This window comes from Thunnus maccoyii, chromosome 3 (assembly GCF_910596095.1).
Source record: "Thunnus maccoyii chromosome 3, fThuMac1.1, whole genome shotgun sequence".
NCBI classification, from domain to species: Eukaryota; Metazoa; Chordata; class Actinopteri; order Scombriformes; family Scombridae; genus Thunnus; species Thunnus maccoyii.
In genome coordinates, this window is record NC_056535.1 from 35,760,161 (window position 1) to 35,832,249 (window position 72,089).

The 72,089-nt window shown below is 39.5% G+C and overlaps 1 protein-coding gene across 2 annotated transcripts; it reads left to right on the forward strand.

Moving 5' to 3' along the window:
- The first annotated feature begins 25,913 nt into the window (after positions 1-25,913).
- On the forward strand, positions 25,914-37,629 carry nicn1 (nicolin 1). Of its 2 annotated transcripts, none has more exons than XM_042406692.1 (7): positions 25,914-26,034; positions 27,253-27,402; positions 31,330-31,509; positions 33,576-33,689; positions 36,160-36,228; positions 36,342-36,446; positions 37,301-37,629. In XM_042406692.1, the coding sequence occupies exons 2-7, from the start codon at positions 27,256-27,258 to the stop codon at positions 37,340-37,342; spliced, it is 657 nt and encodes a 218-aa protein (XP_042262626.1). In that variant the 5' UTR covers positions 25,914-26,034; positions 27,253-27,255; the 3' UTR covers positions 37,343-37,629. The 2 variants fall into 2 exon arrangements, with proteins under 2 accessions (XP_042262626.1, XP_042262625.1); XM_042406691.1 differs by lacking the exon at positions 25,914-26,034 and adding an exon at positions 26,094-26,385.
- The last annotated feature ends 34,460 nt before the right edge of the window (positions 37,630-72,089 follow it).

Below are 72,089 nucleotides of genomic sequence, written 5' to 3' on the forward strand. Positions count from 1 at the left end.
TTTTGCAAATGTGACATTTTTTATTATTTTTCTGGTTATTCTTTGTTGAATTTTCTGCCTTTATTAGACAGCTGCTCTGTAGAGTGACGGAGGATGTAACGCAACAAAGAGGATGTTCTGGTTTAAGGTAAACGCCTTAAACGCCTAAAGGTCGCCAGGTCGCTCCTGCACCAAACTTTCTGGTTCAGTTTTGTGTCAGTGGAAGATCAAACTGTTCCTTCAGCTGGATGTTTGTTCTCTCTGCAGACTGATGAAAGTTTCTCTGAGTTCACCTTGAATCTCAGTTCAGCTGGACGCACCTGCAGGGTTTATGACATCACAACTAGTTTGGAGCCAATCGTGTGAAAGTGTGATGTGGAAACAAACACTGAGAATAGACTTTACAGTGAAAGAGGAGACGTCTTGAGTGTGGAAAACCTCCAAAATGAAAAAGTATGAGGGAGGAGGAGATGATGATTTAAGGATTCCAACAAGGTGATTGAACTTTTGTTGTGGGAAAAACTACATCTGACACAAATTAAAATGTCTTGAGGGGATATTTAAAGTAGATCCAGAAGTGTCTTACAGTAAACAGCTGGTAACAGTTCTGCAGGGACATAACGTTCACTACATCTGCAGATATAAATATACAGTATGTGTAGCTGGTTCAACTAGTTCACGTCCAAATACATTAGTGTAAAACATGAACATGGAGCATAAAGTCCAGTGTGATACAGCAACTCTCAGCAGTACTGCTGGTCAAAGACAGCTGCCAGAGCTGCTGATTCTGCAATTCACTCCTGAAGCATCAAGTAATGACCATTAAATGATGTATGTCAGTGTGTTGCATCCTGTTCATACAGTTAGAAGAAGCAGCAGTAGACATGAGATTGAAGAAAAAGAGGAAAACAGAAATGTCTTCCTCCTCCCAGAAATCAAATTTGGATTCCCTGCAGCCGCGAGACGTTCCCTGTGATTGTTAATACATCTGAACTGCTGAGTGGGCCATTCGAAGCCGGCGGGGTTAAGCTTCCCTTTTTGGCCCAGTCTCATTCAGATTGGAGGTGAAGCTGTAAATTATTGAGTGAGATGTTGCAGGGCTAAAGTGTGAGTGCAGTGTCAGCGTATTGCAGGTGCAGGTCTGTGATCAGTGCTGAATGGGTAAAGAAGCAAGCGGACGCCTTCTCGGTTACATTATTGATAGAAAGGACCTGCTTGTTAAACACAGACATGGATGACACACCTGACAGTCAGGAGCACGTTTCTACATTATGCAACTCAGGTGTTGCACCGAGCAGACGTTCACCTTTTAGTACGACACACATGGAATCGCTGCAGAACATCCCGCGCATCAGTAAACTAGATCAAAAGAAGCTGCTCGTAATTTGATATGTGCTTTCAAGTTTCCCGTGAAACTTTATCCCCTTGATGTCTACTGATGTGCGGCACATCAACAAGACTCACATCTGGTGATCTGCAAAAAAAAAAAATGTTTTGGAGCGATAGCCTTTACTGTGCTCATTTCCTCAAGTTTCAGCAAGTTTCCATTAGTCCCCATCAAACCACATCCATTACATCCACCGGGCTTGTTTTTTTTTTTTTTTTTTGAGTTCATGTCATTACTGTAAAATAGTGACGCTACATTAGAGCTCTCTAAGCTTTTTTTTTTTTTCTGTCCCTCGTCATTAACATCATGGAAGCCAATTGATATGCTTGCATGATTTTAATCCTCCCAACTCTTCTGGTCGTCTCTTCGGAGAATTCTGTGGAAAAACAAATTAAAACTGGAGGTTTGACTGCATGCGGGTGGAAAATCGGGTGATAATGCTGCAGTATTTTCTTCCCCCCCCCCCCCCCCCCCCCCAAGGTCTGTCTCTCCCTTCATCCATCCATCTTTCTTTCTTGCTCCTCTTTTTTTCTTTCTTGTCTTTCTCTCCTCCGTTGCGTACCTCCAGTCTCCCTACGCACAGTTTTCTTTACCCCCCTCTGTTTCTTTTTATGTCCTTTTTGTTCTTATCCTCGTTCACTTTCACTCTCATCGATCATTGTTTGTCCATCTATTTCTTTAGACTTTCTTCTCCATGCTGCCTTTTCTCTCTCTCCAGTGGTGGAAAGTAACTGAGTACATTTACTCAAGTACTATACTTAAGTACAGTAGTTGAGGTACTTGTACTTAACTTGAGTATTTCCATGTGATGCTACTTTATACTTCCACTCCACTACGTTTCAGAGGGAAATATTGTACTTTCTACTCCACTAACAAGGAAAAATACGCCACGTCGGTCACAGTTACACGCTGTGGAAGATGAGCTGTTACGTGGCCTGTGTGTCGTACTGATTAAGAAACTCTTTTTTTGTCAAACGCACGTGAGAAAGACGACTGAAAATGCGGGTTAAACGTTTTCCGTGTCCGTCACTCACATAACTCAGGGAATAGAAAACCTTCAATTTAATCAAATGCATCACTGATATGGGGCTTTCTTCCTATCTTTATTCAACAGCGAGAGCATCATTTATTGATTTCATGTTCAGATTTTGTAATTCTTTCTCTCTCTTTCTTGAATAGCTCCTGCTTGCATTTATATTTCCTTTGCTTCTGCTCAAACTGTCTGCTTGCACTCAGATATATTGTTGGTTGCACAGACTTCCTGCTTCAGCTTCAGCTCTTCTCCTCACACTCAGGCTGCTCATCAAAAATCTGCTCTTATATTTCTGCTCTGCTCTCTGATAGTTTGTGCAGTAACCCCCAACCAACAGAACGCCAGGTGTCGTGTTGACCAATGAAATGATCCCTTGCCTCCTTGCGGGCGCGTTTCCAACACATTGAAACACCTTAGCAACAACCTTACGACAAAGATTACAGAGCAAGCAGCTGTTTATGGACCTGAGCTTTGTCTAATCTTAACTTTGACCATGTTTAACTTCAGACATCATAACAGGATGTAAATCACTAAAAACTGAATATGTCCCGTTTATAGTTGCTATCAGTTCATTCTCTGGTTTTAAATTTGTAGACGGGGCTGCAGATACCAGTTCTGTGTTGCTCTCTTTTAATCACATGGGCATTGTTTAGGTGCACGCCACCACTGCCGCCGGAGCACCTGTTTGTTCGCTGCTCCTGGGCCGCCAATCACAGATGGCGGTCCATCCGTGCTGAACTCTCTTTACCCCCCGGCAGAGACTCCCTCCTCCAGGTCTCACAGCAGTAAAAAATGTAAACATCCCTCACCATCTTGCATTAGCTTAAAAAGGGTTAAAAAAAAAAAAAAAAAGTTAATAAGTACAAAAGCTCCGTCGCCACGGCAATAACATCAGTTTATACACTGCAGTAAAATGAGGACGGTGATCTGCACCTTCCACCGCTGTAAACTTCAGCAGCTCGTTGTGTGAGAGGCTGAAAATGTGTCTGTGTGTATTTCTGTGTGTGTGTGTGTGAGTGTGTGTGTGTGTGTGTGTGTGTGTGTGTGTGTGAGTGTGTGTGTGTGTGTGTTCTACAAGGTGAAAAATGCAAACAGACAGTCTGACTGAATTGCTTCCCTGGACTACAGTATATGCAGCGCACTCACACACACAAAGTAGGTGACTTTCAGAGATATAACAAGGTGAACAGTGAGACATTTTTCCCCCTGAAACCTTTTTATTAATAAGGAAGCATATGTTTCCTCTAACAAGTCAGCTGTGTATAAATCCACTTCATCATTTAATGAATTTAATGAAAGTAAAAACAAAAAAAATGTCAATAAAATGATTTAAATCTGCAATAATGAAAGTAGAAAACATAGTATAACCTTAAACCTTGTTTGATTATCATATCAACCTGCACGATAAAGTGAGTTGATTTAATATCATAATTAGAAACAATCAGCAGCTCCGACGTCCTGAGTCTAAAGTACCTTAAAGTGCCCCTGATAAGTGTGCTGGTGGTTATTTTGGAAATTATTGCTCCGTTAATAAGATTTGACGACTTATAGTAGCTTTGATGTCTGCTGTGTGTGGGCGTTGATTGACAGTTGACTCACCTGCTGCTCCCCCGACTCCACGATTCACACTGAGTCGGACTATTGTTGCAATGAGCGGGCGACATAGAATACCAAAAATTATTATATTATTATTATTGTTATTATTGTTGTTATTATGCTTCTCCATGTCTCCCTCCTTCTTTCTTTCTCAACCCAACATGTCGGGGCAGATGGCGTCCACCTAGAGTCCGGTTCTGCTTGAGGTTTCTACCTGTTAAAGGGGAGTTTTTTCTGCTGCTGCTCATGGAGGAATGTTGGGTCTGTAAATTAAAGAGTACGGTCTTGACCTGCTCTATGTAGAAAGTGCCCTGAGATATAATTTGGTGCCATATAAATAAAACTGACTTGAACTTACAATATTTCACTAAGTTTAATGTTACTTGATTATGATACCCGCCCTGTTAGCACAGTTTAGCTAAAGTAGCTAACATTAGCCCAAGTGCGCAGCGCTCAGTGTTCCCAGTAAGATAGCGTTAGCTTGGGTCCGAGGTAGCAGTGCGTCTCCAGAGTGTGAAAGGCAACATCTCGCACTCCTTATTTGGAAGGTCCTGAGTCTAAATGATCATAAGCTGCAACTCTGGGCTTCAAACCGGCTCCGATGAAACAAGCAGGTGATGTCACACTTCGCTACATCCAGCTTTATATACAGACTGTGATTAGAATATACAGATTGGTGGCATCAAGTGTGTCAGTAAGGTGTTGGACCACCACAAACCACCAGAACAGCTTCAGCACAGATACATGACAATATCTAAATATATCTATGAACATATCATTCAAGATATCATCTCTTTAGTCACTGACTGGATCTCTGTCTTGTTTTAACAACTTACCAACGAATCAAGTTATAACAAGACAAGTTTAAATGACAAACGTGCATTTTGTGAAATAACGAGAATGTTTTGTGATATAACAAGATAAAGTGACATGTTGTTATTAAAAGAAAAGTTTATTGTTAAAACAGAATAATTCAGTATCTAGTAATAACAAGAAGTATGTCATTACAACATGAAACTCTTGATATAACATGAAACAAATTGTATGATACAGATTATACATCTATAAAGTGCTTGTATGACTAAACACACACACACACACAATGACATCACTGCAGAAGAAGAAATTGGCTTTTATAGACCCTTATATTTGTTTACCACTGCCTTACACTGTTTTATTATATTATATTATAAAGTTAAAGGTGTGCTGAGTAAAAACAGGAAGGTAAAAGTTCGACACATTTCAGAAAGAGCTTGTTTATTAACTGTAACCACGGCAATCACAGCGATGATGATGGTTGATGGTGACGTCTCTGTTCTGTGTATCTTTGTATATCTTTTCGTCCTTTCTCCTCTCCCTCTGCTTGCTTTTTCACTTTTTGTCACCCCCCATCTTTCTCCCTCACAATTTCTTTCTCTCAGTAGAGGACAGTCACATTGTCAGGGTTGACTGCCTACCAGCTGGGAACATCTCCTCATACCAACATGTCACTCAAAAACAGAGAGAGAGACTGGTGAGGAAGACAGGAGAGAGAGAGAGAGAGAGAGAAGGAGGGACATGAAGGGAGACAAGAGAACCAAAAGACAGAGTGAAAAGACAGAAAAGGCTGCAGGAAAGATATAAGTGTTGGACTGGAAATGAAAGATGACCCAAGGGAATGAAAACGAGAACAGATGGAAGAATGAAGACAGAAATAAAAAAGACAGAAACGCAAACAGACAGGCGTCACATGACAGAAACACTGTGACACTGTGTCAAGTATGAGCTCATGTGTGCATGTTTGAAAGCTGTCATTCAAACATGGTAAAGGTCCCCGAGACAAACTCTCACTACCTCCGGCTGCTCACTCAATATTTCCATATATATATATAGATATAAATAGACTGATAGATTCAAAATATTCCTCATCCAACCCTCCAGCTGCTGGACTCTGTTGATGCTCAGAAGATATTTTCACACTGGCAGAAAATTCATAACACAAAAAAAAGCAAAAACTCTGTGGGGCCATATTTTAATCATGCAAATGCAACAACCAGTGCACACTGGTGGGCTTTTGGTTCATATGTGTGCAGCAGCGCAAAGTGCAAAAGAATAATGAAATTTATGAAATAAGATGCAAGTATGGAGTTATAATACAGTCTTAAGTTGCAACAAAGTGCAGAGAAACTGTTCAGTTGAAAGCAGGAGAACAGCAGAGTCAGAGTTAGGGTTAGGGCGTTAGGGAGTTAGGGTTAGGGCTAGGGTTAGGGTGTCAGGGCGTTAGGGTTAGGGCGTTAAGGTTAGGGTGTCAGGGCGTTAGGGTTAGGGTGTCAGGGCGTTAGGGTTAGGGCTAGGGTTAGGGTGTCAGGGTGTTAGGGTGTCAGGGCGTTAGGGTGTCAGGGCGTTAGGGTTAGGGCGTTAGGGTTAGGGCGTTAAGGTTAGGGTGTCAGGGCGTTAGGGTTAGGGTGTCAGGGCGTTAGGGTTAGGGCTAGGGTTAGGGCGTTAGGGTTAGGGCTAGGGTTAGGGTTAGGGTTAGGGTTAGGGTTGGGGTTAGGGCGTTAGGGTTAGGGTTAAGGTTAGGGTTAGGGTGTTAGGGTTAGGGTTAGGGTGTTAGGGTTAGGGCGTTAAGGTTAGGGTGTCAGGGCGTTAGGGTTAGGGTGTCAGGGCGTTAGGGTTAGGGCTAGGGTTAGGGCGTTAGGGTTAGGGCTAGGGTTAGGGTTAGGGTTAGGGTTAGGGTTGGGGTTAGGGCGTTAGGGTTAGGGTTAAGGTTAGGGTTAGGGTGTTAGGGTTAGGGTTAGGGTGTTAGGGTTAGGGCATTAGGGTTAAGGTTAGGGTTAGGGCGTTAGGGTTAGGGCTAAATTTAGATTTGAACGCTGCACATTAAAGATCATCAGGAAGTTTGTTTCTGACTCGAGGTTCTACCTGTCGAGCGCTTCCTAAACATCTAACAGACCTGCTGCGTTTATAATCTTCAAGATCAGAGATCAGAAATGTATTTTGACTTTGATCCAAGGTTTTAGAATCTTTTCTAAAAGTAACTATGAAGCCACTGTAAAGATTTAAGAACAGGAGTGAAGCTCAACAAATGGAAAGAAGCTTCTCCAACGAGTCATATTGTTGTCTGGATGGTTTTGGAGCAACGTGAACACACAGCATCACAAATCTGACGCCACAGGGCTCATCAGACCTTCATGAAGTTCATCCTGACAGAAGAAATGATAACTTATCATACGTTAAGTTGAATTCACTTCTTCTCACCGTTAAATATTTAGTTTGTCCTTGTTCACAAAATCACCAAATTGGCAGCAGAGTGACTTCTCAACAAACCCAGTAAAACCTGTTTGTTCCTCCCAGCTGGGCACCATGTGCTGGTCACCAAAAACACTACAAACTGTCAGAGCACAAATCACTGTGCTGCCCATTATATAAATAAATAAAAAGTAATAAATTAATAATAAGATTAGATATTGATTTTTATACAATTGGCCTCATATTTGTTCTGTCCTGTTTTTTTAAGGCACTATCGGGTTTTTTTTAAGTTAATGGCCTCGGTTTAGGGTTAAAATTATGATATGATGAAAGGATTACAGTAATAATAATAACACATAATAACTATAATCTTAATTCATACAGTACTTTCAAAAAAAAAAAAGTTGAACTAAGATTAAAACAGTTCAGGACTGCAACAAGGCAAATAAAATTACAAAAATAGCCCAAAATGATATAAGCTAAAACCAATGAAAACAACAATATTAATAATAATATAAACACAGATAAAATATATGTGTTAGCATTTAAAAAAGGTGGCTGGCATTAATAAAAGTTTTTTGTTAGAAGTGAGTCTGCAGGTTTAAAGGGTTAATATTGATGTAAAAGATGATGATCGGTTTAGAAATATGGTTTTGTTCTGGGTGAAGGTACAAAAGAAGAGCATGAGGAGCATGAAGGGACTCTGTGTGTGTGTGTTATCTGTTCAACTAGAGAGACTCCGGAGCTCTTTAGGCCGCTGCGGCGTATTAAGAATTAAACAGTGACGTCGTCCTCAGGATCACTGAGAGTTTCTGACAGCGGGAGCTGAAATCTAAAAGTTTTCAACAGTGCAGCTAGATTGTGCCTGAGGCGTCAAAAGGGAGAGAAATGAACCAAATTGAGTCCTCTGGAATTAATTTGAATTTTGCCAGGCAGTCAAACATTAATACATGTCCCTTATACAACCTGAATTAGTCTCTCTCTCTCTCTCTCGATAGCCTGTTGAGGGCAGATAATTAAAAACACATTCAAATGAGCCAAATATGGACATTTAGCATAACACAGAGCAAATCTACACACACACACACACACACACACACATAAAGGACAGACAGGGGCCCAGATCTCACCAGACACTGATGTAATCAGTGACCTTTGGATGTGTCCACATTTACACACACAAGGTAAGAGGTGAATTCATTTGCCTTTTTTTTTTTTAGACGACGCGAGGGAAACACGGAGGGAAAGAGAGCAGGAGAACAACAACAGAGGTGATGGATGGAGGCGCGAGGGAGGGGCGGCGCTGCTGGACGGACAAACTGAGGGAGGAAAAGACTAAAATCTGAGAAACAGATGAAATAAAACACACTTTACCTCCTCTTGATCGTGGAGGTTACAGTCAATAAAATAAGTTATTTTTTTATCTTCTTTTTTTTTTATTTTTTCAGCTGTTCACCTCCAACCCCTTGTTTTGGCATGCTTGAATGAATTTGACTTCTTAATGAATGCCAAATCAATAAAGTGGACAGGAGGGTACAGAGAGTCATTTACTGTGTGGAGTTGAAAATGGAAGTCAAGGTTGAGAATATGTGTTTGTGTGACTGAGAAGTAACAGCAGAGTTTCTAGGTTATTCCAGAAGAAAACTTCATTAACTTGTTTGTTCCATCTTATGATCATCTGTTTGATATTCCTCTTTGCAGTCTTTAACAAACATCATTTCCCATTAAAAATCCCTAAATACACAAGTCAGATTTTAACTGAACTTTTCTGAAAAATCTGCAAAAGAAAATGTGGTGAATGTTTGTTTCCATCCACTGCTGATGTGTGAATATTAGCAGATAAACAGCAGGTGGCGCTAATTCTCCAGTCGGTGCCGTTAAACCGTCGCAGAAGAAGAAGACACAACAAGATGATGTCATTAAAAGAGCGACAGTCAAAGCTCAAACGATGGAAAACATGATGGAAATATGACATTTCGCACAGATCTGATGTTTTCAGCTCTTCAGTGGAAACCTGAGTGACGTTTAAAGGTTGACTTCACTGATTTTCATGTTGATTCCTGTGGTTCTAGTAGCTATGTTGGTATGATGTGAAATGTTCCCGTCTTCCCTGTATTGAAATGTTCATTGTCATTCAGCTGTAAAAGTCGACCGGTGTCTGCTGAGGATCGTCAGGAAGACGTGAGACAGAATTGAAAACTCTGCGTTGCATCAAACATCTCGGCGCTTTGCTAAAGCTGACTTTGTTTTCTTACAGAATATTATACTGGACTGTGTGTTACCTGTAACTTTATGCAGCTGCATCCAGCTTCAGCACCATCAGGTCCCGGCAGCATTCAGGCTTGTGTGCAGCTGTTTGTAAGTTTGCAATGATCCACATAACTGACTCCAGATATTTGCACACCGGGACGATACAACAGGACTCGATGACAAAAGACATTTGGAAAATGAAAATAAGCCTCAGTAAAGAGATATAACGCTGATCACTACTAACCAGCCGCTCTGCTGCGTTCCATAAACACACCATCAGTAGTGGATTGGACTGAGAGCAATGCATTCTGGTTGTTGTAGCCTTTTTCTGAGTATTCTGTAGTCATTGGGCACGTTTTTACTACATAGGTGACCTAGTTTTAAGAAATCATCCTATTTCTGTAAGTCACATGTTTCATCATTTATTCACTAAGTCTGTTTACATTTGCTTTATATCCACTAGGGGTGTGCCCGAATACAAATACATTATTCCACAAAGCACAAATAGTGTTTTGTTTTTTTTACGAATATTTGTTTCATACAAATATTTCAAAAATTATTTGTTTTCAGGAAGAAAAATAAAACAAGTCAAATACCAGCGTGCAGGTTGGTTACATCACTATCTCAGTGTCTCTCCTCTGCTCCGCTGTGACGTCTATCAGCAGGTCTCAGTGAGGGGAGTCACATCCACCTGCTACATGACGCACATTTCCTAATTTGGACATCAGTCCCGGAGTTGGGAGTGTTCCCCAGAGATAAAGCTGAGCTCCTGATACACGCTTCATGAACACTTATTGTAACACTTTAATTTTCTAAAATTAAAAGCGTAATAAAAACAAAAACAGGATTTTTAAGCCTCTGTCCACTTTTATTCGAATACAAATAATTTTGCTGTCTCAACAAATACAGATACAAATACAAATACTGGGCTCTCTGCACATCCCTATTATCCCCACAACAACTTTTACACCTCAGACAATGAGCTTTTTTTGGGATTGGGTATACAGTAAAGGGAGATTACAGCTAAAAAAAAAAAGGAATTACTGTAGAAAAGAGTGAGGAGAGATCAGGGAGAAGCAGTTGTGACAATATATAATATGTGCACCGCCACTATTCTCCTACATCTCTATTTATTTCTATTTCATCCACACGTACAGCGACAATGTCTGTAGAAATCTGTAGAAGAACAGACGGACATCCCTCCTGCCGAGCTTTCAGTTTAACTTAATAAAGGAAAAGGAAACGTCACAAATGAAAACAAACAGCTGTGCATCACTGTATTAATCCATGTAACACATTCACATCACACACACACACGGTCATTTCCAGACACTTACAGGAACAGTATTTCTCAATCTCTTATTCAACTCTGACGTCGCAGCTTTTAATAACTCAACTCCTTCTTCCTCCATCATCCGTCTCTCCTTTTTAAGGAGTGGTGGGGCCCCCGCGACTGTTCCCGACTTGTCAGCTGTGATTTACCGCACCATTATAGGCCCCCGTGTATAAAACACAGGGTTGATAACAAATGCATGGGAAATAAAAATCTGCAGGTGTTTGCACTGGTGGGTTTGTGTGTGCTTCTTCAGGCGAAAAATCAGACGGAGTTCCCGAGATCATTTCTCTTCTTCTTTGACGATGCCACCAATCTCTTTCTCTCTCTCTTTCTCTCTCTCTCTCTCTCTCTGCAGCGCTCTTGATGCCATCTTTCTTTCCCACCTCAATCTTTCACTGTTTCTCTCGTCCTTCGCTCTCTGTTCTCCCTCCAAAAGCAATGCAATGCATTCCTCATCATATGATTAAGAGGAAGCAGTTGTCAAAAAAATAGACCAAGACGTACCTGGAAAAACAACAAAAAGGAAATCCATTTGCCAAATGGAAAAACAATAAAACATTGTTGACATTGTATCTTATTCAGTAGGTGTCATTATATAAATGCAATGTGTCTATTAAACTGGGATGTGAAGTCGGGGTGAGAGGGGAGGGATCAACTTGAACTGATATTCATCTTTTTAATGTGAAAAGTGAACTAACTCATGAATACTGCAGTGAAGTTCAAGAGTTACGGAGGTTTAAATCTCTAAATATGTCAATTTTTAGAGTTTCAGGGTATAAACTAGGGGTGTGCCCGAAAACAAATACATTATTCGGCAAAGCACAAATAGTGAGGGTTTTTTTTACGAATATTTGTTTCATACAAATATTTCAAAAATTATTTGTTTTCAGGAAGAAAAATAAACCATGTCAAATACCAGAGTGCAGGTCGGTTACATCACTATCTCAGTGTCTCTCCTCTGCTCCGCTGTGACGTCTATCAGCAGGTCTCAGTGAGGGGAGTCACATCCACCTGCTACATGACGCACATTTCCTAATTTGGACATCACTCCCAGAGATAAAGCTGAGCTATTGACACACGCTTCATGAACACTTATTGTAACATTTTAATTTTCTAAAATTAAAAGCGTAATAAAACCAAAACAGGATTTTTAAGCCTCTTTCCACTTTTATTTGAATACAAATAATTTTGCTGCCTCAACAAATACAGATACAAATACAAATACTGGGCTCTCTGCACATCCCTAGTATTAAGGCATTGTGTATTTTTTGTGCGGGTATCCAGTATGCGTAATTATCTTTCCAAAATATTAAACTGTAAGGCTTCATAAAGCTTAGCCCCAGTTTGTGTCTCTCATGTATTACATTCAGAGGTACCTTTGTCTCTGAATCATAACAAAGATGGCAGCCCGTCGCAACTCGGGAAAAGGGTTAAAAATCTTTTTTTATTGTGCAGCAGATGGAATATTTTCTTTGAGGATTCTGAAAGGGCTGCAACTAACAATTTGTTGTCTATTCTAGTCTGACTTCTACATTTAGACTATTTACGTATCAAACTTGGAAAATAATCAGTATAAAAGGTTAATTTGTTAATTTTTTACCAGCACTGCTCTTGTATAGTAGATTAGAATCCCATCATTGAAAGACTGGATCTTAAGTGACGGATATAATTTAAGTGTTTCTAAAAACAAAGAAAACAAATTAACATTTTTTTTTCTCTTTTCATGGAGTTAATTAATTAAGAAACCTTCTTTTTACCAATACATCACTGACTGGATGTAATCTAGACAATGACTGTATGCCAGAGATCCCCACTTTGGCATCATTAAGTACCTTTCTTCCTCAGAGTGCTCTTCATTTCATGACAATCAATAAAACCTTAAATCATAGCAGTCTTAGCTCTGCAGTGCTGCAGAGAGCTGCTTGCAAATCATCAAGGTGTTAAAAAATGCTGATGGGGAAGTAAATTACTACAAGGAGGAGGAGGAGGAGGTGGTGGTGGAGAGGCTTTTTTAAATTTTGGGATATTTTCACAGTATGTTGTTTAAAATGTTCATATGGTTAAATTGTACATAAGAAAAATAAATCTGATTTTATGACTGAAAAGAAGATTATAAGACAAGGAAGTGAGTCAGAGAGAGAAGGGTGATGAAAAAAGAGGAACATCTTCAAAGGAGTTTCACCCCCAAAACATCCCTGTGATGTCGGACAGTTCACAGGTCTGGAAACAAGCCGAACACAGAGTGTAGACATGAGGACTGTTCTTATTTCTTTTTATTTCTTTTCCCTACAGACACATTCTGTCACTGATTATCTCCCGGTTTTACTAAACACCAGTTTAATAGCACCAATGTGTTCAGTTTTCAGGAAAATAAATTTAATTTCTGCTTTTGTGAGTTAAGCCTCATTCAGACCTGATTTCTGTCTGCAGTGTTGTGATTTTAACATCGTGGGTAAAGTTTCACCCCCACCCCAGTAATAATTACACCTGTAATGACCGACTGTTTTTTCAGCGAACGTGCTGCTTCTCCTGTTGTTTAAAGCGAGCGACGTCTCTGCTCGTCTTTTCTTTTTACAGCTCAGTGTGAAATTTGACTTTTGTGTGAAAATGGAAACATTCATACAGCAACATATCAGCCTGTTTGGGAACCAATATGACAACAGAAAAAAAAAGATAAAACCACCAGGAGAGCAAGAGCCTATAAAAGCTCATCAGATGTGCTGCTGTAATGTCCAGCCTGGTCGCCAGAATAAAACGTTGGCCCCGTACGTCTCTGCAAACCACAGAAACGTTGAATATCTACGTTTCAACACGTGAAATACGTATCGTCTCAACATTTCTAAAGTGACGTAGTTCACATGTGATCTATATGAGTTGATCTTTCCTTTATAGGAGGAGGAGGGGCAGGTGGATGGTTAATAAGTTTGTTGGCAGAGAACACGGTTCGAGACCACCTCACCTCGAAACCGTAATCAATGTCCACTTCCCGTTTCAACTGACAAAAGCGGGTGTTTTTAGCGAGACGTCAGGACATTTGCAGCTGTTTTTCTGGCAAAAAAATCAGCTTTTCCCAAACTCTGATCTTTCCCTAATCCTAACCAAGTGGTTTTTGTGCCTAAACCTAACCAGACCTGAACCAGTGCACAAACCATGGATGTATAATAAGAGCTGGAAAGGGCGGCGCTGCTCAGCCTTGCAGCCAATTTTTCCCAGTGGCCACTCACGGTATTGCAGCGAAAAATCCCCCTGCGGCCAAAAAAGGATTTTCCCCCATAGACCACCATTGTAAAACAGACGCCTGTAAAACTGTTGACAGGACGCCTTGAACTGCAAACAACGTCAATTATGACTCTTTCTATTATGAACTTTTGATCCATGGAGGTTTTATGTTTGTAAAACTTTCCTCGAGCCGAGAAAAGCGATTTAAAAATCTGTGACATCATCACAATGTAAAGTCTATGGGCCGAGCGGGAGCTCGTGGGCGGGGCCAGCGGGGGAAACACTACTGCACATATTCAGTGGGGCGCACAACACGGAAGCTAGAAACTTTTTTTTGGCGTATGCGCCAGGCGAGCAGTTCCTACAGGGCTGAATGGGCGCCATTTTTAGTCCGGTATCCAGCTCTTATAATACATCCATGACACAAACACTGAGAATATACTTTACAGCGAAGGAGGAAACATCTGGCGTCCAGCAGGGAAACCTGAGTAAACTTCAGTTAAACGACATTGATTTTTAATGAGGGAGACGGAGGAGATGTTTTAAGGATTTTAATGAGATAAAAAAAAAAAATTGTGAGAAAACCATATCAGACACAAATTCTTATTAAAGTTGAGTATTTTATATTCATCTTAAAACATGTCTGGAGGGGATCTTTAAATCTGATTAAAATCTGATTACTTTGACTTCCTGGAAAGTAGCATATTTTCAGTGGTTATAGTTATGAAGTATCAGTAAATATACACAGTCTTTCTTGCCTGTAAACCTGCAGCTTCAACAGAACAGCAAATGTCTGTTGGATGTTTCTGGTATTTTGAAGTGAAACATATTTAAATATTCATAGTTTTTCGGGTTTTTAATGAGAATGTAGAAGGAGAATATGTCATCTTAAGGATTCTTAACATGATAACTGAACATTTTGTGTGGAAAAACATGTCAGACACAATTTATTATTCCGAGTAGAGGATTTGTATACGTCTGAAAACATGTTTGGAGGGGATCTTTGAAAAATGGCAACTTCTGCAGCTTCTTTTTCCTCTGATTTCTAAGAGGATTTAAGGAGGTTTTATTGGCGACGGACAGCTGAGATAATGATATCCTTGGGAAGCGTTAAGTGACACTGAATGATATCAATACATGTTTCATGTCTGTGTTCAGATTTGACTGAGTTATGACTCCCAGAAGGAGGACGAGTTTTGACTCTTCTACACCTCTTGTGGTATCTTTGCCTCTCCTTTAACTCGGGGGGGACTACGGTCTTGAAACATGAGACACAATATCGGTGTTGTTGTAGAAATGACAAAAAATATCTTATAGAAAAAAAAAACCCCTGAAGTGTCCCTGTAATGAGCCCACTGTATCCAGAGGCGATGCTCTGAAGCCACAGATCGATAGCAGAGGAGATGGCTCTGACAAGGTTGACTCACTGAGGTTAAGACAATCACAGCATTTTTTCAATCTGCAGGCCAGAGCTCACTGATCTTTACAATGAAACAGGGACTCGTCCGCTATCCTCAGAGTTTCTTTGGAACTTGAATCACTCGTTTCTCTCAGGTTTCTGCTTCCTGCTTTGTGTGCAGATTCAGCTCAGTCACAGAAACCTCATCAAAAAAAAAAAAAAAAAGCTGCACAAAAACTGTCACATTCTTGTTTTTGCAGGAATAATTTTGACAGCAATGGTCATAAAATAAACATGGAAACAAGTTTTGGTTTGTTTTCTTTCTGTTGTGACAGATTTAATGCCAAAGTTTAATCACTAAAAGCCTCAATATGAAATTAAAATGATTCTTTCTTGTGATAGATATACTACTTTTTATTTTACTTACTCAGCGCTTGTTGCACATTTATCGCCAACAAATTGGACGATACTTGCAAACATCTGTGAGGTTAACATGAAAGAATCACTGACTTTATTTTGACTGTACAGATGTAGTAATAACTTCTAGCAGCTGCAATAACCGGAATCCAGATGACTTGAGAGATTAAAATGATGAAAGAATTTCGACTGTAGCTGTTTTTGAGATCATTTCCTACCAACAGACCAAATGTTTCCAAATAACAATACAGTCACGCATCAAGAAGACCAGAATAGAGTTTAAACTTGTCCCCTTAAAAATCAAAGGAACTCTAGGATCATTATTTTGGGATTTAGGGGTCGGTTTTATTATAGATTTATGCTAAAATGAGGGAACAAAGTTATACTCAAGAAAATGGAGAAAATATTACCTGAAAATGGGAATAAACAGGGTAGTTTCACTGGTTTATTTGAGAAAATTATCAATACAAGTTGCTTTTTTTCAGATTAAGTCCACCAGTTTCCCTTTTAACTTCCTCTCCAGTGGTACTGGTATTTAAGTGCTGATTGAAGGATTGATTGCAGTTACTCCCAGAAAATAAAGAACCAAAACTGTTTCCCATTTTTTTTCAGAACAAAGACAGAGGATCCATTTTCCACCAGCAGTTCCACTGGGATGGATTTAACTCTTTCTGGGCCCAAATTATTTATCATATTCCAAAACAACTGGGGTTTACTGGTTTGCAGATGCTTTAATGTTTGGACCCTCTCATATTCTCTTTTGCAAGCCTGCTTTTTTCAGTCAAAATTCTGTTGTTTAGCCTCAGATTCATTATTAACTGTTGCTTCCTCATATTCTTACCATCAGTCATCCTCATTTCCTCCCACATGACTTTCAGCTGTCCATTCCAGTAAAGTTTATGTTTCCTTGAAAATCCAACTTTCCTGGTGGAGTATGAACTTCTACAAACTTCAGTCACATTACAAATATATTTACAAAATTCACCATTTATCAGTTTCTTTTTGATGCTGTGAGCTTATCCAAGAGTTCAATAAGCACAATCTGGCTCTCAGTGGAGGAGAAGAGGGTGAGGAGACACATTTCTAATATTCTGAACATTATCTGAAACATTATAATCAGTAGCAGAGCCTCCACCTGTTGAGGGATCAGGTAATCTACACCGATCATCTGGCAGGTTGAGACAACTGATGCTCCTGCTCTCAATTAACTCATTAGGACTGTGGATGTTCAACTCAATACTCAAGTATTTAAACTATCATGAGGAGTAATTATATAATCCACAACTGCTTTCCCTTCTGCAGATACTGAGGTACACTTATCATTCCCAGATATCCGTCCATTCCAGGCTGACTGTGGGTGGATCATCCATATCAGTATCACTAATAACAGTCTTCCAGCTGATCTATTCAGGTCTCCACAAATATAAACAGCAGCAGCTTCTAACAAATTATAAATCTGAACCGATAAGTGATTAAACAACCCAGAGGAGTCAGTCAGCCCATACTGATCCAGAGGGATGATAGCAGGAGAAATTAAAAAAGCAACACTCTGACACCAAATGCTTCAAGTATAAATGACTTAAAAATTTCATTTTTTATCAAAGTACTCACTAGGGCTGTGCCCGAATACAAATACATTATTCGGCAAAGCACAAATAGTGGGGGTTTTTTTTATGAATATTTGTTTCATACAAATATTTCAAAAATTATTTGTTTTCAGGAAGAAAAATAAACCATGTCAAATACCAGAGTGCAGGTCGGTTACATCACTATCTCAGTGTCTCTCCTCTGCTCCGCTGTGACGTCTATCAGCAGGTCTCAGTGAGGGGACTCACATCCACCTGCTACATGACGCACATTTCCTGATTTGGACATCAATCCCAGAGTTGGGGGTGTTCCCCAGAGATAAAGCTGAACTACTGACACACGCTTCATGAACACAAAACAAAAACAGGATTTTTAAGCCTCTTTCCACTTTTATTCGAATACAAATACAAATAATTTTGCTGCCTCAACAAATACAGATACAAATACAAATACTGGGCTCTCTGCACATCGCTAGTACTCTACCCCCCCCCCGACCAACAGGGGCTTTAATGTGAGTTTTTCTATTATAACCAAACCAAGTATATCCATCTATATCATATTTAGTCCAGTTAAATGTGACGGGGTTGAAGCTCAGTAGTATCAGGAGCCTAACTTCATAGTTCATATCCATCCATCCATTTATATCCCAGTGCACAAGAATAAATTGTTCATGACTTACGAGCTGGACAGATGATCTTCAGTTGTCAGTCCTCCGTCTCGGTTGTCATCCACACCTGTTGAACGTCTTCTCACTTTCTCCTTCGCTGTAATGTAAAACTGTCGCCTGGAGGATGTTTCATCCAATAGAGTTCTGAGGCTCAATTCAGTCTTTTGCTTTGAGTCTTGGCTGATCAAATGTAAACTTTCATAGTCTTCTCTTTATTTTTTATTGAATTTTACATAATTAAACTTCACAAGAATAACAATAATTTACATTAACAATAAAGTGCAACCAGTGCCAAAGTGCAAAAACATCAATAAAGTGCAAAAAGGTCCAGTAATCTTATATAAAGTGCTGTTTGTTCATAAGTCCAGTATGTTCCAGAGGAGCTGCTGAGATTTGTCAGTAAGTATCTGTTAAACCACAGTACTGCTGTATTATCACGGCACATCTGGTTTTCCACAATTTTGAACATACAACACAAATAATTAATTGTATCAGTTCAGTATGTTTAGATGGCAGTTTATCATCAATAATACAATACATTTCCCAATACATTACACTTCCTGAGCTCTGTAACAATCTAGTAAGAGATGCTGCTGTGTCTCATCATCAAAAGATCATCTCTTAGTTTCTCTTCTCAAGATCTTCTCTTTACTCTTCAGCCTTTGTTTCTTACGTAGCACATCCACCTCATCCTGTACAGAGCCAAATTTCACCTTTATCACACCAGGCCTTCCTCCTCCTTTCTCTCAGTCTTTCAGCTGCCACCACTCCGCAGGGACGCTCCCATTGTAGTCCCAAACCCAGGACGTTTTCCTGTTCCTCATAATGTATGCCGGAGATGACTACAGATACGTCAGGGTCAAAACAAGTGTTTGCTTTATCTTTCACCTGATCAATCTTAGCTTCTGTTTGTTCTCCAGATCCAAGTAAGAGTTCAGTTTTCAGACTGTCTCTGTTTTCAGTGAATATCTTTTCCAGTCAGTCACGTAGACTGTCCACCTTGGAGTTTAATTGTCTCTAGAACGCCACTTTCATCCCGTTTATTTTACTGTTGAGCTTCCTCAACTCCTGCTTGATAATCTTTCAGTTTCGTAACTGCCCCGTCATTAAACTTTTTTGATCTCTACACTTAGATGTATTACTTTGCTCATTTTACTCGTCAAGTAGGAGTGTGCCCGAATACAAATACGTTATTCGGCAAAGCACAAATAGTGGGTTTTTACGAATATTTGTTTCATACAAATATTTTAAAAATTATTTGTTTTCTGTAAGAAAGAAAAAAAACATGTCAAATACCAGAGTGCAGGTCGGTTACATCACTATCTCAGTGTCTCTCCTCTGCTCCGCTGTGACGTCTATCAGCAGGTCTCAGTGAGGGGAGTCACATCCACCTGCTACATGACGCACATTTCCTGATTTGGACATCACTCCCAGAGTTGGGGGTGTTCCCCAGAGATAAAGCTGAACTACTGACACACGCTTCATGAACACTTATTGTAACACTTTAATTTTCTAAAATTAAAAGCATAATAAAAACAAAAACAGGATTTTTAAGCCTCTTTCCACTTTTATTTGAATACAAATACAAATAATTTTGCTGCCTCAACAAATACAGATACAAATGCAAATAATGGGTCTTATGCACATCCCTATCATCAAGCACAGCTCATTAAATTATATTCACCAAATAGATAGAGAACTCGAAAGCCACCGGCGTCCTCTGGCGGCCATCTTGCCCAATATGTACACCCAAACTAAAACACTCCAACCCAGTGACATCCCCTCAACCACAGCAGAACAGAGCTCCAGCTTTTTCAAGATTTACTTTGTCTTCAGATGGTCTAAGAATGATAACTGACATGGGTATCAAGAGACTCCATAAAACATGACGCAGGTCTTTTTTATATGAAGGGCTGCGCTCAGAGTGGCAGAACCACCACGTCGTCTTCTATCTGCGACTGTACAAGCATGCAGACTGTTGCAACACCTCAGTATTTGAGGTTTAATGTAAATGCCAAGATGTGTTTCTGTGAGGAGAGCAAGGTGCAACATTTAAACACCAGAGTCTTTATAGCATTAAAAAAAAAAATGCATGGATATGTCTAATGGTTTTGTACTTTCTTTTTCTTGCACATGCATTTTCTATAATGCAGGAATCAGTTTGTGTCCAAAACAATTTTTCACCCTGGGACAAAAAGATACACCTTATCTAATCTAATCCTCTTTGCTTCACTTAATCTTTACTGTGCTTCTTCATGGCCTACTGTGTGTGTATGCTGTATATATATATATATATATATATATGTGTGTGTGTGTGTGTGTGTGTGTGTGAAGGGGGGCCAAGGTTGAACAACTGATATCAGGCTTTTGTAACTGCCCCGTCGCCCTTAACCCACCTGACCCGCATCTTGAAATGGATGGAAGGCAATTCAGTTTACCGAAAGTGCAACATTTTTGTCATGATTATGTTTTATCTGTGAGTATAAAATTGAAAGCTGTGTTGTATTGTTGTATCAGGGGGTCAGAGATGGTCTTTGTGTGGCCTCGCTGTTATCCACTCCAAACAGAGTGAGAGCGAAATCTCTTCTGTCCCTGTTAACTGCTGTTATGTTGGGATTAGCTTTACTTACTCACTGTTTACAGTCCCACTGCTCTATGTGTAATAATAATCATAATAATAATAATAATTGCAAATGTAAATACTTTGCTTTCCTTCTGAATGTATTAAAACCAAACATGTACAGAAGGAAAGTGTTGAACTCTTCTTTGTGATACAAACTGGGTTTAAATATTTAGTAAAGTCGACAAAATACACAAATGAGAAACCAAATGAGGAAAAACATGTTTTGTATGTTCTGTTTATTCTATGAGGTATAAATGAATAAATGTTAATCCCTTAGATTTGTCAGAAAGTCATACACCAACTGATTTTTTCCTGTTGGGTGATATTGTTGTATCCTTACAGATTGTACATTGTATATGATGAAGTTATACGTATATTATGGATTTAGAAATGTAAATGTTTGTGTCATGTGATCTGCAGTTGACTATCAAGGTCCAGGAGAATCTTGAAAAGGAGACAGATTCAGCTTTTTGTGATTTTCTGTTATTTATATCCTGTTCTGATGTCGGATGTTAAAAATGGAGGTGAACGTATGTAGAAATGCTGCCTGCAAGTCAAAGGTCAGGGCTTCAACAACCTGCTCTAAACGCTTTGGGTCGTGTCTAGATGGTAACCCTAGATTTGTGAAACTTTCACGCATTCTTGTGAGAGTTTCACAAATCTAGGGTTACCATCGAGACACGACCATCGCTTCGTTTGCAAAGTTACCTCTACTTCCACCTCGTGATGACATCAAACGCACAAAACACGTGCATCCAATCTGTAGCCTTAGTTGCTAAGGTGGTTGCTAAGGTGGTTGCTAAGGTGTTTCCATGTGTTGTCCACTCTCATATTTCAGCTCCAACATGTACGGATGCATTTAAGAAGTTGACATTTGGAGTAAAGAAGGAGAAAAAGAAGTCAAATCTTCCTGACAAGCTTCCTGAAGCTGACCAATCAGAACAGAGTGGGCTCATCAGGAGGCGGGGCCTTAAAGAAAGAGGAGCTAAAACGACCTGTTTCAGAAAGAGGCTGAACTGAGGGGCTGCATAAAGGACCAGTAGAAGATAAATAAGGAGTTTTTAACTTGAAATCATGCAAAGATATTCCAGTAGAGCCCCAGAATATAAATATGTGTCACCTATTTCAATTACTTTAAATATGTTTTTAATAATACAAAAGGTTTTAAATGTATATTTTGTTTGCAAGAATATTTACGAAAGAGATTGTTGGTGTAGTTTATTCATTCATCACTTACTGTACTCATTAGAGCCACATCTAGTTTTCAGTTCATATATTGTTTAATCCTCTTATTATTTGTTCATTTGAGTTTTAGTGTTTTTCGTGGAGTAAAATCAGTGAAAGCTCTCCGAAAGCTTCTTTTTCATTTCATTTTGTATATTTTTATCTTACTGGTAGAAATTTGAAGATTGTTGCTTCACTGCTTCGTGTGCCTTTGCATGTTTTTGTTCTCTCACTCAGATATACTGCTTCCACTTGAAACTTTTTATCACCTAAACTACTTTAAAATAAACCACTGTAAACTCTGGAATTGAGTTTTTTTTTTTTCTTTCTCTACCAGCCCACAAATCTTCAGACTACTGACATTTTGAGCTTTATCCATTCTAATTGGATCCATGGATGGCTTCAGGCTTTAATTTGCAATTATTTGAAATTGTTTTTCACATTTTGGCACCTTTAAAAAGAGTCTTCCTCTAATTTCACCATGACAAATATTCTCTCCTTCCCTCCATCTTTCATTCTCTCAAGGTTATCCTGTGCTGTTCAGAGGGTAACGCAGCGGGGGCTTTGTCAATTGCATGTTTCTTACATAAGAGCGACACCTCAGTGGTGCTCTTATGTAAGAAACATATCATCAACCGGGCCGAATGAATTTTCTCTCCCTCCTCGATCTCAGAGGCGCTTTACTCAGCAGGGGGGGTTCAAAACGACAGAGAAGAGAAGAGAGAGTGCAGGAGAATATTGCAAAATCGTCATGTGTCTGTCCCCGGTTTGTCTGGCTTAAAAAAACAAGTTCTTATCGTGTAGAAACCAGGCAGATGGCACTGACAACTGGCAGACAGACACACGGACTGACAGAGAGAGGAATAAAGAAAGGAAAGAAGGGAAGGGAGGGAAGGAGGCAGCGAAAACAGAGTTACAGACAGCCAGGCAGACAGAGTGAATGCCAGGGGTGTGGGTCTCAGAGATAAAAACCCACTGGACATTGCTACTTGGATGGGGTAGGAGTTTTCTCTCTCTCTCTCTCTCTCTCGTTCCCCCTCCCTACCTCTCTCGCCCTCCTCTAAGCCCCTGCAGCTACACGCTTGCCTGCGCAGACCATCTGGGACAGAGGGGATTGTTTTTTTGCAAAGGGAGCCACAGTGCCAGCTTCCTACACTGACTGATCTGGGGGTTTTGGAAAGCCCTACTCCCCCCCCCCCCCCCCCCCCCCTCCGCTTCAAATACAATAAACAGAATGGATGAATGTATTGCATTGTACTGTATCTCGAGGGAGGGGGGGGGGGAGAAAGCAGGAGTGATATGAGAAATTGACTGACAGGTGCGGTAGGATAATAATATAATATAATATAATAATTTCAAAAACATTTACTCAAAATAAAATGGAATAAAAGGCTGATTAACAATTATTTTAACATTATTTTGTTGAACCAAACGTCACATTAACTGCTTGGTTTTCTGATATTTTGGTGTTTTGCTGTTTCTTTTGTATTTTTGCACCAAAAGTACATTGAAATGGAATTGAATTAAATCAAAGTGATCTGAAGTAGTGAACAAGACAGGAGGCATCTGAGGAATAGAGAAAAATTATGAGATTAGAAAATGAATAATGATAAAGAAAATAAAGACGATGGGAGAACGATGAGTGTGTGCAACAACTTTTCACTCTGTGCTGATAACACTTCTTTAGCATCATTAATCAGCATATAAACAGTTGATAAATGGTTTGTAATAGAGCTGCAAAAAAAAAAGAAAAATCATCTGCAACTATTTTTATCATCAGTTAAAGGTTTTAGTGTTTCTGCGTCATACATGACAGGAAACTGAATATATTTGGGTTTTGAATACGTCACCGTTGGTCTTATTACGGACATTTTTCACTTTTTTTATGACATTTAATAGACTAAGAAATTAATGGAGAAAGTAATCGCCAGATTAATCAGTAATATAAATAAATAATCGTTAGTCGCAGCCGTAGTTTATAACTCACTTTAATATAGTTGTCAGCAGATAGAAGTGTTTATTAATATATTAGTCAATAACTATAACTCCTCCTGTGGACACCCATAAGTGGAGGCTGATGATGAATGACAATATAATAAAACACGGTGGTAATTATATAAAATATCATATTTGTTGACAAATACTGTACATTGACAAACACTTAAAACGTCCTTTTTATCCGCTAATAGCTACATTATAGTGAGTAATAAACTATTTATAACATGTTGTGTTTTGTAAAGTGTTTATTCTACAGCTGGAAGGTATTTGTGAGCTTTAACGTGAATGATGGCAGAAATGTGTCCTCATAATTGGTTGACTTGTGTTGAGTTACATGATGAAAAGCTGCAGGAGGTTTTAAAGAGTCCTGGATCATCATCATCATCAGTCTCTGGTTCACACAAGACTTTGAATATATGAAAATCTATAATATCTAATATCTAACTTGGTGGCAGCAGTGGTTTGAACTTTTAGACTTTGCAAAGGACAGTTACGCTGGTCGTCACTTCTTTAAAGTTTATGTTCTGGTTTTTAGGTGGAGGTTTGGTTCAGGTTTACAAGTTTTCAAGTCTGTCTCAAAACAATGGTCAGGTGACCCAACTGTATGTCCATATGAAATATATATAAAAATACTGTTTATACAATTTGTCTTCATAAAAAAATGAAAAATGTCATTATATCTGCTCAATACTACATTATAGTGTGATATAAACCATTTATTTAAGGCTTATATATTGCTTGTTAATGCTAAATAGGAGGACTTAAAGTGAAGTGTTACCATATCCGTCTGTCTATCTTTATCTCTGTCAACATACTGCTTTGATTAATAATTATCTTCAGGGGTATTAAACAGTCCATAAGTGCCCACTTCATCCACAGATACAGTTCACAGCAGTGCATGTGCAACGTCACGTACTGCTCTTTGTTGAGAACTGATATGAGACATCCTGGAAACCTTGTTTCAGTTTTTTTCAGTGATATCATTACAAGACCAGAGAGAGAAATAACAGCTGATTTCTGCGGCAGACTGATAAAGCCCTCAGGTGCGCTGTCTCACACCGATAGCAGAGCTGCACACCTGAATCTCATTTTGACGGTCGGGATCAGCATGCTGCTGTATATGATGGGCTGTTTTGGGAGTGTGGAGATGATGAGCCTTAGTGGAAGAGACGCCTTTAAATTTGAACACATCAGCTGCTCACTGGCTGTGTGGTGCATGTGTAATCCATGGAGTAAGACTGCCCTCTGCTGCCTGTTTATTATAATAACATATGAATATATACAGAAGCCTGCAGCAGCAGCTGGCTGATAATAACAAGTAATAAATCTTTAATGATATTTTTTATTTCTGAATTTCCTTGTTTCTTTGGGCACTAACGACGACAAAAATGAAAAACACATTTTTTTACAACAACAATTTGCATATATTTTACTCCATTTAAGTGTTTTTTGTTTTGACATTTCTTTGTATAAACAGCAATAAACTATGCACCTAATATAAACCTAAGAAACAAAACATTTTACATTTAGTAAACATGAAAACATTTTATATGGTCAACATCAATAAATACAATTGAAAAAAAAATAATTAAAGGTCATATAAAAACAACAATACGTGCAGTGTAGTATTTGTAAAACTACATAAGACTCATCTGTGTTTTCTTTCTCATTCAAGTAAACAGGAAGTCGTGAGAATACTTTTACTTTAATACTTTCAGTACATTTTGCTGCTAATACGTCTGTACTTTTATTTAAGTAGGATGTTTCATGCAGGACTTTTACATGTAATGGAGTATTTTTACATTGTTGTGTTGGTACTTTTACTTCTGCCGGTTTCAGGTCAGATCATAGATATTCATACATATATACATATTTATATATCTTTCTATACAGTCTATTGGTCAGATGTATGCAGTGCGGAGCAGCTGAGGACGCTACTGGCCCTTTAAGACTCTCACCGTCGCCTTGGTTACAGTCAGGAAGTAACACGGAGAGTATCATTAGCATGCTAACACCTTCCACTGCAAGCTTTCTCACTCTTACTCTCCTCTCTGCCCCTGAAAGTGTGTGACTGCTGTCTGACTCGGTGAGGTGAGTCCTGAACCAACACAGCGTCACTTCATGGACTTCTTCTTCTTCTTCTTCTTCTTCTTCTCTTATTTCACCAATAACGTCGACTCAGCCGTCAGCTGTAGTGCTAACGATAGTTTCTGCTCTGTTAGCTTCCGGGCTAACGTTACGGTCACTTATACAGTATTAGTTCGCGTTAAACAGCTGATTTGAAGCTTTAAACGGTGAATATTTACAACATATAAACCGTCAGTAATGTCGCTCAGTGAAACTCCGTCTGCCTGCTGTCTGTGTCGCTGTCCATGGTGCTACCAGAGAAGAAGAGTTAACTCACCGGTTTACAGTCTGTTCTCACTGAGATCAACATCTACTGTAAGAGAAGCCTGAGAACAAGTTACATATACACATGAATAACACCCTGTAATGAAGGTATAAGCAGATACAAGGTCATTAGGTAGGTAGTTAATGTACAGTATTTGTAAACAGATGTAGCTTCTCCTATGAAGACATATTTTAAAAAATAGATAGATGGATGGATAGATGGACATACAGTGTGGGCACTTGACTGTTGTTTTAAGACAGACCTGATGAATTTGAAACCAAACCTCAACCCACATTGAGGTCAAAATGTTCTCACCTTCCCCAAAATGAGCCAAGACCAGCTTCCATACACACACAGGATCACAATATCACAGTCACAAAACAACCATCGTACAACACTCAGACACACGACTTAAAACGATCACAAACATTATGAAGAATAGTAGTGAGATGTTAGTGGAAGCAAGATAGCAAGGTCTGCTGGTGATGACCTCTGACCTCGTCCTATAACTCACAGTGGTGAGCGTGATAACTGTCCGCTGTGATGAATCGAATGGCGCTGTGGTGGAGAACATCCAGGAGGTTTAAGGGTGGTTGCAGCAGCGTGAGCGTACAGGATATCTCCATAATCCAGAGTGGACAGGATGGTAGATTACATGATGTTTTTTCTGCTATGAAAAGAGAAACAAGCTCTGTTCAGCTACAAGAATAGTTATTTTAGAGAGTTGTTTGACGTTTTTGTTGAGTTTTGTTGGACTAACCACAGTCATAAGTATTTATAGTGCTGCACTGTGTCATTAAACACATGAACTGTAGAATATAATTGAATGCATAGAGATGTCACCCATTGTTGATCGATTAATCGACTGATTGTTGCATCTGTAGTTGAAATGTTGGTTTATCTCATCTTGTTTCCAGACGATGAGCGGGAGCACTGATGACATCAAACCTGTGAGCTGTACGATCAAACCTCCGGTCTACCTGCAGATCGGAGACACCAAGACAGACGCGGCTCACTCCGGCGTCTGTGTTGTCGATGTCGCGCTTCCCTTTGGAAAACCCGTCAACGTAAGCTAATGCAAAACACAGAGAGGAAACCAAACTGTTTTCAGTTTAATCAAGAAATGCTATTCATGTTTTATCATCTTCTACCTTTTTGTCTGTAGCCGGAACTATGAAAAAACTAGTGACACCTGATCTTCATCATATTGCTAAATTTGATCACTAACTCTAAGGAAACCAATCAATTTATGCCTTAAAACTGTTGTAAGTAACCTGTGTGGATTAACACTGATCTTAAAAACATGAGATGATGTGATCAAATATTAAAATAATGAAGTCTGATTCTCTTCACAAACATTTCCAAACAACAACAACAACAACAACAACAACAACATACAAGCACTCGTCACTTGATCACTTATCTGCTGATGAAGTTTCATTTTCTGTTGATCACTAAATGTTCAGTTTGTCTTTTGCTTTATGACAAACTGAACCTTTTATATGGAAAATAATTCGATTTTCGTGGAGCCACTTTTGTTTTTATACGGGTTTAAAATAAGGGAATATATGCAGCTCGTGACTTTATTTAAATCTTTGCTTTTCATCTTCTGAATCATGTTTTTATTACAACAACATTCATATATAAATGTGAGCAAACACGTTTCCTTTATCTTCCAAGAAAATACTGGATGAGTAGCTGTAAATTCATTATTGAGTTCATGTCTACTTTGTCTTAAACTAATAGTTCAGTGTAATCATTCCTTTATCTGAGGTTCATATGAGGCTGAAGTGATGGGGTGGATTTCTTTAGTCTTTCTGTGTGACGGCGTTTCTTTGCTGCAGACGAGGAACAGAAACACAAAGAGGGAATTCTGAACTACTAGTTTGCAGGACGTCCATATGATTCAACCAATAACCCTGATGTATACAATGGCTAAATCGTGAAAATCGAGTTATTACAATATGCACAAAAAGGTTATTTTTAGTCAGAAAGTAACTTAGATGAAAGCTGCAACAGTCCAGTAAAGTGTGACATGATTATTTTCACTACATGTTTGAGCTGCTGCAGTTTACAGGACTGTTGTGACTCCTGGTGGTGAATTTAACGTCACAGCTAAGAGAAGGACACAGTTTGTGTTTGTTGATGAGGAATCATCTCTGGTTATTAAGCTGAATCATCTGGAACTGACAGTCGGTAGCTGTGTATTTAATATATATATAATCTGTATTTAATGAGTAATAATGAAAGTCTCACAGCTGCTGCAGGTCTTTTATTATTCTTGCTCAACTCTCCTATTTTTTATTTATTTTATTTATTTATTTATTTTTATTTGCACAAAGGATACAATAAAAATATCACACAGTAAAAAAATATATTAAAATGTGCAGGAGAGGAAGGAAGAGCAGAGTCCTCCTCTTCATTTCAACCAATCATAGAACTGAGTCATAAAACAATAGAACATCAAATAGAGAAACATTTATAGCAAAAAACAAGAGAAAAAGAAAGAAAAGAAACATAAATTTGAGGTGTAATATAAACCCAGTCACACAAAATTCTATTTAAATAAAAGATATTTTTTAAATGTGTTTTAAATGATATTAAAGAAGACGACGACTTCAAAGTTGTATTTAGTGAATTCCAGAGATGAGGACCTCTAAATCTGATCAAAAATTGATAATTGGAAGTGTGACAGTAAAGTAAATGAAAGTCCTTTGATCACCTCATTGAATAAGAGTGAATGTCTGATGATAAAAGAAAAAAATTGTGAAATGTATCTGGAAGGTTTTGTCTGTGATTTATGAATTTGAACATAAACACACATGTTAGAAAAGTATTTACAGAATAAACTGAGAACATTTTAAATTTCCTAAACAAAGGTGCAGATGGCTCTCGGCTAGTGGAGCCTGAAATCATTCTTAAAAATGAATTAAAAGTAACTGATTGAGGTGTGAAGGATATGTAGAAGCCCAAACAACATTACAATAATGGATATATGGATAGATTAAACTATAACACAGAGTTTAAGAAGAAGAAAGATGAATCAGAGAACAAACTGTCTGTGATGTTTCAATCCTGCATTTTGCAGGCAAACAAAAATCATCAGTCAACCCCAAACTTGTATATATTTTTGCACAGAACGAGGACGACTGTGCATTTTGTCCTCCATCACTTACAGTAGAAGCACATTATATTATAACTTCTAACGAGTGCATCACACGAGGTGAATGAACACACAACGTCACTAAAGACGTTTGTATCGTTTCTTGGCCTCGAGCTTCCAGTTAAAATAAATAAAGCACTTTTTTTTCTCCTATAACCTAAACTGTACTCATCGTGTCTGTTTGTGGTGTCTCCCAGTGGCACTCTCAGAAAATACACACATACATACAAAACATTTGTTAAATCTGAAAGTGTATCCCTGTCTGGAGAAAGACTTCAAACATTTGGGGCACTGACCTACTTTTTTTAGCATTTAGTCCTAATTAAAAATCATTTTGATGCAGAGTGATTCCTCATTAGCTCAAAGCGTCGAGCTTCAAAGGCGTCTGCCTGCAGCCACTTTCTGCATAAAGGAATTATCTCTATCAGGCGTTTGGATGCTTCTTCTTTAGGTTGAAATGTTAATGCTGTGATTTGGCAGACTCACTGTTTCTAACACAATAGGTTAAGACCCAGTTTGGACCGGAGGCGAGTTTTTCTTTTCGGGGGGAACCGATTTGGTTTAATGAGCCTGATTTAAATGCTATACGGTAAATGGCTGCGTTTATATAGAGCTTTTATTCACAGAGCTTTACATTGTTTCTGCTGCTCACTCACCCGTTCACACCCACTCTCACACACCAGCGACGGCAGGGTGTCACGCAGGGTGCTGCGCATCCATCAGGAGCAATACGGGGCTCAGTGTCTTCAACATGTGGATCAAACCGGGGATCAAACCACCGACCTTCTGATTAGTGGACGACCTGCTCTACCTCCACATGTGATTTATTGGGATAGATTTATTTTATCCAGCAGATCTTATTTATACTGACAACCCTGTAATGTCTAATTTAAATTGGTTTAAAGCTAAAAAGCTCAAGCAAAACATTATTATTATTATTATTATTATTATTATTCTACACTTGGAGGAACACAAACATTCTGGCCTCAATATTATTCTTTATTGTCCGGCCTCCTTAAACTTCAGATTATGGATTTTATAGAGTCCATCTCTCCATCTGGTTTGGGTTAGTTTACTCCAGAGGTTTTCAAAGTCTGACACTGTGGCCGCACCTCTGATGACTGAGTCTTCTGCTTGTATGTCGACTGGTTTCCAACACAGATTTGTTTATATATTAAAGTCGTGTGAATCAGCTGTTAGCAGTGAGACAACTATCACTGATTACTGATGAAAACTTTAACATGTGATGATTCTCAGGCAGGTTCTGCAGTTATAGGAAACATCTTTTTTATGATTTCCAAACAGATTTATGGATGTTTGTTTATTCATGATGCACGTAATGATGATAATGATCAGATTTGTCTGATTTATGACTCAAAGAAGATAATCTATCATGGAATACACAAAGTAATGGATTCAAATGAAGTTTAACCTCTAATAACTCTGATAACTAATGTTCGATGTCAAACAAAATCTTCTTCAATGAATCTGTAATTCCACATTTTAGATGATTCTCTGTTACACTATTGTCATATTTATGAACTTTATATCTGTTATAATCAATTATTCACATTATTTTGTGTTAGTTTAAGATTATCTTAATCTTAAACTAACATCACTTCTCCTTAAATCTTGATTCCAGTGATGTCGTTTAGATGTTTATGTGTATTAGATGAGATTTTTGTAAACTTTATCAGATATTATCCATCTCTGACTCCAAACGTCCGCCCACTTCAATCACATCTTCATGTCACCTGATAATAACCAAACAGTAACACTGCGTGTGGACTGTTATTCTCTTTATAATCCATGTTCACTGTCTGTCTTTCAGATCGATGAAATCACCTTTAAGAACTACTACACAGCCTACGTGACTGTACGTCTGTTGAAGAGGAGTCCCGGGCAGGAGACCCCCGCTAAGTGGTGCACGGCTCTGAGAGACCTGCCTCTGATGGACAACCCCCACACTGAGGGGGGCTCCCAGGACTACTACTCCATCCACAGGACACAGGTAGGGGGGGGGGGTCGCAGGGTGGACTAATACATTTATTTTAGAGATGCACGATATTATCGGCACGTCATCGATATCGGCCGATAAAAGCTCTAAAATGAAATATCGGCATCGGCGATATTTCGGCAGGTTGGATCCACGTGAAGAGCCGGGGCTTACGTTAGCTGGGAGGCTAGCAGAGGCTAGCTGGCTGTGCTTCCCTCCAGTCATGCTGCGGCTAACGCTCAGCTAGCCTCTCAGCTAACGTTAGCCTCGGCTCTCCATGTGGATCCAACCGGAGCACCGAGCCCCGGTTTGTTATTCCAAACAACACCGGGACCGTCAGGGTGAAACAGTCCGCGGAGGAGCTGCTGTGTTCAGCTACACAGATAGGAAACACCTCGGCTGACAGGATGTACCACTCTGTTTGGAAAAAAATCTTCCTCTTTTTGGTTTATAACGGCGGTTGGCAACCAGCGTATTAGGTGCATTACCGCCACCTTCTGCTCCGGAGTGTGGACCAGAGATTAAATCCTGCACATTAATCCTGTCTGTCTAATAAACTCAATGAAAACTCTACTGCTGCTCCCACTTGGCAGGTTCATTAAAGTTTTAATGCTGAGCTCCTGAACTCCAGTCTTCCTAAGTTCTTCCTTCATATATTGTCTTTATTGATCGTACTGAGTACAATCTATGCTTGCATGCATAATAGTCATAATATGTGCATATATCGGTATCGGCAATCAACCACAATGAGTTGGAAATATCAGCATATCGGATATCGGTAAAAAATCCAATATCGTGCATCCCTAATTTATTTAATTGATATTAAATCTGTTCAGAGAGACGGAGTGACAAACGCGTCTAAAACACTTCCTGTGTTGATGTTGCCATAGTGAACTCCTGACTGTAAGGTTGTTAATTTGAACTTCTTCCACATTTCTCTTCTTGTTCCTTCAGCTGGATGTTGTTGTTCTTCTTCTTCTCTGTGCAGAATGATGTTTGTGTGCAGTAAGTTTGTTTTCACATCCACCGAAGGAGGAAAGTTTCTCTGAGCTCGTCTTAAATCTCAGCTGGATGAACGAGAAGCCAATCAATCGATAGTCCAGTATGCAGCTTAAATAAATAAACCTGAAGCCTCCAGAGCACAAACACTGAGAATAGACTCTTCAGTGAAGGAGGAGACATCTGGTGTCCAGCAGGAAAACTTATTTTTAAATAATGGAGGAGAAGCTGCAATTTTAAGATTTTTTAACCAGCTAATTTACTTTGTTTTTTTGTTTAAGACCCATTTCAGAGACAAGTTATTATTTAAAGCAGAGTATATACAGTTCATATGTCCATTGCCCACTTAACTATGTGAAGAAAACACGCTAATAGCAACAAAATCTGAAGATGACGACAGCTTGTTCTTGTTTTTGTGGCCTTCAGTTGTGTTTGAGCTCATGCAGGAGCGACCCTGGATAACCCCACATCATACTTCTATTCACATAAACCTTCCTTTTATATTAAATTACAGGCCGCTATTCTGTGTCACTGCAGCTGAACTTCATATCAGATGTGTAAACCAACACATTTCCCATCAAGCATAACACCAACACACACAGCAGGAGCCGTTTATTTCCCCTCCTCAGCTCGTCTTGGAGTCGAGCCATGAAAGACACTATACAGGATGTAATGTTGATATATGGCGACAATACAAACAGAGTTATTTTTCACTTCTTCTATTTATTTCTTGTTTATTCTTTATGCAAATGGAGCCAGATGGTGAACGGTGATTTAACTTTTGTTCACTTCAGACGGTTCTCCGAGCCTGACAGTTTAAAGGGTAAATCGTGATGTTGTAAATGATGTTTACTCGCAGTTTATGGGTTATTGTTTGTCATATTTAGCCTTAAAGGGTGTTCAAGGTGGGTTTTTTTACTGCAGTGTTTCCTTTCAGGAATTGGAAAAAGGATTCAGGATTTCCATTTCAATTTGATTTATTTCTCTTGTTTTTCTACATGTTTTGCTCGTTTTATTCCCACATCCATCAAATTCTGAAGGTTCTGGCATTAATTATGTCATCATTTATTGTTAATGAATAGATGCAGGGGGAGCCGGATCATGTGACGTCCGTGAGACTGATCCTGAGACAGCCGTCCTCCGCCTGGTTGACCTTCAGCCTGGAAGACATTAAAATATACCCTCACATGGAGCCGGTTAGTTTGATTCCTTAAAGTAAACCAAACATTAATCAGAAACTCAATGAGATAGTAAAGGTAGAATAATGTACTTAATGAGGTCTAAATGCCGCTGAGAGTGGAGCTAGTTATTCAGGAAGCTTTATGATGCATAGACTTTGATTTGCAGAGTAATTACACTTTATTTTATTTTTGCCAACTCAGTCAAAGGTTCTTCACATCAAGTGGAAAACATTTGTTTACCAGTCGGCTGCTAATGCATCAGTCAACAGGAGCATCAAACCTAATGAGACAGTAAACTCTGGTGCTATCGAGACATTTTCTTCCCACCTGAGTGAAAATAACGCAATTTATCGATGTTATCGAGGTGGTTTCAGTTCACCACCTTCAAAATAGAAGCATACCTGTCTGGGGCGCCGTTTTTAAATATAACGGGATATATACTAAGACTACAGATGTAAATGAGCATCACAAAATCAGATCTAATGTCTGGAAAGTAATGGAGCACAAAACTAAAGTGTTTTCAGCTGCTGAGAAATGAATGTTTAGATGTGTGTTCATCCTGCAAGAAGAATGATGTATGTGAGCAAATAAACAGTCTGATGTTGTCAGACTCAACAGAGATCAGAGATAAATGAGAGATTTCCAGTAAAGACTTTAACCTCTGTTGACCAGATTATATATATAAGTATTACTGTCTGCTGCATTCATATTGCATCTGAGTGAAGCTGCTGTGAAACATTTAAAGAGAAGAAAAATAATCAGGAGGCAGCTGCAGGAGACAGAAGGTTAGTCATGTGTAAAATAACCATCTTATAATCTTTTAATATGCATTGTGTCATAGTTTCTCTCTCTCTGCCTCTCTGTACGTCCGATAAACCAGAGCTGCAGATTTTACACCTGCTCTCCTCAGATACTCAGTTTCCTGCTGCAGCGGTTCGTCCGTGCAGATATTTGTGTACGTTTCCACGTTATTACGTGATTATTATACATCATTATTTTTTAACAAGAGACCAAACAGGCAATTATCAGCAGTGCACAAACCCTCCGTGTTGTTCTTTAGTAAATAAAAACACAATTTGAATGTTCAGCACCAAAAGAAGATCCACAAATCCTCAATAAATAATAAACCTTCAAGTTATTATTTGTACATTTAGATGTGATTATAGCATGTTTCAAACTATTCAGATGCCACAAGTTTATCTTGGTCAAAAAATGAGACAATCAAGGTGAAAATCAGTGCAGCTCATTAACTGTGTGTCTCTGGGTTTGACCTGGTCAGGAGGATGTAACAGTGCATACTGGTTTACTACACTGTTATTCTCGATGCTACCACTAGATGGTGCCAAAGTAACGACATTAAGATACTAGGCAAGGCAAGGCAAGTTCATTTGTACAGCACATTTCAACAACAAGGCAATTCAAAGTGCTTTACATAGAGCATAAAAGGCATCAAAACAGAATATAAAAGCAACACAAGTAAAAAGACATATAAAAGCAATTAAAAAGTGTGAAATTTGGAAATAAAAAGAAGCTAAAAAGGGAATAAGACAGATAAAACAAGAGAATAAAAGTGAAATGAATGATTTAGATAATGAAAGGCAGCAAACAGCTTGTGATTTAAAAGAACTGAAAGTTGCAGCAGATCTACAGTTTTCTGGGAGTTTGTTCAGATATGTGGAGCATAAAAAACTGAACACTGCTTCTCCACGTTTAATTTTGACTCTGGGGACAGAAAGCAGACCTGAACCAGACCACCTGAGAGGTCTGGATGGTTCATAATGTAGCAGCAGATCAGAAACCATTCAGTGCTTTATAAACCAACAGCAATATCATAAAATCAGTTCTCTGACAGACAGGAAGCCAGTGTAAAGATCTGAGAACTGGACTGATATGATCCACTTTCTTGGTCTTAGTGAGGACTCGAGCAGCAGCGTCTGGATCAGCTGCAGCTGTCTGATGGATGTTTTAGGGAGACCTGTGAAGACGGTGTTACAGTAGTCGAGTCTACTGAAGATAAATGCAGGACAAGTTTTTCCAAATCCTGCTGAGACATAAGTCGTTTAATTCTTGATATATTCTTCAGGTGACAGTAGGCTGACTTTGTAATTGTCTTAATGTGGATGTTGAAATTCAGGTCTGAGTCCATGACGACGCCAAGATTTCTGGCTTGGTTTGTAGTTTTAAACATTATTGACTGAAGCTGAGTGCTGACTTTTAATTGTTCTTCCTTGGCTCCAAAAACAATTAGTTCACTTTGTCTTAGTTTAACTGAAGAAAATTCTGGCTCATCCAGTCATTGATTTGTTCAATGCACTTACTCAGTGCTTGTTATGTAAATTTGTGTGTCATCTGCATAACTGTGGTAACATATTTTATTGTTTCCCATAATCTGAGCTTGATTGACACTAAAATCAAGCTAATAAAATTATTCCAGCATTTAATTGAAGTGAAGAAATGAAATGACATTTGCTGCTCCTCTTTGTAGGACCCAGAGAAGGAGGTTTCCGATTGGCTGTCTGATCTGACCCTGATTGACCAACACCCTGATCTGGAGGTACACATTGTGTTTGTGTAAGTGTGTTGTTAAAGGACTGTAGTACATCCTGTCTTCCTCTACTTGACATCTGTTGTTCTTCCTGTGTGTGTGTGTGTGTGTGTGTCTCTCAGGGTCTTCCAGACCCTCAGACTGTTTCCTCCAGCATCCAGCAGATGTGGGCTCTGACCGAGGTGATGCAGACCAACCAGACCACGGCCTCCATCGGACGATTTGACGTGAGTCTCGAAACGCAAAGATCACGACTGCTTCTGTTGGCCTCACACTGAAAGCAGCTGCATTAGCAACTTCAACTCAATTAAGTTTGTGTTTATTGTGTCAATCAAAGTATCAGGTCATTTATCACTAACTGAGAAATATCCACATTTACACTTTCATCACCACACAAGCTGTATAATTACATTTGCTGCTTCTTCAGACCTTTTTCTCCCAAGTATCAGAATTTTTTTTTTTCTAAAAGCTGTGAAGAAGAGAAAAAAAAGCATCCTTCTTCTGCAGACATTACTTTGATATAAAGTGTTCTGATTTAAGACCCTTTATTTCATTCAGTTGATTTACAGCAGCTTCGATAGCTGAGTCAATACAGTGTAATTCTTGTTTTTTACTTGTTTGATTTCTGGCTCTTCGGGGTCGTAATTTCTACCGGGGTGCGGCCAGGTTCTTTGTAGACTTTTATTGCCCTGCGTTTTGCCTCTCAGGTCACATACAGGCTGCCCTATCTTATTGGCCAAGTGTTTTTTAAATGTCATTTTGATTTTATATCTACATATTGATCCTAAAGCTCCTGTCCAACCCTGGACCAACCAAAAGATATGTCATTTATTCTGGTCTTGTCTTGGGCAGAGCGGATGCTGATGGTTTGATATATTCCACATGTTTAAAAGGGTTAAAAGCTAGGTTTTCATTGGTTAAAATGTTATTTGCAACAGGTGCAGCACCTCAAGAATAAAAGCATGGTGTGAACACGCCTGTATGGGACTGAAATGAGGTCGAATCAGCCAAAATAACTGAAAATAACTGTACAGGCCTTAAATATAAAATAAAAAATAGACTTTTCTATATTTTGCTACAGGTGGATGGATGCTATGATATCAACCTTCTCTCCCTGACATAAACTGCACATGAAGCTCACTTTATGGAAGACTTGAAGACCACAGTTCAGTATTTGAAGGAGTAATGATGAAGACCTGTAAAAAAAATATGATATTAGCTGCTTTGGAGCCACTTAGACGAGCTGCAGAGAAGAACAAGTAAAGGTATTATGTACAAAACATCTGACTAAACATCTCGCCAAAGGACTGCAGTTGAAAATTAGCCAGCAGGCTAACACTGGCATATTTAGAGAAATGTTCATTAATGTTATGAATAAATAAATTAAATAAAAACGCAATGTAACAGTGACAGTGAACAGCCAAAGTTGGCAACTTTTTTATGCTTAAAGGGGACCTATTATGCTCATTCTAGCTCTACGTTTTACTGCACTAGAGCAGCTTTGCATGATTCACAGTTAAAAACTCCTTATTTATCTTAAGCTGGTCCCTTATGCAGTTCAGCTTCTGTCTCTTATAGGCAGTCTTAGCTTCTGTCTCTTTAAGGCCCGCCTCCCCATGAGCCCACTCTGTTCTCATTGGCCAGTCTTCCGGTAGCTGCTGAGGGGGCGGCCATATCAGAGTTAAGTTACCGCTAATGAAAACCCAACATTTCCTGCTTTACTGCTTCATATTAAAAGCTTTTAAATGACTAAATAACAGGAGACTTTTATTGTGAAGGATTTACAGGAAATTAAATGTGTTCCTCATTGAATTAGCAGAGCTTTGTTAGTGGTGCTAAAAACCAGTTGAACTAGCATGAAATCCGTCACCAGCCGACGTCGACTCGGCCTGAAAGTAGAAAAAAACGTTGAAAAAACCAAACGTTCAGATCAGAGCAGCTGCTTTCTGCTCACAGGGATCACTGCTATATACATTTACCTCATTATTTGACATGTGGGCCACTTTTAACATAAACATCCGACATTGTAACATTTATATATATGACTGAAAATAAGGAAAAGCATAATATGTCCCCTTTAAACAGTAACCAATGAGAGAGCTGTCATGATGTCATTTATTCTGACATGTTTTGTTAATTTTCTGGTCATAACACTACTCAAACATCACTATACATCTACACTTGCACTGTGCATGTTGTCTTTTTTATTGTTATTTTAGGGAAGAAGTGTGTCAAAGAAAGTACAATAATAAACTGCACTCATGTTTTTACTGATGCAGTCATATTTATTGAGCTAGAAGTGCACTTACGTGGCAATACTATTCAAAATACTGCATACGGTGTTGCATTGTATTACTGTCTGCAGAAGTTTTATTGTCACTGTATTATTGTGTATTCTACTGTATGAGAAACTGTTTGTGAGTTTCTGTGAATTGAACACACAGAAATAAGCTGCAAGAGGTTTTAAAGAGTCTTTGTGGGAACATTGACGAGACTGTGAATGTAAATACAGATAAGAAGGGAAACAGTAGTGTTTGTATAATGACGCCCACTATGGAACACTTGGTGGCAGCAGTGGATTATTAAAGATTTGTGTGTCTATATGCTCTTAACTTCTATCTTTATGAGGACCAACTGAGGTTTTAGACCTTGAGAGCTTCTTCAAAGGACTGTTGAAGTTTAGATTTTTTGGGGTTGATGTTTGGTTCAGGTTAAAGGATAAAGGCTCACATCTTAAAACAATAGTCAGCTGCCCAAATGTACAAAGAAACATCATTCCTCTTGTCCATACTGGCCTTTACACAATCCTTTCCTAAAGTGATGCTCTAAAGCTCATCTGAAGATAATATGAAATTTCAGCATTCTGAGTTACACAAACTTGGTTATCTTCCAAAATTAAACTCATTTTCATAAATAATCCCTCCACTGCAGCTCAACACAGAAACACAAAGAGGGAATTTGGTACCAAACAGACTCTTTTATGCTTCTATGCACCTAAAACTCAGGACATCCAACCTGCTGAACTGAGCTTTGCAACAACAACTGTCTGCTTTTCAAAATAAACATTTTTATTTAATTTAGCTTTCAGTTAGTTTTATGTGTGTATGTGTTGTGTTCATGCATGCTGCTTTTAACCCTTCTATCACTCAGTAAAGCACTACTTGTGTACGATGTTGTGCAGCTGCAACAATTAACTGATTAGATGCTTCCAGCCTCTCAAATGTGAATATTTTCTGGTTTCTTTAAGTCCTCTGTGACAGTGAAGGAGGACGTCACCAAACATGTAATCGTTCAATCGAGACAATAACTGACAGATTAATCGATAATGAAAATAATGGTTAGTTGCAGCTCTAAACTGAATGCAGAGAGACTTTGGACTGTGGATGAATGATGACACCAAAGCAAAAATGGTTCCAGTGTACGTTGGGGCACCTGACCTTAGAGCTTGTTGAGCAAAAACGCAAAAAAAAATGTGCTGTTGAAGTTTCTCGAATGTGAGGATTTGAAGACAGTAAACTGAATATATCAGGAGTTTGGACTGTTGTTCAGATAATCCAAGACATTTGAAGAGTCACCATGAACTCTAAGAAATTATAACAGGGATGATTTGGTTGCAGCCCTGATCATTCTGAAGCTATCTCGCAGTAAATCACGTACAGTTACAGACACTAAGAAATGCATCATGTCAGTAAGTGTCCTCACAAATATAGAAGTATAAACGTGTGTGTGTGTGTGAGTGAGAGTTTGGATGTCGGAGAAAGTGACAGACTGAAGTGTACTTTCTGAAAATGTTAACATTTTACAAGCCCGTACGATGTATTATTCTCAGATCCTGTCGGCCGCCTGTCAATAGAAACTAATATTCTTGTCTTTGCTGTGCGGTGCGGTGCATGACTGAGCAGTTATCAGACAATATTAACTTTTGGAAAAATGGTACACAGGCTCTATTTAGCAGCTGCTGCTAGAAGAAAAAAAAAACATCTCCCAGTGGTGCTTCTGAAAATATATGAACCAGTGTTCTTATTTTACTTAAAGTGCAGAACAGTGTTGAAGATTCTCAAGAGGTTTAGTCGATGACGCCGACTGAAGGAAAGAGGACACGTTTTCTTCTTCTTGCTGTTTTACTTTGCAGAGAACATCCTGATCTTTTCTCACATTGTAAACATTTAGTTACAACCATGTTACAGGTCTAATTTAGCAGATGGACATCCCTCCTACATACTGCAGATTCTGTCATTCATGTGCATCTGAAGAATGTGATATTTTCTTTGTAAACTATTCATGCATCCATAGTTAAAACATTGTCATTTTCCTTCTTAATTCAGTTTAATTAACAGGGCTTAACTGTCTTTCAGTGTGTGTTTATTTTCCTTTAAATATGCCCCTTTCTGCCTTTCTTTCTGTAAAAAATTAGTCTGACTTATTAAAATGACAGAAATGATTTTTGTCCCAGGTTTCAGGCTGAATGTACAACATAAGTCTGAGCCAGACAGTTAATCCCTGATTTGCACTCTGCTCGGTTATTACATCGGTGCTTTCCACTAAATCTGCCGTCCTGGATGTTTGCAAATATTGCTGAAGGTGGAGGGAATGAGGGGTTCTGCAAGACTTGAGTTTGTTTACAATAGCTGAACGGGGTGAAAACAGGACTCGGATTGCTTATTAATTTGTTCGTTTAATACACTTGTGGATTGTTGCATCTTATTGGCAACACAAGATGTTATAAATGATTTAGAGAATGTGTTTATTGCTTCAAATCAATTAAAGTAAGTGAAGCTACAAACAGTATCCTTTGATGTATGTGTAGTAAAATGTGAGATCACTACATCTAATGGTTGGTTTGTTGCTCTTTCTGCAGTCTGTGTTCTTTGTAGAGAGTTCAGATGAAACCAGAACGCTAATAACTGAAGCTAGTACGTCATGTGTCTTGTTTCATGTACTTAGATAAGGACAGCAGTTTTCTGAAAAACCATCTGGTATCTTTTATTCAATGTTTACATTTTTAGTGGCCTTTAACAAACATCGTTTCCCAGAAGCCTTAGTAGATGTTTGTGGGTGAAAAGTCATGGCGTGTCTGTAATAACAGCAGGACAGAGAGGACAGAAGTGTTTTGTAGAAGTGTGGATTTGAGATGGCCACTTGAGGCTCTAAAAGCGAGTCAATCCCCATAGACCCCCATGTTAAAATGCCCGACTTTACAGCAGAAATAAACATGTTTACAGCCTGGTACAAACAACAGTTTTGGTCTCTATAGTTAATGTCCTCTTTCATGACAACTGGACGGGGGTTTATACGACTTATTAAGGTTTAAAATTATGTGTAATAAAGGAAGTGGCTGCTTTGAGTGACAGGTTGCTAGCCGCTAGGTGGCTTGTTTGAGCAACCAGGCTTCATTCAACCACCTCTGGATCAGCTGGGAGTGACAAGCCACCAGGAACAGCGCCGGGCTGTGAAGCCAATTTCACATAGGGGCCAAACCGTGTAATTACAACGTCACATGACGCTGTTGGGCCCAAAAAGATTTTTTTCCATAGACTTACATTGTGAAAGAGACGTCCGTAAATCAGCACATACATTTTTTTGAGCATCACAACCCCCACGAAATGACTCGTCTGACTATCTGAATTTGATTCATTCGGTCTGATCACATTATGAAAGCCTAAAAGAGCCGCACGATTGAATTGTTTTATCCCCATTCAAGTTAGCTGGAGGGCTAAACTGGAGGTAGCCGGCAAAAGCCACTAGTGCGCTTGCTCTATGGGCCCAATGATCCGGGAAGATCCGAGTAACTTTATATGTGGAAGTCGAACTTTTTTGGCTTCATGCGCCACTGAGCAACTTTCATAGGAATGAACAGGGCCTCCGATGCTGTATCCAGTTCTCTTTATACATCCATGGGGAGTGAGGCGGACTCAGGCACTGCCAAGATGGCGACGTCTGGAGACGCCCACTTTTAGCTTCAGAACCGCTCTTCAGAGACCAGCGGGTAACGTCACGGTGGCTACGTCCATATGTTTTACAGTCTGTTGGTTTAACAAGCAGGCAGGAAACAGTTTGGAAGATCCAACAGAAGCTTGACAGGAAGTGATGTCATGACTTTATTTTTCCTGCTCATTCAAACAAATGTGATTTGTTAGCTGCAGTAAACACAAGCTGGATTCACTTCAGCCATCATTAAAACCTCCTGACATCAGCTAACTGGCTTCACTACACAGCTGCTGAGATGAAGTCAAAGACAGAAAGTCTCATAACTTCTTAAAATGTAATTGTGACATGATGATTGGCTCCCTCACCCCAAACAGGAAGTCATCCGTAAAAAAATCTGAGTCTGGAGCAACATGTAATGCATCATATTATATTATATTATTATATTTTGCCCCCATCATGTTTGTTAATGGGGTGGATAAAATATTAGGAACACTTTTTAATATAATTCACTCCAGTACACCAACACCCACTACGACCTCGATAATAAACATAAAGGAGAATTATCACCTTTCTGACAATGTGAACAAAAACTGAAAATGTAGAAGCTTCATAAAGTAGAATTTATGGCAGAGCTGTTGTGTTGGATTGCAGTAGACTGTGCAGCTGTTCCTAATAAAGTGTTTGGTGACTGTTCGTCCTGAAGAATCGCTTTGAATTTCTCAACGTTTCCTCCGTTTTATTTATAATTAGGTTTTAGGAGTTTTTCCTTCTGTTACTGTTGCAGGCCTGTGAAGCCCCTTGAGACATTCAATATGATATCTGTCTACACAAATAAACAAACAGGAGACTGTTTGTGTACTTCCCCACAACACACACACACACACACAAACAAACAAATCAACAACTACAAAACTGAATAAACCACAAATCTGCTCAAGTGCACTTGACATACGGCCGGCCGTCGTCTGGCGTCCTGCATACTGATGCATTCAGGACATTTGTAAGAGAGGTGTGGATGCAGGAGACGGGAGGGGGGAGGAGGGACACTGTGTTTATGTGCGAGAAAGAGAAAGAAAGACAATTAAAGAGACAGACAGATGGGAGGATGCGTACCTGCGGCAGTGGAGTGATGAATCTGTTTGTTTTGCTCTCAAACAGAGAACACAAATCTCCTCCGACACAGAAACTCTGATCTTCTCTTCCCTTCTTTCATCCCCCTCTCCACATTAGACTTTAGCTGCGGTCACTTTACATTTCCGTTATACGAACATTCGCTCCGTTTCACGGTTCAGGGTTCAGTTTTATTGTCATTATACAACACAGGGTGGCACAATAATTGCTTCTATTGAAGCCTGTCCGACGGGAAAATTCACAAGTGTGGTTTCCTGTTCTGGTGCCATCAAGAGAGAGCAGAGAAGAAGAAACATTCATAAGACAAGCACACAATCAGCAGACAGAAACAACATAACAACACAATCAACGTAGAATAAATAAAAACAGTTACAAGAGTCCATCCAATCCATTTGAAAGGTGCAGAGTAGACTGCTGATGAGGAAACAAACAGCAGCTTCTGACCTCAATCTCCTGCTTACACAGACTGTCGCTCTGTAACAACGTCACCTGACTTCCTTCTTTGCTCCCAACGAACAAAAGACAAAATGACAACGTCTGCTAAAGATGAACTTAAACAAATAACATTTGTTTTTTGGGAGGATAGTCTCGTCAATTCTGCACATTTTTGTGAGAAAAAACTTCCCGACGAGGGGTGTGCCTGAATACAAATACATTAAACGGCAAAGCACAAATAGTGGAGGTTTTTACGAATATTTGTTTCATACAAATATTTCAAAAAATTATTTGTTTTCAGGAAGAAAAATAAATCATGTTAAATACCAGCGAGCAGGTCGGTTACATCACTATCTCAGTGTCTCTCCTCTGCTCCGCTGTGACGTCTATCAGCAGGTCTCAGTGAGGGGAGTCACATCCACCTGCTACATGACGCACATTTCCTAATTTGGACATCACTCTCAGAGTTGGGGGTGTTCGCCAGAGATAAAGCTGAACTACTGACACACGCTTCATGAACACTTATTGTAACACTTTAATTTTCTAAAATTAAAAGCGTAAAAACAGGATTTTTAAGCCTCTTTCCACTTTTATTCGAATACAAATACAAATAATTTTGCTGCCTCAACAAATACAGATACAAATACAAATACTGGGCTCGCTGCACATCCCTAGTGGAGACGGCTGTAGATTGCATGAGAGGAGTTTTTCTGTTCGAGTGGCCCAAATCCCAAAAGCTCCACCTTCACATCCTCCGAAATGAACTTGAAGAAACTTGGAGAAACTTTGAAGCATTCTCCTTAAAAAAAAGAAAACCCCCTGCAGGAGCGTTTTTATCAGTCTCATCTGGTTTTGTTTCTTTTCTCCTGTTTGTATGTTACTGATGATGAATCTTTACAGCAATTTTTTAATAATATTAATGACATTTCAACCGTTTAGACAGGAGTGCACTTTGCTCTCAACAGAGGAAAACAATGTATCCTCGGATGGATGGATTATTAAATGTGTTGCACAGGTTTCTCTCTCATTACTGAAGCATTTCTCTCTCACCCCATCCAACATGTACACAAGCTTTAAACTTCCACCCATCACTCTTCTTTCTCTCTCTCTCTCTCTCTCTCCGCCCTCCAGGTTCAAACTCTTGATTTGATCCTTGCAACATTGCATCAGTTTCCGTGTTGAGTGATGAGCGTTGCCTCTGCGGCTTTTTCACCTCGACGCCATGAATCATTTATTCAGATGAGTCTGTGACAGCGGTGTCGTAGCCTCTCTCAGATACCTGACAGCAAGAAAAAAAGATACTTCACGCTGTGAATAGAATACTTTACGCCGCTGCATCCACCTGCAGACAAGATGAGCTTACGGGGAGATTGATTTTTTTTAGAAAAGAGTGGTTCTTTCATTTAAGAGTGATTGTTTGGACTGAAAGTTTGTTGAAAGTTTTGTTTTTTAAATTTCAGTCAACTGCGGGTGATAAAAACAGGTGTGGAGTAGAATATTACGGCATATTTTCTCAAATCTAATTGTGTTTTTGAGCTTGTGTTGTATCACAGACTCAACTTTAAAAGAGTAGTTCAACATTCTGGGAAATAGGCTCGTTTACTTTCTTGCCGAGAGGAAGTTAAGAGGATTGATATCACTGTCACGACTGTAAACATGCAGCTACAGTCGGCACTCAGTTAGCTTAGCTTAGCATAAAGACTGGAAACGGTTGGAAACAGCTAGCCTGGCTCTGTCTGAAGGTAACTAAACCTGCCAGCAGCTCTGAAACTCGCCGATTAATAAGTTATAACTCATTTATTTAATCAGCACATAAACCAAAGTTTAAAAACTTGAAGTTGTGGTTTTATCTGAAGTTATTTGTTATATTTCTGAGCTGTTGCCAGGCAACCAGCTGAGACCCCAGGAAGTAACTGCAGGCCAAAAAAAGTCCCTTAAAGTCACATAAAAAAACAAATTTTCAGTTTAAGCCCTAAAACAAGGTAAAACTTGATCAGTTCATTCAAATCAGCATCCACCTTTCATGGGTTATGGACCAGTATTTAGTCTCATTATAACGCAACAATGGTTTTAACGTGATGGAGCATCGTTGTACTTAAAGATTGGGAGGAGATGTGCTTTAATCATCATAAAACCACTAACAGCCCCAACAAGAGAAGATATTTAAGAACCCGAGTGGCCTCTACGTTCACCAGAGAGGCATCACATTATCAAATCTATTTTAAACATTGATGTACCTACTTCATACTGGGAGAAGTACCAGTTGACCACTCTTGTGGTAACAAAGTATTTACGTTAAGAACTCTTTGCTGGTTATAAAAAAACAGCCGCAAGCAATCAAGCAATTCAAGGAAAGACAAGTTTATATGATGGAAGACATGACGGCGAATTTACAAATGAAAACTGAGCTGTTCTTCTGTCCCAGTAAACCTGAGGAGATCACTGGTCAACCAGCAGACCCACTGGTTGTATCTTATGTATTCAGTCTTGTGTGTATGAACATATGTGCACATACATGCAAGTACAATATGGGTATGGGTACAATGAGGGTGTTTATGGGTCCTGTCCATAGACTGTATAAAAATATGGACGTAGTTACCGTGACGTCACTCGTTGGTTTCTGAAGAGTGGTTTTGAAGCTCAAAGTGAGCCGCTCCGGCCGTCGCCATCTTGGCAGTGCGTGACTCTGCCTAACTCCCAGCCAATCAAAAACGGGCAAAGAGGCGGGCCAAATGGCCAAATTTGGCCCGCGGGCCAGAGTTTGACACCTATGCTTTAGAGGTTCACACCAGTATATATATATATATATGCGTGTATAGATCTATGTTTCTTTTTGTCTCCGTCTGTTGTTTTTACTAATAATTACTATTGTAATTATTATTTGAATTTGTCTTTTCGTACCTTACCTGCACATTTCATTTCTCAGCGTTTTACTCTTTTAAGGATTTCACTTTCTAAATGACAAATAATGAATCTTGTTGTCAACGATCGTTTGTGTTGATGATTTATAAAATCTGTGTTAAATAAGAAATAAATGTGTTGTTTTTCCTCATTAGAATGACAACAGTCACATCTTGTTATAATGTGAAACCTTCTCGTTAAAACAAGAAGGTTTTTTTTTTTGAGAAACTGAGACGTTAAAACCGTTGAAATTAATTCTCTTAGATGTCGGAGGAAAACTGACTGACTGTCACTTTAATATTAGTTTGCATCAGATTATATTTTTCTGTCTGCCTAATAGGTGTCTGAGAAAACACAAACTGAGAAATGCACCAATTAATAAACAGTAACTTCTATTGTGACAAAACCATTAACATCCCAGTTTGACACTTTATTAGAATAGTGTGTGATTTAGCTTCTCTATTTTAGATACACTAATAATACACTGACTATCAAACATTAGTTTCAAAGCAGTCAGTGTAACACAGCGTGCAGCTGAGGCTGAGTAATACATGATTAAAATGATGAAGGTAATAATGTCTGTCTCCAGGGACGAACACATGCACTAAATTATTTCTGCTCATAATTGGAATGGAAGTGATTGTTTTTGTTTGGAGGGTGTGTGATTTGCATCGGAGCTGATTCATGTAGCCGCTGCTTTTTCTTTATTGGTTTATTATTTCTTAGTGAGGATGGATGCAAATAGCTTCCAGATTAATATGCAAAACTAATCGTAAAGAATAATAAATTCTTAATGGGGAAAAAACTCAATTTAAACTTTTTAAGAAATGGAGCTGAAAGTAACAAACTCTTCACTAGTAGAAGAAGAATTCAGATACTTTACTGCAGTAAAAGTACCAAAATACTCCATTACAAGTATGAAAAATCCTACTGCAGTAAAAGTACATAAGTATTATGAGCTTGATGTAGTTAAAGTATTGCAGTAAAAGTACATAAGTATTATGAGCTTGATGTAGTTAAAGTATTGCAGTAAAAGTACATAAGTATTATGAGCTTGATGTAGTTAAAGTATTGCAGTAAAAGTACATAAGTATTATGAGCTTGATGTAGTTAAAGTATTGCAGTAAAAGTACATAAGTATTATGAGCTTGATGTAGTTAAAGTATTGCAGTAAAAGTACATAAGTATTATGAGCTTGATGTAGTTAAAGTATTGCAGTAAAAGTAGTGGTTTGGTCCCTCTGACTGATATATTATTATATATGACATCATTAGATTATTAATAGTGAAGCATCAGTGTTAGAGCAGCATGTTACTGTTGTAGCTGCTGGAGGTGGAGCTAGTTTACACTACTTTATATACAGTTAGCTAGTTTAGTCCAGTGGTTCCCAACCTAGGGGTCGGGCCCCTCCAAAGGGTCAGCAGATAAATCTGAGGGGTGGTGAGATGATTAATGGGAGAGGAAAGAAGAAAAAACAAAGTTCTGATACACAAATCTGTTTTCAGTTTTTTGGACTTTTTCTCTAATCTTTGATTTTTGCTGAAATATTGGATCATTTGAACATTTATTGAAATGAAAGCATGTGAGAAGTTTAGAGGGAAAAATCACTATTTGGTGGAGCTGTTAACAACTCATAGACATGTGAAATGTGACCCCGACTACACACTGCTTTTTGTAAGACGTCAAAAGACAAAAAGGTTGGAAACCACTGGTTTCATCTTTAACAATGTGTTGTATTTTAAAAGCTTGTTATATTATCCATTGTGTCAAATCTTCATCTGAAAAGTAACTAAAGCTGTCAAATAAATGTAGTGGAGTAGAAAGTACAATATTTCCCTCTGAAATGTAGAAAGTAGCATCACATGGAAATTCACTGCTGTTCACTAAAGTTACTGACACGTCTGTAAAGATGAGTAATAGAGGTCGAAGAAGAATAAAACAAAAATAAGTGATGATTTATGGGCTCAGAATATCCTGCAGTATATTTATTAATCACAAATTGTTCCGGTGTGATTCAGAAACAGAAACGAGCTGCTTGTCATGATTAGTCGCTGCGTTCCTGCAAAGCTACAGATTTGAGTTTTTATGCTTCAAAAGAAGAAAACTCTGCTCACGTCGCGAGACAAGTTCAAGTTCAGCTACAGTCATCCGAGAATGAAGAATCACATTTCCTCTAAACTTCTTCTCAGGATAGTTTTAAATGTGTCATTTTCACTCATTAGCCTTGCAGGATGGCGCTCATTACCTATGCAGAGAACGCAGGTTGAACACTGAATATGGAACGATTCTGATCACTAATCACGTATAAAAGATAAGCAGGTGTTGCATATAATTATTATGGTTCTGTCGGAGTTGATGAGACTATTTTGCATCTCTCCTCTTATTTATTTTTCAGAAATGACCGACTGTTGCTGCTTAGATTGCTGCAAATGTGCTCGTTGATTCTGACACGATATTAATTCCGCCCGCTAAATGGGGTTATTTTGTAACAAGAGACACGGCGTGCTGAACCATGAGAAATGATGAATAAACACATAAATATGAAGGGTGATTGTGTGTGTGTGTGTGTGTGTGGGTGAGAGAGGAGGCAGAGACAGAGTGCAAAGAAAAAAAAAAACACATTTTCACTCCTTCACTTTGAGCTGCAGGGAGGAAACAACAAAAAAAACCAGACAAAAACATAAACTGTAAACCTGGTAGAGAGAGAGAGAGAGAGAGAGAGAAAGCACCTGCTGTGTTTTCATGCCAGGCTGCTAATTTAAGCAAAAAAAAAAAAAAAAGATAAACACCTGAGTCAAACATTACTAAATCAATGCTAAAAGCTTCACGGTTCTGCCAAGAAGTTGCAGTGTTGTGTTGCCTCAGTTTACCTGCATTCAGACCCTTAAATATGTCAAACTTTACAGTTTTTCAGGTATTTCAATTATTAAACTGTGACACAATGTTAAGACCACATGAGTGAAGGACATATTAATACATGCTGGCATGTAGAAGTAGGGATGTGCAGAGAGCCCAGTATTTGTATTTGTATCTGTATTTGTTGAGAATCACAGGTTTACTTTAAGTTTATTTAACAGTACGTTGATTTCACTGCTGCTGAAGTTCTTCTTCTTCTTGCAGCCTTTTTTTTTTTTGGTGGCATCTCTCCAAGCACAACACCTGCCTTTATACAGTGTTTAGTGAACTATGCTAATATGCTAACATCAGCCGTGCTCCTCCAGTTTATGATCAAGTGATCGATCATTCAGCTCACCTGTAAGAGCAGGTTGAGATGGTTAAGAACGTTTGGTGCATCTGGAGTTGACTTATTTTGTCCCTTAACGGAAAATTAAGAGAAAATAAAAAAGAAATCTAAGAGAGTGTTGCTGTATGAAGCCCATTGTTACGATATAATTCACTCTATTTTAGAATTTTGATTATTTTCTGGCCTGCTGACGAGGACACAGATGATTCTCACAGGTGTCACTTTGGTCTTACAGTGGCGGCGCTTTTACTGACTGATATTTGGTTTGTTTTTTCAGGGTTTAAACAGTATGTGTTAGAGTTTTTGCAGTGACGTCATTCTTCCTTCTTTGCCGCTGACGGAGAACAGTCATCAGTCACTGAACCACTAAATGTAAAATCAGGAAAACAAAGATCTGTGACATTTTATCAATGAGTCATTCTGGTCTCAATCTCTAAATTCTGGTCCTATAATAAGTGAGCTGGTGGTCATTTTAGAAATTATTGCTCCATTAATAAGATCTGAAGACTTCTAGTAGCTTTGATGTCTGCTGTGTGGGTGTTGACTGACAGCTGTGATTGACAGCTGGCTCCAGGACTCACACTGAGTCCGACTGTTGCTGCAATATTTCACTAAGTTTAATGTGACTGGATTAGGATTCCTGCCCTGTTAGCACAGTTTAGCTAAAGTAGCTAAAGGTCCTGACTTCAAACCGGCTCCAGTGAAACCAGCAGGTGACGTCACACCTCTCTACATCCATCTTTATTATAAGTTATGGATCAAACCAATGATGCTCACGTTCCTTCTGTGGGGGGGGGGGGGGGGCGGGGGGGGGGGCGAGCTCATTAACCGCTGAGCCACCCTGCTACACATTTCTATTCCCTGCAAGTAGGAGATGACATAAAAGACAAACCTGCTGATGCATATAAGAGCTCAAGTGTTCCAGGACTCCACTTTCCTTTTATATTCATCCAAACACACACACACACACACACACACACACACACACATTTTTGTCAGAGATTAGAAAACAGCAGCTACCACAAGCAGGAATACTGTTGTGTTTCTCTGTTAGCTGGACAGAAAACACATATACAACCAAATTTCCCAAATTTTGATCACACATGTTCACATAACACATTAACCAGCAGACAGAGGGATACTCTTCCTCTCCCTCGTTTTACTTGATCTGCATACTGGTGTCGTATCAGCATCCTTTAGATTAAACACTCTGTGCTTTATGTGTTTGCCTCTGCTCTGAGGATGATGTATCATCAGGGGACGAAGCAACAGCTGCATCTTTCCTCTTCTTCATACACAGAATGAGTCTGGATCCCATATGTTTCACTAATGTTTCATATACTCTTTGACTATCAGCGGTGGAAGAAGAAAAAATCTAACTTAAACCTGCATTAACTGATGTTTTATCCACTAGTTTCCATCAGAAACAAGAAGTGAACACAACACATCATCAGCTTTTAAGTTGATATGTTGAACTTATTTCCACATCCAGCAGTTACGGAGCAACATCATCATTCATGTGGAGTCGTGTTTCTGTCCACCTGGTGAATGTAAGTCCGACATTCTCTCTCTTTTAGCTCTGTTTTTACTCTCTACCAACTCCTGAGGGAAATATCTGGCTCTTTAGCTGCTAAATGCTCCACTATGTTCACCAGCTAGTCTACAGCTAACTGTGTCTGTTTGTCGTTTGGTGCTGAGCAGGTAGTGTTCAGCGGCTTTTTACAGCTTTTTCTCTCTAAAAACGACGCTATGAGACGCTGAGAGTGAACCAGAACAGTAAAAGTTGCAGCCAGACAGATAAACAATGAGCTGAAACTCACTATAAAGCTGCAGAGTCTCTGATAATTCTCTGTAGGTTCATGACGTTACACACCGACACATCAGACTGTATATCGATTATAGCCATTAGCAGCAAAATGTATTTATTACTATTATTGATGGATTAACATCTATGCAACATTTAAATATTGTAGCCAGCTGGTAGAGGGAAAATAATACTAATAAATACTGTGCATCAGTGGTTTATGGGTCACAACGGGAGACAAATGAAGCTCAGAGAAAGTTCAATCAGAAAGACGATCTTCATGCTTACTGTATTCTCTATTTATTCATATTTTCTCTCTTTTCTTTTTCCTGTTTTCAATCAGCTGATTGGCAGCGTCACGCTTCAGCTCCACCGGTCAGATTCTTTCACGTCTTCTGTGAAACAATCAGTCTGTTGTCACAGCTTTTCCTCTTGTGCACAATAGGGCAGAAAAAAATTCATTTAACATCTCTTCTGATTGAAATGTTGTTGTCAGGTTTCTGGCTGCATTTTTTTTTTTTTTTAAATGTGAGATAAACATTTCTGCTGCGCTGCATGTTTGGTAAACAGAATTTTAATGTATCTTATGTAACCAAATGAAAAAAAACAACTGTACTCATGTTGGATAATTACTTACCAAACAAGGATGCTGTTGACCACTAGATGGTGCTGCTGTTCTTCACATCCTCTGCAAGTCTTTAACTCTAAACTCACAGCTTCCCTCCTCATGTTCTTAACACGGAGGAGGTGGTATATTTTTATGGGATTTTATTTCTCATTCACTATAATTGAGTAATACTGGAATATGCCATAAAAAGCAGACAAGGTATACTGAGCTAAATAAGTAATACTGCTGTCAGTGTGATGGTGAAGGTCTTATGAAAGCCGGTCTGACCACAATCCAATTTCCAAAAGCTGTGATGGACTGTCAGAGCGACTCTAATTGCTCTCTCTCTCCGACCGATAGACAGAACAAAAGGCTGGCAATCAAAGTCTGCTTTTGTCACACTCATTAGTCTCGTTACTGCTCACTTATTTCAGATGAATCTTCAGCCTGTGAAGCGTCACAGCTGCTATAAATACTCCCAGAGGGTCCAGAGGGTTTGACATTTGATGTTTTGACCACATGAATCTGTTCAATCGCAGGTATGTTTTTGGGAGCAAAACAGACAATTTTAAATATCCTCCAGTTCAAAATATGCAGGGAAAAAAAACGTGAACAATGGTGAGATTAGTTTGACACAAAAGCACTCCCGGTGGCTTATCATGACGCAGCAGTTTTGTGCTGCATGCATGATCTGCAGTCAAACTCCCACGACGTGCAGCAGCACCTGCGTCCACAGATGCTGCCATTATTTTCACATTATCCACAGTCAGATCCTGCGTGCACGAGGTGGGAACATAGAGTTTATTCTTCGTTTGGTCATTAATCAAAAGAATTTAGTGTAATTGATAAAATAGCAGATGGATTTTTCTGGTAGAGTTGTTGAAAAGAACAAAAATAGAGTCAGAGTGGATCTAAAGAGTGTTGGATGATGAAAAATAAAAGTAATTTAGGCATTAAAAGGGGACATTTGTTATTTATATCTTGCATAGCATTGTAGTCATGCTGCTTCACAATCACTGACTCATCCACAGCTCTGCGGCCGCAAACGTCCAATCACGTTAACGCAGGTGAACACGGCGGACGTTTTAACCTGAAACTGTCACAGTTCACTCTGCTGCAGCAGAGTGAAGAAGGAGGAGAAGAAGAAGAAGAAGTGAAATCCTGCTACTATAGTTTGTTTACGTAGCCTACGGAGCTGGAGGAAGCTTCCTGAAGCTGACCAATCAGAACAGAGTAGGCTCATCAGGAGGCGGGGCCTTAAAGAGACAGGAGCTAAAACGGCCTGTTTCAGACAGAGGCTGAACTGAGGGGCTGCATAAAGGACCAGTAGAAGATAAATAAGGAGTTTTTAACTGGAAATCATGTAAAGATATTCCAGTAGAGCCCCAGAATATAAATATAGAGCTGGAAATGTGTATGTTATGTCCTCTTTAAGGGAATGATGCATTTGACCACAGAAGACAATAATCCATCTTTAAAATGTTAAGTCACATCACAAAATCACAACAAATGCAGTTTATAAAGGAACAACATACAGAAACAATATAAAACATGCAAAAGAAACATAGAAATATATATATATATTTAAAAAATGATTCTATAAATGTATTAATCTATCCACTAAAATTGCTTCCTTAAAAGTTCTATACCCACTGATTCAGGCCAAAACCACATAACTACTGTCAGGAAATGCTGTAGCTGCTCCGAACCAGAGACCCTCCTGTTCAGACCGTCTCTGTCTGGTTGTTTTGTCTGACTGACAGCTTTCACACCTGCTGAAACGAACCGAAGCAGAGTTTGTTAGAACTGAAAGCACCTTGATCTTTCTGTAAGTTCATCGTATATTAGTCCTAATAATTATCTGTGTGTGTTAAAGAGGAATTTGAGTCTCCACATCATTGTTAATGCTTTTTACTGTGATGTCAGGATGTGAAGGATGTGAGTTAAAGGATTTGGGTCACTAGTAGAGAAAAACTCTGCTGTCGTCTCCACTCAGCAGACAATTACGTAGCAAAGATCAGGAAACACAAAAAGACACACTGGATGTACAGGAAACATTTATCTTACTTTCAGCAGTTCAATTAGTTTTAAATGCACCGTTGTTCCATGATGTAGCTGCTGCTTTTACACCTCAGTGTGTGTTTGACTCTTTACCTCCTGATCGTTGTGACGAAAGATAAAACAGTTGCTGCCGTGATAACTTTCCAGAGTCTGTATTACAAACCGCTGTCTTTAAATTAAAGTCTTTAAATGCATTAATGTGTAGCTCCAACTCGACTTCCTGGATCGTATTTCATCGTCTCAGTGGTACTTCAGACAACACGCCGCCACCGCAGCCCCTTGTACTATTTTAACACAGGTTACCAAACCTGTGCAGCCCACTCCTCATCCCTACTGGAGGCTAGCAGCTCCAAGCTACATTAGCCGTTACTAGCATAACACACCCCGATCTGTACAGTCGAATTGTGGGTAAAATGTCCATCATGAGTCCAACAGTGTTATAGGAGTGCGAATAATGTTGCCAGATTGTCGTCTTTGCACGGCGGATCTACTACTTTACCAACAATGTGGTGAGATCTTCTAACCTCTGAAACTACATTCATATAAATGTTGATACTGAACGTATTTCAATCAGGAGAGACTCAATTTCTTTATGAAGTAAATGATATTTATTGAACAAGCATGATAGATGAAGGTGGAAAAGTCGCTGGATATGAAAGGGGGGAGGTGAATGTGAGAGTAGTAAAGGATAACCCCCCCGATGGAGTCTAGACACTGGTGGTGGTGATGAAGAGGAGTAGATCTTGGTGGTGTGGACTCGGGCCTGGTGCTGAAGTAACAGAGTGGAGAAGATGATGATCTGTGATGAAGAGCAGAGAGCTGTGGAGGTGGATGGGGTGGAGGAGGAGGGTCGTGATGATCGCTCTGGACTGACAGCTGACAGCGACAGAGAGGGAAATGGATTTTAAAGTTTGACAGGTGAGTCGTGATTGGCGGTTAGAAATCGTGGAGTGATCTGATTTGATAACTAGGAGCGACGCCCCTAAACAGCTGATGCGAAAGCGGGAGGAGCGGGGAAGAGAGAGAGGAGAGGGAAATGAATGAATGGTTAAAGATAGTCTTCCTGCCTGAACTTACGCTAAACTTCATGAGTGAAATGTTCAGTGAAATGCAGTAAAATATCAGCAGCATGAAAGTGTTTGTGTTCAGACTCTTGGTTCAGGTCAGAGAAAGATCCTGGTCTCTGTTTCATACAACAGCAGCATCTTTCACCAACCTGAACCAAAACCTGAACACACACAGGACTCAGGATGTGAACCCAGGTCTCTGCTGCCACCCCGACCTCTGACCTCCCACTGCAGAGACACATATATACATGTAGCTTCATTACTGTGAACATCATCCAGGCAGCTTGTAACTGCATCTTTCTGTGATTATCATGTGTTATTTGTCTTATTGTTGTGAGTGGAGGGACAGTTGTAGTCAGTGATGCTCGGTTGTGTTTCGTTGCCTCGTCTTTCTTTCATAGTGCATATAGTTGCTGTATTATTGTACTAATGTTTTGCTGCCTCCCGTTGTTCTGTGTGGCTTTCGAAATGTCTTACGAGTGTTTATTTTGTTTACTATTTGTCTTTGTGGCATATGTTGTCTTCTATCTGTAATGTTTTACCATCACGTCATTGCTTTCAGAACATCTCGCCTGAGGGCTGCAGCTGGCTGACGCTGGCACATTTACAAGAAATGTTGATTAATGTGCGTAATAAATCTGTGCAGTAATAAATCTGTTCAGTATTTGTTTAAGATTAAGTGGGTTTTTTTTTTTGTTACTTGCCTTCAGAACAAATTAAAACATCCTGGGAGTGACGACTCCTATTGTACGCTCTCTGGACACATGGTTGAAGGAGCATTAACTGTGCAGAACTGGAAGTTGTATTTTTCTTCGTGTGTGTGTGTGTGTGTGTGTGTGTGTGTGTGTGTGTGTGTGTGTGTGTGTGTGTGTGCGCGGTCCGTGTTGCAGCTGCTCGGCTGCACATCACCGCTCTCTGGGCGAGGGCACCGCTATGTGACCGAGAGGAGGATGAAAAGGACAAAGGCAAGCAGATGTGTATCAGCCTGGAGGATCCACAAAGCCTGATCCTGACCTCACCCTGACCTCGGAGGAATTACTCAGCCACTGCCTCTTCAAACTTCAAATCATATGTTTCCTCCAAAAAAAAAAAAAAAAAAAAAAAACAGTGAGCTGAGGTTCATGTTTCCTTGTCATGAAGCTCTACAATCTTTTTTATTCTTGTGAATTTAAGCTGTTTCTCTTTGGTAACACTTTATTTTACAGGTCTTTTAATTTTATACAAATTACCTGGAAATGTTATGAATAATTTGCAGGTTTAACAGTTAATTATTAGGATAATTTACAGAGAAAGTGCTACAATTTTGGTACAAATTATAAGAGACAACTTCAGAAAGTGTTAAGTTGGTTTAGTTAGTCATTTTTAAATGTCAAACTACATATTTAACACATTAGCAAACACATTTCCTGTATACGACCAAATGACAAAACAAAGAAGAAGTGCCTTTGGGACCATCATTGCAAATGAACACTGGGATGGAGATGAAATTCAGTTTTGTAAATACAAATTTTACATTACATTTTATTATGTTTTTTTTAATTAATAAATGACTATTGATAAAACAAATATGACTGTTGTGTGATTATGATTCATGGTATATGCTGTTATGGGGCTAAATAAGAAGTCAACCCTGCAATTGAAGCCTTAGTTGTTCTGTATATTTGTTCAGAGAATGTGAGTAAGAATACAGCCCAACGTTGCAATATTACAACATTTCCCTAAAAACTTACTAAAATGTAAAAAAAAAAAAATTGAAAACACTTTAATTTCTGCATCAGAGGCCTCCTACAACAACATCTGAAAAAAAGATTTGGGCTTTACAAGGTCAACAGAAATGTGCTGAGAATGAACAGCAGCTACTTTCAGGAAATTACTGAAAAAGCTCAAAACTACACACTGAAAACTAAGTATTTTCTGTCAGCTAAAGAGACTAATGTCAAGAGTCTAATTTATTAAGAAATTTTGAAAAAGAACATCTACTCATGAACCCAAATGGTCTATAAGGAGCAGGCATTTACCAACTTAACCAAACTCAACAATTATTTAAGTTTATTCTTATAATTTTAACATTAAATACCTGCAAATTACTCAAAAAAAATTCCAGGAAATTAGTATAAAATTAGGGGACCTGTAAAATAAAGCGTTACCTTCTCTTTCATCTGGAAAAGTAAAACTCATTTTTCCAAAATATCTGATCTGATTTATTTACGATAATAAAATAATAATAAATAAATAATAATATATAACGATAGCTACCCCGATATAGCACATTTTAATTTAATGAATAAATAGTCGGTCCATCCAGACATGATGAAAAATATTGCGATAAAGAGTGTGACTAGTGTCACAACAAAATAAACCAAAGAGCGTAATATAAAACGATAGACATTTTTCTATCGTTATATGACATACATGATCATATCTCACAGCGCTATCATGCATAGTCAGGCGCAGCGCTGGAAAGGTCTGGCTGAACCCATCATCATTCTGCTATAGCTGTAAAAACACTCTGGTTTGTTTGTAGTTCTTTAAAACAATCACAGTTGTCTTGGGCGGCGCTAAGCTCAGGATGCAGCGACGGCGTTTTGCTAAATAGTGTCAGAGGGGGGGGGGGGGACTTGTTTGAGCCTTGGCAATAAAATGGCTAAATCTCCGCAAAAGAAAACGCCACATTAAGCAGTAAAAGATAAAGATGTGCAGAGATCCCAGTATTTGTATCTGTATCTGTATTTGTTGAGGCAGCAAAATTATTTGTATTTGCATTCGAATAAAAGTGGAAAGAGGCTTAAAAATCCTGTTTTTGTTTTTATTACACTTTTAATTTTAGAAAATTAAAGTGTTACAATAAGTGTTCATGAAGCGTGTGTCAGTAGTTCAGCTTTATCTCTGGGGAACACTCCCAACTCTGGGAGTGATGTCCAAATTAGGAAATGTGCGTCATGTAGCAGGTGGATGTGACTCCCCTCACTGAGACCTGCTGATAGACGTCACAGCGGAGCAGAGGAGAGACACTGAGATAGTGATGTAACCGACCTGCACGCTGGTATTTGACATGTTTTATTTTTCTTCCTGAAAACAAATATTTTTTGAAATATTTGTATGAAACAAATATTCGTCTTTGCCGAATAACGTATTTGTATTTGTATGTATTGTAAAAGACGTATGTCGACTGTGTTATACGACTTTTACTGTTAAAAAAGGTTGCAGGTAACAGGCAGATAGCAGAAGGGGAGGAGAACGCCGCCTGAAATAGACGAGCTTATACCCACAGTCTACATCCGGTGAGTCAGACTATCCCAAAACAGACTCTTTTATCTTTGTTTTTCTCAATCCTCAGTGTCCCAGTCAGCAAACCAGAAGGTCTGCTGACTGGGATACATTAGTGAGATAAGTGTGTCCCATCTCTCTCTCTCTCTCTCTCTCTCCCTCCTGGGCTTCCTGATGTTGTGTGTCTCCACACGGCTTCAGGGAGGGGGATCATTCAGCTGATTGACTTTGTGTTTTCCTTTCCTTCCACTGGGATTTGCAGCAAATAGAGCTCATAATTGACTCGCCCATTCTTGGAAAATGAGCTCAGTTACTATTTAAGTGGATGTGGTGTCTCAGTGGTGGTGGATGGTTGCTAGATGTGTGTGTGTGGCAGTTAGCAAGCCACTCTAAAAATTAAGCACCAGTGTGATTTGTGAGTCCCTAAAGTGTCCCTGTCCTTTAACAGAGTGAACCACAAGTGCTCGCCGAGCAGACTTGTTGCAGATATACAGTAGATACAGTAGAGTCCATATGCTGCATGTCCAGATAGCTCTTAGCACTTTCCCCACAGGAGGAGGTGATGAATTTAATCTTTCTAGCAAATTCAAACTGTCTCCTAATCAAGAACCAGTGAGACATTCAGACTCATTTGCTGTTTTGTGCACTTAATTCATGTCTTTAACGTCTGGAGGGCCTGTCAGCGACGACAGAAATGCTAAATCAGTACTGTGACACCCACCAGCCACAGACAGGAGGTCCGTAGAAATCCTACAACAACCAGAATGCATTGCACATGATCTCATCCAAGGCCAGTGATGGTGCATTTACGGAATGCAAGTGGGCAAATGCATTTCCTACCAGAGCGGCAACCGATTTCTTGTATCGCTATGAGGACGATGAGGACCTAATCAAGCGCCAGGTAACACAAGCGCCGGTGTGCTGCTCTGTATTCTGGCAAAGTCTGATTTAATATTCTGTCAGAAAAGAAAAGCAGGTTTACCAAAAGCATCTGTGAAGTTTGTTGCAGCGGTTCTTCCTGACGGTTCCACCAGTTGATGCTGGTCACTTCCTCCTTCATGCTCTGTTGTGTCTTATTCTACAGCACAATAATCAGCCTCGTAGCTGAAGCCTACGTATGGTTCCAATGTTATATCATGAAACTAGTTTTCTTCCAAATATATTTTTTGCTTTTCCCTTCTACTAATGAGAAAACATCATAGTGGACGGACTGGTTTTGGAGACCCCTCCATGACCGTCCTTGAAAGCAGCACTATAAAGAATGAAAAAGCATTTTGGGTTGTGTGTGCCATGTATGTTTTAAGGAGAACGAGTGTGTTTCCCACTAAATTGCACTTATAAAATGTCACCCCGGCCAGTGTGTTCTGTCATATTTTGATTCTAGTGGCAGCAGTCACATTGTCAGAGTCAGAATTAAATTTGACGCAGTGTGAAGGCGCCTTCAGTGGTCACCATGACTCACGCAGAGGCTACCTGCTGCGTTAGATGTGTCCTGGACGGCGGGGGGGGAGGAGAGATCTGTGGGTCTCAGGCTCACTTACACAAATTGATCTGTTATTTGGATTCCTTTAATATTTAAGGAAAGTCTCGGAGAACCAAAGCTGCTCTCTGACATGCTTCGAGCACAGAGCATTGATCTATCTACTGTGAGGCTGTAGACTTTGTTGAGGTACCGCAGGACACACTCGAGGAAATACAGACGTGATTCATCTTTTGATGAGCGCTATGGTCAGATACGGCGAAGCAGTGCAATGCTGCAGACAAAGCTTCAAAGAGGCAGCTTTGAACTGCAGGTGCAGTGGGTGCAAGTAAGGGGACAAAGATGTTCAGCAGGGGTTCACTTGCAACGCATATATGCAGAGATGTTTCAGCAAAATAAGATGATATGAGATAATGAAGTGCGTACAAGCATTGAACCCTAAGTGGAAGCCGTTTTTAGCTTCATTTTTTCATATCTCAAACATGAGATGCAGAAGCCAATGAAGGTTGAAGAGAATAAATCCAACTGTGGAATTAAACTGTCAAGTATCCAGGATTTTTTCTTCTTTTTTTTGCAGGTTTTTCTGGAATCATACAAAGCTTTTCCGCTTGTGTTACCAGACCTTTCCTTGCTCAGATGTGGTTTCCAGTAAAAATTATTCTGTCTCACAGATGACAAACATGTAATAAGAGAGTTGATTTGAGGCAGCAAAATGCATATTTTCACACTGGTGCACTCTTGAAACACTACTCCCTTCTCTTGCTCTCTTCCTCAGTAAAAAGCCACTTGTGGAGATGGCAGCCAATTTAAATGCATATCAATGTGGGTTAGACGGTCAGGAGTGATGTGGTGCAGTTGGGGCGTGTGGCAAAACTGGTTAAGCAGTTTCCTCCGCTGTTCTCCGTGAAAGCAGTCAAGGAGGCGATGCATAATCAATCACCATCCCGCTTTGTAATTCTGCGGCACGAGGCGAGTGCTTCTTCATATCTGCACCGTATTAAAATGCAGCAACATGAGAGGGAGTATATGTGCAGCCGTCGCAGCGTGGGCACTGCGTCAGCTGGTGTGAAGAGCTGCAAACTGATCGAAACCATCTAGAGACGAGATCTAATCAGACATCCCTTGCGAGTGTGTATGTGTGTGAGACGGAGAGCGTGTGTATGTGTATGTATGTGTGTCTCAAATACAGCACAATCAGCCCCTTCCTCTGCTATCACCAGCCTGCTGTCAGATCACACAGATCTTAATGAGAGAGTATCTCTGTCCTGAATGTTAAATCCCCGAATTAACATCGAGTCGAGGTGCAGAACCTGGAGAGCATTCTGCTGTAAGTTACAGAGTGATTCTGACAGTGATTTTCCCCACTCGGCTGTGTATGGGGAAAGGTAGAGAGAGATATAAAGTAACAGAGCAAGAGAGAGAGAGAGAGAGAGAGTGTTTATGTGTGTGAAATCGTATTTCTTAGAAAGGTTGCAACCCTACCATGAGATATTTCCTGCTGTTTATCCTTTCCTCTCACTCCGTGTCACAGCTCTCTCCCTTTTGCATGCCTTCCTAATCCTCTACTTTTCATTGATTCCCTTTTCAGCAGACAAAATAATCCGACAAACATGTTTGAATCGTGTCAAAAGAAAAAGCAAACAAACAGCAGAATGAGAGAGAGAGAGATGAATACTGAGTCAGTGGTGACACTTCACTTGTAAACCTGCATATAACACTGTGAAATCTGTCCTGGAAATCCTGTAGAAGCAGTCACATGTTGAAGATATAATCATCAGATTTCATTAAAATAAAGGTTATAATCTGTGTAGCCCAGTTTAGGCCTGCAACTAACTGCAACTCATTATTGATTCATCTATAAAATTGGCCTATAAAATGTCAGAAAATGGTGAAAAATATTGTTTTGTTTCCCAAAGCCCAAGATGACGTCCTCAAATGTCTTCTGAAGACCCATCTGTTTGGGTGGAAACCTTCTTTAAATCCAAAAGCTGGATCAGGGAGTTATGAAGTGCTGCTCCTAAAGCAGGGACATTAATAGGTGTTGATAGATGCTGACCTGACTTCTGTGAAGTGGGGTTGAATGGGCACGCAGATGTAGAGGAGGTGTCCAGCATCGGTGAAGTTGTTGCATATGTTGCGACCTCCTCGGTGGATGATGGGCCTGCCTTTTTTTTTATTTATGCTACTGGTGATGGGAAAGATGACAGATGGGGCTTTGGAGGTATGGGTGCTGGTGAGGCTGCTGACAACAAGCGAGAGAAAGCTGAAGCTCTTGTTCAGTTTTGATGTGGTTCAGTGATGCAACGGAGCAGGAACAGGCTGGGTTAGACCAGGCGCCGCATAGTAAAGGCAGTAAAGGCTGCACGGGCAGCGAAGATGCAACAATAAATGTGAGTGTGGAGTGTGCCCCGGTATGTGGCCTCATTGAATTGCTGAAGGCAGGCTGCGGCTTCAGAGGTGAAGTGGATGTGATCTTGATAGAAACCTCCAAAACAGGAGGCCAGATTAAGGATGGTAGACATGCAATCATCCAGTCAGTGGAGGCGGAGGTGTAGAGAGAGAAGGCAGACTCTGTGGGTGAAAGCTCCCTGGTACAGGTAGGTGTTTTCCATCCTTCATGTCCTTCAAGGAATCTATCGGCAGGTGGTTGGTGGAGGGAGGGAAGGTCTGAGAAGAGTGCAATATCTATGTAATTACCGTTGATTGGCGGGAACTGAGAAAGGACGAGAGACACAAGTGTTAGGATGACAAACGGGAGGATTAGCTGTAGACAAGGTGAAGTTAATGGTTGCCTGCTGGGCTGGAATAGGTTGAGAGGGAAGACTGGAGTTAAGCGTGCTGCAGGGGCTACGGAGGAACTGGTGGAGCTGGGAGACGGAGGATTCTGTTATCCCGGCGCGAGAAGCCCCGGCTAAAGCAAGCTGCTGCAGTTACAGGAAGTAGACAGCAGGGGGTGCTGGTATCCCAGTGCCGGATGCCCCAACTAAAGCAAGCTGCTGCAGTTACTGGAAGTACACAGCAGGGGTAAAAAAAAATAAAAAATAATGAGCAGTTCATACATTTCTATGTATTTATAGCAATAACAAGCAGTTATAAAGTGTGAACGTGTTATATAAATCTGTCTCTCTCGTTCCCCCGCCTCCAACACTCTGCCTGAATTTGTTCTTTTGTTCACTTTTACCCCGTTCCTCTGTCATTTTCCCTCCCCTGCGTTACACTGAACAAGGCTTAGTTGACCCAATAACTTTCTTTGATATGTAAAAATATAGTTGCAAATGAAGATGTTTTATAATTCAGCAGCAGCCACTACTTTTTCTTTTTTTTTTTTGATTCTGCTGCTTGTTTCAAAGCTGTGTCATCTCACTTGTTGGCAAGTTTTGGCCTATATTTCAACCTCATGTCTCCAGTTTCTCTCATGTAATCTTCTGTATGGTGTTTCTACTCTGAAACTCACATCTCTCTTTACAGTATCAAGGACGTGGCCTGTTTTTTAGCCCGTCTCTTAGCAAATATTATTCTCTGGATAGTTTTCTCTCTTTGCACGTTTTCATACTTCATTGTCTTCTAGTTATCTTCTCTTGTTTTATGTCTTCATATTTCTATTAAAATTACATAATTTCCTTGATCCAAGTAGTAAATCTGGTCGACTGAAAATCAGATTTTTCTTAAGTTGAAAGTGTGTGTATTTGTGTCGGCTTGATTTTGTATTTTCAGTTTTTACTTTTTGCTGTTTTTGTAGTTTTATTTGCTTTCATGTTAGTTTTCCTTACAGTCTCCTTTACATGTGATTTTCAGTTTGACGTGGTGTTGCTCGCTGATTAGCCCAAGACCATCATCTACAAAAACACCACCGGACACAGAGAGCGGGATGAATAAGACGGACAGAGCGAGAGAGGTAACAGAAGCGAAGAGAGAAAGTTAGGGAGACAGCTGGTGAAGCAACAGGAAGAATCATCTATGCCGGTATCAAAGGCAGACAGACAACAGATATGAAGGGCAAAAAGAGACATCGGCTAGAGCTTTGTATTTTTCTCTCACTCGTCCTCAGTATCCTGGCGGATGGACCTGTGACTCCAGAGAGAGAGACACAGAGAGGATCCAAAGACTGGAGGCAGGGAACTGATGAAAAGGACATTTTAAGTATCCTGTCCTTCCTTTCACTTAAAGGGTTAATATTCTGCTTTTTGTGGTTTTCTGTTATTTATAATATGATCTGATGTCGGATGTTTAACATGTTCAAAGTCCCAAAACGTAGGTGAATGTAAACAGAAATGCTGCCAGTAAATAAAAGTCCAGGAAGCAAAAGGGACTCTTAAAGGTTTAAAGTTCTAAAAGTGAAGCACATTTTTAAGCTGGATTTTTGATTCAATTGGAGGTGTCTTAAAGGCAACATATTCTGCACATTTCCAGGACTGTATTTATATTCTGGGGCTCAACTGGAATATTCCTGTGTGATTTCCAGTTAAAAACTCCTTATTTATTTTCTACTGGTCCTTTATGCAGCCGCTCAGTTCAGCCTCTGTCTGAAATACGCTGTTTTAGCTTCTTGTCTCTTTAAGGCCCGCCTCCTGATGAGCTCACTCTGTTCTGATTGGCCATGGTCATGTTAAGTTACCACTAATGAAAACCCAACATTTCCTGCTTCACTGCTTCATATTAACAGCTTTTAATTGACTTAATAACAGGAGACTTTTATTGTGAAGAATTTACAGGAAATTAAATGTGTTCCTCATCGAATTAGCAGAGCTTCGTTAGCTGTGCTAAAAACCAGTTGGCACAGCAACTATGTAAACGGAGGCTACCTAAACAAACTAGTTGGTCACAAACTTTCTCATATTAAAGCTAAACAGTACATTAAAATATATGTCTGAAAACATTTGAGGTCAACCAATCACAGCGCGGTTCTTCCTCCTGTCTCTTGTGGCCTCCCGATGAGCCCACTCTGTTCTGATTGGTCAGTTTTCCAATAGCTGCTGAGGGGGCGGCCATAACAGAGTCATGTTAAGTTACCGCTAATGAAAACCCAACATTTCCTGCTTTACTGCTTCATATTAAAAGCTTTTAAATGACTAAATAACAGGAGACTTTTATTGTGAAGAATTTACAGGAAATTAAATGTGTTCCTCATCGAATTAGCAGAGCTTCGTTAGCTGTGCTAAAAACCAGTTGGAGGCTATGTAAGCCAACTATAATTGGTCACAAACTTTCTCATATTACAGCTAAACAGTACACTAAAATATGTTTCTGAAAACATTTGAGGTCGACCAATCACAGCGCGGTTCTTCCCCCCGTCTCAGTCATGTGTTTCTTCCTTCTCTCCTCTTCCTCCTCGTCTCTCTCTCTCTGCTTTGCTCCTTGTATGATTTTCCATCCTGATTGTGACTTACGTCTTTTAAAAGGTTGCGACTCGCCACGGCAGCCCTGCTGATGCAAGAGGATCCTGCGCACATTAAGTACTGTTGTGCCTCCTGCATCTTTAAAAAGAACCCCCCCCCCCCCCCCCCCCCCTCCGGATCCAAGACCACTTTGAAGTGCCCCTTATCGATCCGTTCTTCTGAAGTAAGTAAGGCCCTTCAGGTTGAGAGGAGGGAGAGAGAGAAGGAGGGAGCTCAGGCGATGATAGAAGGAAGGCAAGAAATGAAGACCTCCACCTGACCACATCGATTCCTGGAAATAAAACTTTTTTTGAGTATTGGAAAAGTAAAGGTATTAAGCTTATAGGGGATCTATTTCAAGACAGAAACCTCAGGACATTTGATTTAATTTACCTGAGGGGCATTACTTTGGATATTTTCAAATTCACCATCAATTTACTTTTCCATTATCTGATATACTGAAATAAAGTGTTATAGAATTTTATTGAATCTAAAGAGGCCTAATCATTTTGTTTCTGTTTTTTATGCATCGTTGTACTCTGTGAACTCACACAGAGGATGACTGGGAAGAAGCTGTGGATTGTGTTAGAACCATTTTCACTTGCAATAGATTGAGAGATATATAAATATAAAAACATAACTACAATGAAGACAACAACTCCCATGATCCCACGCTGCTTCACAATGTCATCAAACTGTCTCATAAATAAAACTGTTTCTTCTTTTATATTCATTATAATATGTTTGTAATATGCTTCTAGTTTAGCAACAATCTTTCCATCTTTAATGTGGAAAAAGCACATCGCAGCCGTACGGAATCATTTCATCTTTATCTGTTTAATCTGTCTGAGTGTTTACATGGAGCGTATGAAAATCTGTGTCGTGTTGACTTACGGGTTATTACTGTGTGCAGTGTCATGGAAAGACAATCTGCAGCTATTTCAGCAAATTGTTAGTTGTAAATGATAAATGGACTGCATCTATACACACACACACACACACACACACACGCAGTAGCACTTTAATCCAAAGTGCTTTACAATTTTGCCTCTCGTTCATCCATTCACAGCCGGCTATGAGCCGATCGCTGAGAGCAATTTGGGGGTTCAGTGTGTTGCTCAAGGACATTTTGACATGTTTAGTTCAGTTTAGAGGCCTGATGGGAAATGTCCTTCGTTTTGCAGGTTTTTGGTCATAAAACACAAGTATTAACATGTTAACCTGATGATGTGGAAAGAGGAAAAGTCGGAGAACAGTTCGTCCTGACTGGAACAGAAAAGTCTCCTGTTTTTGATTTAATTGTTTATTATTTTGTCATTTTCTACTTTTTTTTTCTTTCATTTAAAGTCGTTCATTTTCATTCCTGCACATGATTTGTTACATTATGAAATGAATCAAGCTATTTGATTCTTATTTCTCATAGTATTTGTTTTTTCTATATTTCTAATCTTATTTATTTTTCTTCTTTCCTAGTTTTTTTTTCTTTTTTCACTAACAAAGACCACGCCATGTGAACGGTATAAAAGTAGATTTATTTGGATTGTCGAGAGCGTTCAGGATTGGATGAGGATACTGTACGGATGCGGATCGAGGAGCGGGATGAAGGGGACCTGAAGGTCGGTCCGGGTCGTGTACGGTGGGATGAAGGGGGTCGATGGTGTTGGGAACGACCAGGGACCAAATGGAGTCACGAAGAGGCTGGAGCGTCTAGGAACCCGGGGGTCGAGACTGAGGTTGGGGGACACGTGTCTCTATGAGCTTTCTGCTGCGTCGTCCCCCTGTGGTTCCTAGAATAGGACGAGAAGAATCACTTATGTGGAAGTATTAACCCTGATGAGCATGTCTTCGATGGTGGGAGGAAACCGGAGTACCCGGCGGAAAACCAAACAAACACGAGGAGAACATGCAAACTGGACGGCCAATGTTCGAACCCAGGACCTTCTTCCTGTGAGCCACCGTGACGCCCATTGAGAGGGAGGAGAGGGGTTAGACACGCTTATATAGGTGTGCACGGATGATTGAATTAGTGAAAGAGAGGGGCGTGGTCTTGTTCCTGAACCTTTGTTATAATAATAACTCCATTTCTTTGGTGAAATACCTTCACAAGCCCTTTAATTATATATTACATCTTGGTAGTAAACACCAATATATATAAAATATCTTGTTTATTGGATATTGGATCTATAATATCTGCCTGTTTAAATAAATAAACTAGAAACAACTCATCCTGAGGGTTTTAATATGAACGTGTCAGTCAAATTTCACAACAATATGTCAAACAGCTGTTGACACATTTCACTGAAAACCACGAATGTGAACTTCATCATGTGACCATCAGTCGTTGGAACGGACCCTGCATCACAAGCCGCCGCCGCCGCTGCAGCCGAAGAGTCGTTCCAGCTGAATAACCTGAATAACCTGAATAAGCTGAATAATGGCTCCTCAGAGTCAGACTTAGTTACGTGTTCTCACTCGATCTGGTGACTCTTAAAACCTTTTTTAAGCAAGCAAAGTTTATTTATACGCATCTTTCACAAACACCAGTTACAAAGCGCTTCACAGTTTAATAAATGAAATAAAATCAGAATAAATAAAAAAACAAAGACACCAGATATAATAATAATATACAAGGAGAGCAGATAAAATGGACAAATTAAGATAAAATATCTGAACAAATGGGTTTTTAGCTGCTTTTTAAAAGGAGTTTACATTATCTAAGGACCTTAAGCTTGTTAAAAGAGTGTTATATAGCTTAGATGCTGCTGACGGGTCTTATAATGTGTACGAGGTTCACTTAGAAAGCCCTGAGTTTAGGATCTAAGAGCTCGACTGGTGGTGAAGCGGTGCAGGAGGTCACTGATGTACTGTGGAGCCATGTAGGGCTCTATAAGTGAGCACCAACATTTTAAAATGAATTCTAATATTTTAAGACCCGTTGTTTTTATTCAAAATGATTTAACTTACTATTTAATATTTTTCTCTTAAAATACACAAACTTTGCAAGAGTGAGTTTATTCCGGTGTCTGATCATCTTTCTATTCATGATAATTAAAACATTTGTCTGATGATTTTCTATATTTTTTTTATATTGTAAACAAATCTCATGTTTATCATGTCAGGAATATTATTTATTGCTTCAAGGCTTACTGTCTCAGAGTGTACTGTAAAAAACTACCTGCATTGTTTTTTTTATAAATAATGCAACGATAATGATCCGAAATTATGTGAAAATGCAGTTTTTTTAGTGAAATAACAATAAGATTTCAGCTGCCAGCTATCAGGGACTCCAGCGTCCGAACACTCGCATGTCTTGATGAACATGAATAAACCTATCAATTAACTTAACAACAGCAGCACTGCTGGAAAACTCCTACAGGAAACACTGTGTTGTGTATCAAAGCTGATATATCTTATTAAAAACACGTCAGTGAGTCACACCGCTGCTCTGGGTCACATGTTCCTTCATCATGAAGAGTTTAGTCACGTTAGTTTGTTTAGAAACGGCTCCAAACACTAATAACAGCATCATGTTTTCACTGTCTGGGAAGTATTTCACACACAGTTCTGGTCTGACACTTCATTTTGCTACGAACTCTTCGTCGTGTTTGTTGGATGAGGAGGAACGAGACGAGGACGACCGCTGTCTCGCCAGCCGGAGGGGATTTACTCTGTCGGGGTCTGTGTGTAAAACACAATAATATCAGTACAACAGCTTCACATGACTGAGTTTCTACACGCACACGTCTCCTCAGCAGCCGACTGACCTGCAACCACGTTTACTACATTCAGTCTCCCATTAATTCAATAATACAAAATACACCTGAATATATAGATACAAATACAATGAAAAGCTTGTTTTGTACTTTATGAATTAATATTAAATTTAAAATGTGAACATGAACATGTGTAGAAATTAGGGGTGAGCCCGAATACAAATACATTATTCGGCAAAGCACAAATAGTGGGTTTCATACAAATATTTGTTTCATACGAATATTTTAAAAGTTATTTGTTGGGGGTGTTCCCCAGAGATAAAGTTAAGCTACTGACATGAGCAAAGTGCTCCCAAGAGACTCTCCATAACCTGTTGTTCTTCTTCTCCTTTCCACAAAGTTAGGTTGTAAAAAACAGGCAATAAATGAAAAGTGCAAAGCAAGAATCACCTTTGAAGTTCTTCTACATGTTACAGGCTGTGCTGTCTGTGTGTTATGGGTGTATAAATAGGTAGAGGTCTGTCTGCAATGAGGTGATGAGTAAAGTTTTAGCTCAGTAGTCATAATAATTTTCTAAAATTAAAAGTGCTTTTATTCGAACACAAATACAAATAATTTTGCTGCCTCAACAAATACAGATACAAATACAAATACGGATCTCTGCAATCCCTAATAGAAATATACACTATGTGGATGAAAAAAATGAATTTTTCAATACAAAATAACAAAGATGGAGCTCACATACTGTAAAACTCACTAATATCAGTACAGCAGCTCCATGACTGGGTGCTGTACATGATAAAAAAAATACATATACACACTGAAATAAACATTATGACAACAGAGAACAGCATTTGGGATCCTGTACAAAGATTTGCACCAATGTTTTGTGTTTTTATCACATTTTAACACGCTTGACATGCTCGTATAGTCTCATCTCTACTCAGCAGGACCTGCAGCTGACAGGAAGTAACGACAGAAACAAGTATATACAAGAAAAATAATAACAACATGTGCAGATGAGATGCAGAAAACTGTCAGATTTCTCCTTTTAAGGTTCTGGTTTGTATGTGAATTGTGTCCGTTCAGAGGATCAAACCAGAAGACGTGTATCCACACTGCTTCCTGAGGACGGAGGGGGAGGTCACGGTGATGATTACTGTCATGTGTTGCAGCTCCACTCTGATTCGTTCAGGTGACCGAGGCGGGGACGACGAGGCGCTCTGAGGACGGTGAGAGCGGCGGCCCCGGGCACAAACACGGCCAAAGCTTTACAGCTTCAGCTCCACAGCGTGACAGCGAGAGGAAAAGGTAATCCTGTTCTCTCTCCGTCTCGCTTCCTTCCCCTCTGCCTACTCTCAGGGAAATCTTCCTCCAGCAGAGGAACAAGCCGAGGTCACCGTAGGTGAGCTCAGCACCTGGAGATCTGCCTCCTTGCGTTGTCGGCTCACAGGTGAACTGTTCAGCGTGTCTTCAACAGCTCTCTGTGTGTATGTGAAGGTTAATACTGAATAGTTTGTAATCTGAAAAATGAGGCTGTCAATGTCATTTTGTGGCAAAATAATTGAAAAACTGTATTTTTTTCATAGCAAGACATTATCACTGTAAAAGTTAAAAGCTAGAAAGGGCTCCTTAGAACAGCTCGTCACTAGCATGAACCACAACACAACAATATGCAGTTTAAAGATTTAATGGAGTTCAGCAGGTAGTGAATGTTGAGGATGGATGCGTGAGTGTGGCTGAAGGTAGAAGGAAGATGTCGTCTGTCAGGCCAGACTGGGAGGATGTACTGGTTTCCATCTCAGGCATGTTTCCACCCAAGCTGATCAATGACCCCCCAGACAGCAACTAGAGAGACGTGTGAGAGGTACGCACCGGATTGGATAGGAAGGGATGAAGGGATGAGGGGAGGGATGAGTAGATGAAGGGATGAGGGGATGAGGGTAGGAGGATGAAGGGATGAGGTAGGAGGATGAGGGGATGAGGTAGGAGGATGAAGGGATGAGGGGATGAGGGTAGGAGGATGAAGGGATGAGGGGATGAGGGTAGGATGGGTTGACCCGGTATTAGTCGGCTTGGCAGATGATTAGAGGCGTAGTTCTGCTCCTAAACCGAAGTTAACAAGTTTTTAACTTTTTTTTTTCTTTTTTTACTTTTCTCTAATTAATGAAGTCTTTCAAAAAAAAAAAAAACCCCAAATACGCTGAAATGACATCAGATTTTAATAAGATTAATTACAATTTTTGAACCATGTAGCAGAGCGTCATCTTGCATTTCGTTGCGGCTCAGACAGGTCGTCTGAGTCTGGTGATGATGATGTCTTTGGGCGAGTAGAACTGGTGACTCAGTTTGACTCAGTCATGCGAGAACATTTAAGAAGAATTCAGGCAAAAGAACTAAGTGACACTTATTTAAGCAAGCATATTCAAAATGAACTAATTTCCCTCGTGGCAAAGTGTACAACTGATGCAATTGCAGAGAGTAAAGAAAGCTAAATATTATGCAGTAATCATGGACTGCACCCCAGAACTCAGTCACAACGAGCAGCTATCAGCGGTGATACCAACTGTAAGTTATGAGACCTCAAAAGCTCCGTTCATGAGAACTTTGTTGTTTTTTTTATGCACTTGACACAACAGGAAAAGTCTCATATGAGTCATTCTTAGGGCTCCTAGAAACACACAGTTTCCAACTGTGGAGGACCAGTTTTAAAGCTATAATATGTAATTATTCCACTTTAAAATGTCTAAAAACAACTAGACCTATGTTATATATGTTGTTGAGTTGTGTACTTACATTATCCCAAATGTTTCCAACAATGTTCAAACCCAGAGAAATCTGTAATTTAATCAAAGTA

Bases quoted from the DNA above. Each gene is read 5' to 3' on its own strand.
- nicn1 (XM_042406691.1), top strand. From the start codon at position 26,269: ATGTCGCTCAGTGAAACTCCGTCTGCCTGCTGTCTGTGTCGCTGTCCA. The intron at 27,403-31,329 runs GTAAGCTAATGC...TCTGTCTTTCAG, and splicing joins CCTTTGGAAAACCCGTCAAC to ATCGATGAAATCACCTTTAA. The intron at 36,447-37,300 runs GTGAGTCTCGAA...ATTTTGCTACAG, and splicing joins CCTCCATCGGACGATTTGAC to GTGGATGGATGCTATGATAT.